The 51,396-nt window shown below is 45.6% G+C and overlaps 2 protein-coding genes across 4 annotated transcripts; both read left to right on the top strand.

Annotated features, from left to right (window-relative positions):
- The first annotated feature begins 547 nt into the window (after nucleotides 1-547).
- On the top strand, nucleotides 548-28,176 carry LOC104335931 (ATP-binding cassette sub-family A member 9). 3 transcript variants are annotated; one of them, XM_075440612.1, is made up of 39 exons: nucleotides 548-1,119; nucleotides 4,051-4,163; nucleotides 4,678-4,888; nucleotides 5,105-5,263; nucleotides 5,998-6,098; nucleotides 6,470-6,696; nucleotides 7,498-7,636; nucleotides 8,136-8,321; nucleotides 9,106-9,238; nucleotides 9,864-10,035; nucleotides 10,788-10,846; nucleotides 11,812-11,922; nucleotides 13,144-13,319; nucleotides 13,660-13,779; nucleotides 14,129-14,267; nucleotides 14,817-14,907; nucleotides 15,509-15,648; nucleotides 16,113-16,232; nucleotides 16,788-16,947; nucleotides 17,242-17,408; nucleotides 17,837-17,964; nucleotides 18,395-18,532; nucleotides 19,092-19,205; nucleotides 19,632-19,802; nucleotides 19,966-20,079; nucleotides 20,246-20,356; nucleotides 21,394-21,462; nucleotides 22,016-22,107; nucleotides 23,084-23,204; nucleotides 23,542-23,659; nucleotides 23,922-24,013; nucleotides 24,745-24,923; nucleotides 25,395-25,470; nucleotides 26,189-26,283; nucleotides 26,892-27,011; nucleotides 27,293-27,433; nucleotides 27,588-27,667; nucleotides 27,760-27,815; nucleotides 27,916-28,176. In XM_075440612.1, the coding sequence occupies exons 1-39, from the start codon at nucleotides 1,005-1,007 to the stop codon at nucleotides 28,003-28,005; spliced, it is 4,944 nt and encodes a 1,647-aa protein (XP_075296727.1). In that variant the 5' UTR covers nucleotides 548-1,004; the 3' UTR covers nucleotides 28,006-28,176. The 3 variants fall into 3 exon arrangements, with proteins under 3 accessions (XP_075296727.1, XP_075296728.1, XP_075296729.1); XM_075440613.1 differs by having other exon boundaries at nucleotides 1,079-1,119; nucleotides 3,679-4,163; XM_075440614.1 differs by lacking the exon at nucleotides 548-1,119 and adding an exon at nucleotides 2,057-2,104.
- Nucleotides 28,177-29,637: 1,461 nt separating this feature from the next.
- Nucleotides 29,638-41,128, top strand: LOC104335930 (uncharacterized). The gene is made up of 12 exons (XM_075440615.1): nucleotides 29,638-30,120; nucleotides 30,381-30,430; nucleotides 31,877-32,103; nucleotides 32,429-32,567; nucleotides 34,248-34,387; nucleotides 34,998-35,117; nucleotides 35,289-35,460; nucleotides 36,283-36,406; nucleotides 37,320-37,434; nucleotides 37,889-37,980; nucleotides 38,351-38,529; nucleotides 39,494-41,128. Exons 5-12 carry the CDS (start codon nucleotides 34,282-34,284, stop codon nucleotides 39,642-39,644), a joined length of 1,059 nt encoding a protein of 352 aa, XP_075296730.1. The 5' UTR covers nucleotides 29,638-30,120; nucleotides 30,381-30,430; nucleotides 31,877-32,103; nucleotides 32,429-32,567; nucleotides 34,248-34,281; the 3' UTR covers nucleotides 39,645-41,128.
- The last annotated feature ends 10,268 nt before the right edge of the window (nucleotides 41,129-51,396 follow it).

Genomic DNA, 51,396 nt, shown 5'->3' with positions numbered 1-51,396 from the left:
GCAGGTGTCATTTTTACGTTAAAATGTGTTTTCTGTAGATAGCGTGCAGGCATGCCGGGGCTCTGCACTGCGCCAGGCACTGCCAGCACACCGTGGCACAGGTGTGTGTCAGAAAGGTGGTGGATTTCTACCGAAGCGCATCTCGGATGTGCTTTTCGCCGTTACGAGTAGCCTTCCCCGTTTCTTGCCTGTTGTCCAATGGGAAGGGATGCAGGAAAACGCTCCGCTCCTAAATGAGCTCATTCCTTGCAAATGAGTAAATCGGCAGCTGCAGAAGAGCTACAGCCTCTTGTTAAGCAACAACCAGACGGCTTTTGTGGTTTTCGTCAGCTCTGCGAATCAGATGCAGAGTCCTCGCGCTGCTGAAGTTCCAGGACAGTCAAATTCCTTTAACTGCTTGAATTCTCGTGTGGCTGTACACCCTTCCAACTCATTTGGATTTCCTGGCTTATCTGATTTCCTCACCTCCCCGTCTGGAAGGCAGATCCATCGGAAAGCTATTTTTAAAAAAAAACAAACCAACAAACTCTATCCTGATTCCAGCTGTGTGACAGCTGCTGGAAAAGCAATTAGGAGTGGAAACTAGAAAAAGAAAATACTAAAAACAAAGGGGAAGAGAGAAACGAGAAATAAAAATCCCTTTGGTCCTCGGATGCAGGATTCGCCTCGGCGGAGGAAGGAGCGCTTGCTGACTCAGGCTCTGAGCAAGATGGGGAGCCAGCAGTGAAGATTTCCCTCCAGAGAAGGCTCACGTTTGCCCGGTTTCAGGGCACGCAGCTCTCCTGCTGTGGTTCCCCTCGAGACTTGTAATCCCGATGGAAACATGCTTTCTATACGACACGCGATGCACGTGCCATATTAAATACTGCAAAATGTCGTGTTAGCATCTGCGGGCTCTCGGCCAGCTGGGTGGAGGTGTCGGTGCCCGGCTGGGTCATTGCTCCAAAGCGCTGAGAGCCTTCGCGCCGCTGGGACCGGGCTCTGACGTCAGGCTGGAGAGGGGCATGGCCATCGGGCTGGGCTGCGGCGCTGAGCCCTCTCCGGGGCTGCAAAGAGACGACGAGCCCAGACATCTCAGAGCTGCGGGAGACGAATGTCTGATGGAAAACACGTTATCAGGTAAGGAGTTTCATGTTTCTCTTGTGTTAAGTTAAAAATCATACCTAGGGCATTTTCATGCGGGGGTTGTGTTTGGTGATTAATTTTTTCCTTATTAATTTAATACAGCATTATGCTGAATGCGTAAGATCTGTACTTTCCAGCTCTGTTCTCTGACATTGAGCTTCGCATCAAAATGTTGAAGAGGCAAAGGAGGGAAAAGACTCTCCTTTGCTGGGTGTGCGTGGATTTTTCTTCTCGCCCCTGCTGTCCTTTGGCTCTGGGCGAAGAGCCACAGGTTGAGCGCTGGGTCCTCCCAGCTGACCATCCCTCCCTTCACTCCCCCCTCTCCTGCCTTGCTGTCGCCCAGAAAGGCTTCTGAACACACGAACCCCCAAAGTTCACTTTTCTGTACGAATTAAAGTGTTGAACTTTGGCACAGGGCAGGCTCAGACCGATTTTCTTTCTAGTTGAGAGTAGGAAAAAAAAACCTGTTTCAAAAACCACGTGCTAGAGTCCATACAAATTTGTCTTGTGTTTGTCAGGAGGTAAAGACAGGGCTGCGCAGGGGCCAGGGGCAGTTTTTTGTGTTGGCGATAACTGGCAAACAAGAGGGTACGGAGAGAGCACGTCCGCCTCTGCACTGCCCGTGCGCAGGGGTTAATCATTGGCTCTGGGAGAGCCGGCGGCTCCTCTGGGAAGCCCGAGACGCGTTGCACAGGGATTCCTTTGTAGCCAGCATCGAGAGGTTCCTGCCAGCAAGCCTGAAGAGCAACTTGGTTTTCGGAGCTAGTCTCAATACGCTCTGTTAAGTTTTTATTAGAGAGGGGAAAAAAAGTCTGAGGAGGTGCCAAACAGGAAAGCCCTGAGAAGGTGGATCGATGAAGTGCTTCTATGGGACATGCCTTCCTGGGACAACCTCCGGCATGGCACAGCTAGACAGAGGATCCCGGCAGAAGTTACCGCGGTGCCCAGGGAGCGTGTTCCTGGAGAGCAAGAAGTTTGGGTGCGTTCACTGAGCTCTCGGGAGGGAAATGCTTCCAGGGACATCCCGTTCCACAAGTGATGCTCTTGCTGGTTTAAGGCTGCTCAAACACCTTTGTCTCCAAATACATTTCCGAGGTTTGTTTTTGTCTTCTGAATCTGCAGTTTTGAATCTCAGGTCTCGTAGAAGCATCTCTCCTGGTAGGTTTTTTGTCTTTTGGTGTCTAATTTAAACTGAAATTCTTCCTGACCAAGTTCGTGCAGCATTTGTAGGCAGCATCATTTGTTTGACTTTCTGACTTCGGGTTTCAGCTTGCAGGGGCATTTGCTTCTTGCTCCAAAAGCAAAAATAAGATTAAAACTGGTAGAAATTTAGTTGGCATTTTCTAAAAAGTCTTAGATTTGCTTCATCTTTTTTTTTAATGAAGTGTTTGTTACGTCCGTAGAGTTTCAGTGCGGTTTTCACAAGACCAGCATGTTTTCCATGTTATCCGAATACTCCAGCGTGAAGCTTTGTTTACTGCCCCGACATCCCGGGCTGGGCTGCTGCTTTCAGTTCACAATGACAGAAATATAGGCAAAAAAAAGTAGCGCTTCCTAGAAATCCCTTCCTAATTGCCTTCAACCTTCGTCAAAGGCTGCAGCAGGGAAGCACGGGAGAAAGCTCCAGGCAGGGAAAGCAGAGCACCGAGGAGATAAGCCTTGTGCTGACAGTCCGAGGGTAAACAGGGATTCTGGATCCATCACCCCTGGAGTACGCAAATATTTAATTCTTCCTAAAACAAATAATAAAGGGAATAGAGTAGTAGAACCTTTGATGAACTCCAGCTGCCCAGTCCATGAAATCAGGAAGATGTCCAAGGGGAAAACAGCACAATGCGTTTGAGATTGCTTTGATTTTGGGTGTCAGCCATTTTAAAGGATTAAAATACAAATGCATGCTCTGGTGTTCCCTCCTCTGCTCTCCTTCCGGGAAGGTCGTGAAATTGGTCGCTCCGAAATTGCTGCTATTCTTGCACAGGATATTTGCTCCTTGGCCACACTGTTGAAGTCGGAGCTGAAATAAATATTCCCCATAAAAATATCCTCCAATAAATACTCTCTCTCAGAATTTAGGAGGATGTAAAGAAACATATTATTTTTTTCTAAACACTGCCCTGCTTTAGCTATAGTAGAGTTATAATCATTATATCAGTATTTGGGTGAAAACATGACAGATTGGTCTCTCACCAGCCTGCCTCAGGGAGACAGTGGCAGCATTTATTTTAGCCCACTTTTAGCATCTAACCACCTCCTTCCCCCTATAGACCATGTGGGGAGAAGGCGTGTGTGTAATGGGGGTGTGTTAGGTCTAGTTACAATATCGAGAGCAGATGAGCAGTGGGGTTTGCCAGCAAACCACAGGGTTAAGGCAAAACAGAAGTTTGCTGCAAGAAATTCAGGGTGTGCAGCTCCACTCAGATGTACAGCATCAGTCTGAGCTGCGCTTGGGAGCTGAACTTCACGCTGTTGCTGCAGATCATGTATGCTTGAAGTGCTTTGAATGACTGCATAAAAAAAAAGAAAATTAAAATTTACGTCTTCTTTCTCCTATAGGCCATTCAATCCTTGCGTTTGTAGTACAGGACAGACTGGCTTTTCTGTTGTTAATTTTACGTAGATGAAGAATCAGACTACAGCCAGTTGAATGCCCTTTCTGCAAAGCCTCTTTGGGATGAAGAAGGACAAGTCTGTGATTCTGTGCACTTGGAAGAGGCAGCTGAGTCCAGCCCAGCTCTCTGTTCCCTTGTGTGATCTTGGACTAGTTCCTTTGAACTGCTCCTTGGTTGTCCAAACCGTAAAGTGGAGAAAAGCTTTTAACCTTTGGCAAGTTATGGCTTCCTCTGAAGTGGCGTTTACCAGAGCAAATATATTAACTTCCAGTGATCTTTTTTATTCTAAGTGATGTTATTTTCTTTCTCATCCTAGCTGGGAAAATGCAGGGGATATTCAAGAGAGCCTCGAAAATATTTCAGCAAACCTGTGCTCTCCTATGGAAAAATATTCTTCTGGTGTGGAGGAAGAAGACAGAAAGTTTTCAGGCAAGTATCTGTTCTTCCAAAGGGAAGTTAGGATTTCCACTATGAAGTAATTTTAGGCTGGATTGTTTTTACGCTAAGTAATATATGAGAAGCCTCTGCTGGGAATTCGGTTCTCTGGAAAATGTCAGCATTTGCACCTCTTCCCGTGACACCACACTGTCACGGCATAGTGAGGGCTTGTTGCCTTCGTTGTTGTTGATCCCGTTTCTGCACTGTCCAGAAGAACACAATGTCCAATTCACGATTACGGGTGTAAAATTATCAGCAGACCTCATTGGCTCCGGTGCTAAGAAAACATGTTGTTCACTTGGAACGTTCCTCATGTTTTCAAATGATGACACCTGTGAAATAGCTCTTCCTCGCTTACAGAAAGAAGGCGTTCACGGCCAGAGGAGCCGGACCGTGCTCCAGATCTGCGCTGGATGAAAAGGGCCCTTGGAGACACCTTCCATACCACCCAACCTCCAAGTCACTGTGCTGCCACTCACCTTTGCATTTCCTTCCCTTCATCTAGGAATGGATTACTTCGGTGGTTTTTCTCTTAATAATACAAGCATCATCAGGTATGATATTCCACTACCCGCGGCGAGAAATCCCTTACGGCTTCCTCGGACGTTTAGATGACCCTGCCTTTAACGCTACGGGAGTTACACTCGCGTACACACCTGTAACAAACACCACCAGGCGAATTATGAGCAAAGTGGCTTCGGATTCTGCAATGACCGGTAACGCTGCTCTTAAATCCTTGTTATAGCTGTGGGGCCTGAACTGACCCCGACACGGTCCTCATTGTGGTGGGGGGAGAAAAGCATTTCAACAACACCATTTCTGAGGGTACAAACTGTGGTTGACGCCTGTTTTCATGCTGTTGCGTGACTCATCAAACTTTCAGCTGTGCTGGTTTTAGTCTTTTTTTTATTTTTTTCTTTCTTTAATGACAGGTATGATAATAGAAGAGGTGGAAAATGAGAAAACACTGGACACAAGAGGAATTTTGGAGGAAGACATTATTGGTGTTGTTTTTAAGGATGACTTCTCCTACTGTCTCAGATTTCAAAGCTTCGCTCTGGCATCTCAAAATGATGTCTTTGAACACATCGGTAACAAAATAAATGGAACCAGAGAACTTGATTTTACGTTTAAAAAATGCTTAGATGGATCTCTGTGCTGCCATGCCACTCAGCAGGGATCAAGGCTGTATGTGTTAATGCTTTAGGAAAGATATTAGATAGAATTTGGGGTTTTGTTCACTTGGAAGGAAACCAATGTCAGGGAAAAAAAATTTTAAGAACACATACGTGTTATCCACAGTCCTTGTTGTCCCTCTCCCTTCTCTGTCTTGCCACGTCAAATCACTCCCTGAAAATGAGCATCCTGTGTGCACTAATGTTCTTCTAACATATAGTACATGGACATGTACTTAATACATTAAAACATAAATCTGCACACACATTGGTCCATCGTGCTTCTTATTTGACCAAATTCACCCCTATTTACTGCCTGAAAGTAGTAAAATATCCAAAACAAAAAGGAGTTTGAGCCTGGGCTCCTGCCAAAATAGGAGAGCTGAGCGTGGCTGGCTCTTCTGCACCGTGAAGACGGGGCCGATGCCGCATCAGGTGGCCCATGGAGGCAAAGCCATCAGCTCTCAATACCATGTTATTCTTGGAGAAAATTGGCTGCTCCAGGAAAAAGGCTGAGCAAAACTAAATCTTGATTTCCTCTCAAGTCAAACGCATTTTTAACCCCTCACATGTACATAAGCATATGTATACACATATATAGAGAGAAATATCTAGATCAAATTCTTCTTTTTTTTTTTTCTTTCGCACAGATACCTGCTTCAATTTTTCATCAAGTAACTGCGAAATCCCTTCGTACTGGTATGCGGGTTTCCTATCGGTGCAGTCCAGCATTGATGCAGCACTCATAGAAGTAGGATCCTGATGGAAAATGTGTTTTCTGTTCTTTCCAGAGTTATTTGTAAATTTAAAATCCAACCAACCAAAAAAACCTCACCAAACAAAAAACAAACCTGTTCATTTTCTGTGATCATTAACTTTTTGAATACATAGTGTGATTCAAAAGTTAAAAGAATAATAGATCATTCTCATGGCTCAAGGCAGCATTAGTGTTTATTACAAGGCAATACAAGAAGGTACTAAATAGTGAGGTTATTTGCCACTTATAAATGTAACATTGTTACCAACAAACTAATAATTTTAATGCTTACGAAAATGTGTTTGTTCTGATGTTGGCTGTTTCATTACAGAAAATCAAGTTAATGGCTAATTTCTTTTATTTAGATGAAAACAAACCATTCTGTCTGGGAAGAGATGAAGTCACTTAGCGGCGTTCGTCTGAAATCACCCGCGATCAAACCTATGTATAAACTGAATTATATTTGGTTTTTTATTTACGTTATATTGTGCTTCTCCCCATACATGTACTTCTTATCAGTGAAAGTTATTAGAGAGAAAAAGAAGCTCAAGGTATTAATGAGAGCAATGGGTTTGCAAGATATCGCATTCTGGTAAGTCTCATAGACATCTACTGTCTAATTACAGCAATTGTGTTATGTATGTAAGGTGTGTGCTGGCTTGCAGGATGGCTGTGGGTCTGGTTCACCCACCAGTCATCCCCCAGACCCCAGCAGCCTAACGGTACGTCTGGGCTCTCTGGAGTTTTCCATGTTGTCAAAGGAAAACCTCTCCTGCTTTTGTCTGTAACGTACGGTTTGCTGGAGGACCTCAGTTTCCCAGCACATTGCTCTGATACAGGATTGTTTGTTTGTTTGTTTGTTATGCTTAGCTCTGCTCTCCTCCCCCCAAAAAAGAGAAAGAGCCTTCCTCATGTAGCAAAGATGCATGTTGCAAGGTTCTTGGTGCTGAGGTGTTGCTTGCCTCCAGGAAAGGGGTGGATGCACGCAGAGAACACAAAAAGTGAAGAAACAACAAATTTTGGAGACAACTGCAAATGATGAAGCACAGGAGGGACATAGGGTCTATCAAAACAGGCTTCCAAAGCCTTCTGAGCATGAGTATTTCAGAGCGAGAGTAAGTGATTGTAAGTGAGAGTAAGTAAGAGTAAGTGATGCTGGCTGCAGAGCCTCTGCTGAGATGCCCTGTGGCTCTTCGCTGCCATCGTTGCATCTGCAGACCTTTGGGTAGGTGCAGGACAGTGATATTTGCAGCTTTCCACTCTGGAAACTGTAAACAGAGGTGTATTTGGAATTACAAAGTATTTGAATTAAAAAGAATGTGTCTTGTATTGGCTACATTATGGCAAGTGCTGTCCTGTACAGAGGCAAAAATAACTGTGCCTTCGTTTGTAGGTTATCCTGGAGCCTGCTGTACACCGTTTACGTTTCAATAACGTCCAGTCTGCTGACGCTGATCACAATTAGAGAAATAATCCATGATCACAACTTTTTTGAAATATTTTTTTCCTATTTCTTTTATGGCACGGCATCTGTAAGTCTGCTTTTGTGTTCTTCAATCATGCACAGTTTTTTCCATTTCCTAATTAAAACATCTGAAACTCAGAGACTACGGAGTACTCTTGGGCTGGGCATTATACGAGAAAGTAACAAAAACTTTTCCACTGCTGGATTTTATTGTTGTAATTTGGAGCTGAATATATCACACCTATTATATTTTAGGGGATTCTGACTTGAAATCAGAGTAGAGAGAGGTGCTAACACCAGCATCAAAGTTAAGGCTGGGGCTTCCTCCTTGCATCCAGCCTCCTCGGGAGGCCGAGAGGGGTCTGATCTGTCTGGCCCCATGGACCTGTCCTAAACATCAGAGCTGTCTGCTCAACGACACGAGCTTTGTGATGCGCCATGTGCGTCTGTAGAGGACAACTGAGACTCAGCTGGGTCTCTAATTTTGCTCATTGGATTTTCATGTTGCTTTTTTTTATTCGACAGCAGAAATGCATCCTGCTAACAACTGGTTTTCTCTGCTGCAGATTCACTTCTGTTTCATGCTCAGCTCATTGTTAAACCAGCCGAATATTGCCAGTTTTGTGGGATTTGTCCTTCACATCATCTTTGGATTTCTGGGCTTTTTGACATTGTTCAAAAAACTGCCACTGTCTTTGGAATGGATTTTTAATCTCTTCAGTCCTTTTGCCTTTACAGCTGGCATCTCAAAGGTATGTTCAAAAGAAAGCCAGCACATCATAAAAGATCAGCCCACAGCAAAGATGCTGCAGACTTCTGCCGGATAACAGTAGTTGCCATACGTAATTTGCATTGCCATAACAACCCGGTCTTGCCCCTCTGCCCTGGATGTTTTGTAAAAAGAAAACTTGATTCCAAAAAGTACATACTAATTCATTTCAGGAAAAATTTCTTTACTGAAGGAGTGGTCAAGCATTGCAACAGGCTGCCCAGCGCAGTGGTGGAGTCCCCATCCCTGGAGGGGTTCAAAAAATGTGTAGAGGTGGCATTTCAGGACATGGCTTAGCAGGCATGGTAGTGTTGGGGTGACGGTTGGACTTGATGATCTTAGAGCTCTTTTCCAACCTTAATGATTCTATGATTCTATAACAAATATAGTTAGACTCACAAATTTTACCAGCTCTGTATGTTCAATAAATTTCAACCTGTGGAAAATTATTGCAGCAGCAGGATGTGTCTGGTGAGCACCAAGGTCTGCAAGAACCGTGAGGTCTTGAAGTGCTGCCCCAGCAAATACTGTGTGAATCACTCTTCTGGTGTAGTAACTTCTTCTGCACAATTTTGAATTCAGCTTACTGAAGCACTTCCCATACTTGTGGTAATAATAGAGTGTTGCCCTGCTTGGAAACAGCATCACGATCACGAGTGGGCATGGATTTCTAGTAAAAATGGTCATGAGGATACAGCAGTGGCTTACACGTAATATTTCTAACTAAAGGAAATGTTGCAGCTGATTTGTGCTTTTTTCCCCCCTAGGTGGTAAAATTAGAAAAATACGGAGCAGCCTCTACACCGGAATTGTACCCTTTCTTTAACCTCTACCTCATACTGACCCTGGACAGTGTCTTGTATTTGCTGTTGGCCATCTACTTTGATAAGGTTTTGCCGGGTAAGTAGAAATGTGAGGGAAAGAATACAAATAGCGGCAGGGTAGAGCTGAGGAAGCTGTCATCTATGTGGAGCAGCATAAAAACGTGTCCTGGTAGTGAGCTGGTCAGGTTGTGGAATGGCATCTTAACAGCAATGAGCTGTGCCATGTTATGTGAGGGGCTGAAAACTGGGTTGGTTGTCTTGCTCAGGAAAAAATGATTGGGAAGAATCCTGTTTTCCCAGAAGCTGGGTGCATGTAGCTACCTTGTCTGGCCCTGCCTCCAAAACAGGCTCCAAAAGAAACATTAGATCCTGCAGTGAGGCACTGAGATCCTGTACATCTACTCCAGCAGCCCTAAGCACTGGGTTGAAAAGGATGTTGTAGGACTTGACCTGATTTTCCTATACCTTCTAGGCCAAAGAGTTGGTCAATGAAGCCTCTGCTGTGGTTGCTCCCAACCTGCGTTTACAGATGCAGACGAGTGGACAGCTTTAATTGCAGAATTTACCAATCCTTTTATGCTGCTGAAAGTCGATATTCTGCCACGATAGAGGAAGAGATGGCTGGACATGGCATTTGCCAAAGTTGAGCTGACCCATAGCAGGTTTTGACTGATATTTCACCTTCTCTGTTTCTGAATTAGGCAAATACGGAGTACCGTATCCGCCTTCCTTCTTCCTGAGACCATCGTACTGGTTCAAGCCCAGGAGTGGGTACCTGGGGGTGCAGGCTGGCGGTGAGAGCAGCCACAATCCTATCCTCAGCAATAACATCGAGCCGATGCCTCCAGGCTTTGATGGGAAGGAAGCAATCAGGTAAAGACTCCCCGCAGGCGTGAAAAATAGAACACTGCGCTTTACGTTTGACTCTAGAGAGCACTGGTGAATGTTAGACTGAGCTGTCGAATGTACACAGGTAAGGTTAGTGGCAAATACATGAAAGGGAGGGCTTGTTCAGTGTTTCGTTCTGCTCTGGAGCTAGATTTGAACATTTATTGGACGTGGTGCATCTTCTCTACCAGGGACCGACTCGCTTCCCCGCGATCTCCTCTTTGCAGAGCAGCAGCAGTGAGTCTTTCCCCTTCCCCATCATCTTTAAGAACACTGCTGCTGGAGCGTGCTGCAGAAGATACAGTTATCTACATCCCTACGGGGCTAGCTTGGCCCGTTGATATTGCTGCCCATTGCTTGTTACTAAAAAGCAAATACAGATCTGCTACAATAATAGCTAGGTCATCGCTTTTAATTGTATCACCACAAGTTACCTCATTCCCTAGAGCCTCCTGCTTTCTTCACTAAGTGTTCATTGAGTTCGTCTTTGAAACTTTTTACGCATCTTTTGGAAAAGCACATTAGTTAATTCTACTTTTAAGTGTACATGAAGTGAATGATATAAAACGATTCCTTCAGATGGAATTGCTGTAACCCCCAGTGGCAATGAGCAGGACCAGTCTGAGGAGGAGGTTGAGAAATGTTCTCCTGATAGTTTTCAAAGGTTACTTTGAGGCAAAGGAAACATGCCAAAGCTGTGAGATTAAATAGTAATGGCTTGCTTACCTTTCCTTTAGACTAAGTAATATTGAAAAAATATACAAGAAGAAGGACAAGAGAACCGAAGCTTTAAGTGGTAAGAGAGGTTTTGTAACTCCTAATTTCATTTTTCACTGGATATGAACCCAAACTGTTCTGAATTGTACTGGACATACTTTATCCTGCCTCCAGCACTGTTAAAATGCATTATGCAATGGTTATTTCTGCTGGGAGAAATTACTGGCAAATTTCTACCAGGTTGTTATCTTCCTGTTCACTCCAGAAAAATCACTATTTATTATTTTTTGCAACAGCTGAAGTCTTCTTAAAAGCTGTGAGATTTACATCCAGGAACCACTCTAAAAATGTTCTTGCAAACCTCCCTTTCAAAATGTAAATTATTTGGGGCAAACAAAACTTGGTTTTTTGGTCCCTGGCTATAGCCAAGTCTGCTGTCACTGGCTGAGCAGTGTTCTCCAAGCACTTACACATCTGCCAGGTGCAGGTGTGCAAGTAGTTGGCATAGCCATAGCATAGTCATTGGATATTTGTTAAATGCCTTTGTTTAACCAGAAGTGATGGTGAAAATATCAATGTGGTCTCAAAGATTTATACGGGTTTAGATAATCCCAACCCCAACAACCCACAAAAATACAAAATAAATCTTTTCTTTAAAAGGAAATGAGGTAGCAAAATCTGGCTGCTTTGAAATAATTATTGAGATCTCATGTTGGAAAGGCTATGGGCTCTTCTCTTTTGGTGGACTCTCTCTTGAGCCACGCTAAAATAAAAGGTTATGAACCTTACGGAAAACAGAACTCAAAATTCTTTAAATATTGAAGTTAATACACTTGTTCCCTCAATTCAATTGAGACATGGCTGCAAGTTCCTTACGAAGTTTAGTCCTAACTTCCGAAGATGCAACCCATGTTTTTGGATCTGTGGCTTTGCCTCTCAGCTTCAAATGAAATGTCTCTCCTCGGTCACACTTGGCAGCAAGCTACAGGTACAAGTCTGTTTCTCACAAACTTCCAGCCTAATGTGACCCTATTTCTATTCTAGGTTTGTCCTTAAGTGTATATGAAGGCCAGATCACTGCGTTACTTGGTCACAGTGGATCTGGCAAAACTGTTCTCTTAAATGTGCTCAGTGGATTTTCCAAGCCTTCAGCAGGTAAGATGTTGGAATTGAATGCTGAAGAGAAGCTGTTTGTTTTTTCAAGCGTAAGCGGGCAAAGACTCAAAAAAACAAGGTTTCCCTCAGTTACTCAGTCTGGTTTGTTGTCAGTGCAGATTGCTGCTTCATCACGAGCTTCAGGGCTAACGCATCCCTTGTGGATACACTCATGTGTGCAAGCACACATAGATGGTTATTTGTCCGTCTGGATGACTTGATGTTTTTCATGAGCTGCATACCTATAGGAAATATGGTTTAGTTCTTAAGGGAGAGATTTGGTGCTCTGAAATATTTTTGAACGGTATTAAAGGTTTGGACAACACTAAGTTATTTTGCTTTTATTTTTCAAACACTTGAGAAACACCCACAATGCTGGGATTAATGTCAAAGATATGAACACACAGCAGTCTGCTTTCCCTTATAACTGGGAAGTAATGTACAGTATGAAATTTTTTTCATTCATTCCAATGCAATTCATTGCAATCCCAAACACAAGTACAGGCTGGGCGGAGAGTGGCTGGAGAGCAGCCCCGAGGAGAAGGACTTGGGGGCACTGGTGGATGAGAAGCTCAAAGTGAGCCAGCAATGTGAGCTGGCAGCCCAGAGAGCCAACCGTATCCTGGGCTGCATCAAGAGCAGCGTGGGCAGCAAGGCGAGGGAGGGGATTCTGCCCCTTTACTCCACTCTCATGAGACCCCACCTGGAGTCCTGCGTCCAGCTCTGGAGCCCCCAGCAGAAGGACAGAGATGTGTTGGAGCGGGGCCAGAGGAGGGCCATGAAGATGATCCGAGGGCTGGAGCACCTCTCCTCCGAGGACAGGCTGAGGGAGTTGGGGCTGTTCAGCCTGGAGAAGAGAAGGCTCCGGGGTGACCTTAGCAGCTGTCAGTGCCTGAAGGGGCTTACAGGAAGGATGGAGAAGGACTTTTCACAAGGGTGTGTAATGATAGGACAAGGGGGAATGGCTCTAAACTAAAAGAGGGCAGATTTAGATTAGATATTAGGAAGAAACTCTTCCCCGTGAGGGTGGTGAAACGCTGGCCCAGGCTGCCCAGAGAAGCTGTGGCTGCCCCCTCCCTGGCAGGGTTCAAGGCCAGGTTAGATGGAGCTCTGAGCAACTTGGTCTGGTGGAAGATGTCCCTGCTGATGGCAGGGGAGTTGGAACTAGATGATTTTCAAGGTCCCTTCCAACCCTTACCATTCTCTGATTCCTATGTGCAGGTTCTGCAATGATATACAACTACAAAGTGTCTGAAGTACAGGATATGGAAGGAATTCAGGCAATGGTTGGGATTTGCCCCCAATTTAATTTGCATTTTGAAGCGTTAACAGTGAAGGAAAACCTGAGAACTTTTGCTCACATCAAGGGAATTCAGCGGAAGGAAGTAGAGCAAGAGGTTGGTATGTGCTTGTCTGACCGCTGTTTTACAGCATCTTGGACACTTTGAGCTTGCTTTGTAGAAGATTATCACCAGCATTTTGTTCTGTGGAAATGAGAATAGCTGTCATTTAGGGGAGCAGTGTTTTTTCAATTCTTTCTTATCCTCATGTCGTAAGAGTTAGAATTCAGATCTGAAGTACTTATCTCTAAGTAAAGCCATTTAAAGCAGATCGTTTTAAAATCCTGAAGTTTTGCTCTCCTGTACTGTGTGTAGCCATATATTAATTAAAATATGTATGAATTAAAATGTGACCAGTGCTTTGGAAACCTGGCTCTTGTCTTTGTATGTTGCCAAGGTGCAGAAAGTTCTCACAATGTTGGACCTCACTGACCTTCAGGATGTCCGCGCCGATACTCTGAGTGGGGGACAAAAAAGAAAATTGTCTCTTGGAATTGCAATTTTAGGGAATCCCCAGGTAGGGACCAGTCGTATTTATACACTTGCAATGCGTATTGCTTTAGGACATGGTTTTGCATTTTGATTTGACACGCAGACATTTGTACTTTTCCCCTGGCACTCTAAGTCTGATGATGAAATGATTCACTTGACTGCTGGATGGATCAAGGAATTGAGGTCAATGAGAACCGTATTTTGAATGAAAAGTGTGACAATATTGTAATAGGAGAAAGAGCAATAAAAATGGCTGATACTTGAGGATGCATTTTACTCTTAGGGTGAGATCATAAAAAACATGAAATGAGATGATGTAAGCATGGAAATACGGGTTTGGACACGTGGAGTTCTGATGTTGTTTGGCTTTGCAGGTGTTGCTTTTAGATGAGCCGACGGCTGGGTTGGATCCCTGCTCCAGGCACCGTGTGTGGAGCCTTCTGAAGGAACGCCAGGCCGGACGCGTGACGCTCTTCACGACCCAGTCCATGGAGGAGGCCGATGCTCATGCTGGTGAGCCCAGATTTGCACACCATGGTTGACTACAGTTTGAAAATGCGGGTTTCCTGTTGCAAAGCCCAAGTATGGGTCCTGCCACAATGCCGTCTGTGCTTGCTGGACACATTTGGTCTGAGAGCGACCACCACCACCCAACCCAGGCTGAGCAAAGGCTAAAACTGGACTGATGTGCCCTTCCAAAAGCTTGCTCATGCTCTGCTCCAGGATGAAGCAACTGCATATTATCTGGATGTACCGCTAGCAGTACCCACACAAATTAGTGATATTGTTTGAATTAATATCTTTCCTGTTTTCTTATTGCTCCCAGGCTGCCTGGGAAATTTTCCATAAGCCTATAAGAATACATAATTAAAAGATTAACCTTCGTGCTTAGGAGAAAGACAGCAGTTCAAAAAGAAGAAAAAAACCTTCAGCACTGGCTTGGTTTTACTTCTCTTGACTTCATTATAAAAATGCCTGTTGAGTTCAGAAGGAGCAGAGTGAGGTCAGCCTACTGCACTGTTGTAAATCCTTCCTAAATCCTTTGTATTCCTACCTCCTTAGATCGGAAAGCTTTTCTCTCAAATGGGAGATTACAGTGTGTTGGGTCATCTCTGTACTTGAAGAGAAAATGGGGAATTGGCTATCACTTAAGGTAAATAATTTTATTTTTGGTCATCACTCATTTCATAAAAAGCTTCTAGTTGATGTGAATATTTTCTTCTAGACTCTGTGTCTCTGTAGATTTTCTATACAGAGTACTAGAAAACTTGACAATTCATTTTAGAAGACTTTTGAGGCTGCCAAAAATATCTTGCTTTGGATAGCAAGCTGCTTTTCTTTGGAACCCAATCTTGAAAGCTCGGAGCATGTAGCTAAAATGACTTTGCAACCTCCTTCGCAGCCAAAAGGGGACCAGAATAAGATGAGCTGCAATTTCCACATACTCTGTGGTGCCAGAGTGACGTACAACGGCTTTGACGTAAAGCCCTTTTTAGTTTGGATTTTAATTTCTGTGTGCTTGGTGTAGCAGTACTAGCCAGGCTCATCATTCTTCACCTCAGCTATTTCTTGCATGCGTGGCAAAACAAGGGGCACTGCAGATGTCTACAAAAACTCACACCGAAATGCCGCCCAGTTTTAGAGGTTTCCCTATAGCTTGAAGAACAACCACTGGCTTTGTATTTTAAATGGATGATGCACATGGGTTTTTTTCTCATTTAGTATTATAGCTGTTGCTTTTTTCATACAAACAGGGTGCGCATAAATGACCTGTGTGACCCAGAGCTTACATCATCCCTGGTCAGACAGTACGTCCCCAATGCTACACTCAAAGGACAGAAGGCAGGCGAGCTGTGTTACAGCCTACCTCTGGAAAACACGGACAGCTTCCCGGGTAAGAAAAGCCTGTCGTTGTGTCAGGGTTGTACAGGGAAGCCAAGCGGTGGGAAAAGCAGAAAGCAAAGTTGCTGTGAAGGGAATACGTTTATTCCCTTGTCCATACTGCATGGGATGAGGAAGTCCAGAGCTGCATAAACATTGGCCTTAAAGGAAGCCTCTGATGGAGACGCCAATATCAATACTGCAGATGAACAAAAGAAAATCCACCAACTAATCTACAAACTAAAATCCACTGAGTCTCCTCTGATGAGATTTCTCCCACCAGGAAGGCCCATGGTAATCAAGAAATCTGAATTTTCTACTTACCTCTAAAGAGCACAATAATTTTGCCATGGCTTTTAAGTTATGGAAATTAATTATGTGAATGCTAGAAAGTACAACGTTAATTGTGCCAGTCTGAGTTTCTGCTCGGCACTAGCCTTGGTCGCTGGGCTGAATCTGGCTTTTTCTGTTGTGCAGATCTGTTCAGCCATCTCGAAAGCCACCTTCTGCAGGGGGTTGTTAATTATGAGGTTAGCAGGACAACCCTGGAAGATGTGTTCCTGAAGCTGGAGGGTGAGGAAGCCGTTGGTCACGAAGGTAGAACATTGACTCCCCTTTGACGTGTGGCACAATTAAGGTTCCATATATACATATGTTTTAACTGAATATGTAATGTGTTTCTGTTAAATGTGAATTTTGGTAGGTTTTGGTAGGACAAGGATTGCAGTTGCATTCAGCTTTCCTTTAGTGAAGGACAGCTTCTTGAAGAAGTCTAGATGATCCAGCCTCTACTTCCCACAGGCTTTTAAGCACATGAATTAAGCCTGATGTTGGAAGGGTATTTGCTTTTGAAGGGTATACTGCCCAGACCAGGTATGGGAAGAGATAAACTAGCCAGAAGGCATTTCACAAGGCCAGTGAAAATGTTGCATGCATTGTCATATGAGCCCAGGTTCAGCCAGTCTGAATTCACCAATGTAAATTATGTTCTTGGTAAATTATGGCCACTTTTCTCTGCCCTTATTTCTTTTCTGGCTAAAAATGAGAGCATTCCTCTATTTGGAACAGAAGATCCTTGTTGATTGTTTGTACTTAAACGTGTCCTTTGAATGCTCTTTGTGGATAATGATGTTTCTTGTGGTGAACACGCAGAAGACAGAGACCTCGAGGAAAGGGACCAAAGCCTCCCGATGTTTTCCGAACAGGGGAGTGCGGCATTGAGTGGGATGGCGCTCTGGAGGCAGCAAGTCTGTGCCGTGATGAGAGTTCGCTTCTTAAAACTAAAGCATGAAGGAAAGTTTCTCAGGTCCATGTAAGTATGGGAGCTCGCCTAGTCTGCAGCCCTTGTGCTGGCTTGGTGCTTTCCAAAGGGTTTCATCGTTCCCTTGAGTGACGGAGGGAAGGCTTAAATACTGATGGAGATGTTCGGAAGCTAAGTAGGTGGGAAAAGTTTAACAGCTGCAGTGATAAAGACAGTTAGAATTGACTGGTAGAGCTCTGAATTGCTTAAGTTTTAAATTTCCCTTTGTCTTTCTCAACACAACTCTCACAATTAATTAAAGGTGGAGCTCCCATGGACCCACTTGTGGTCTCTTTTTCCATTTAGATTGCTGTTCTTTGGAATGTTTATCCTTCCAATACTTATGATTTTTGTTGGATTTCAACTGTGGGAGAGCCTCAGCAACTGGGAGATCACAGCTAGCTCGTACTTTCTTCCCACTGGAGAAAAAATTCAAAATAAGTCATCAAATCTTCTCATCTTCAATGATACAGGTGAAGAAGAACATGTGATGTTGATTCGCTTTCTGTACCACTCTGAGTCCTCTTAGAGTTGATAGACCAACTTGCCTTGTTCTTCCTGTATGTTCCTTTATATATTTGTGGCTTTGGGAAGTGGTTTTTTTTTTTTGAGCAAAAGCAAATCCAGTTTTAGTGATAACTGAGGAGCTGATATTTCAGAGTAATGAACCAGGCAAACTAAAAAAAAAAAAATAAAAAGTGGTAAAGACACTATGGAAACATGCGTTGTATTTAACTGGTTTTGTTAGGAAATAAAAAAAGACAATATAAATTTGCTTAGTTTCTAAATGACCTTTTTAACATACCTCTGCTTTGCAAATGGAAAGTTATCTATAAGAAGCTGTTTATACTTAAAGAAAAAAATGTAATTATTCTAATTTCTGTTCTTGACTTGACTTCAGGATCAGAAATTGAGGATTTCATTGCTGCTTTGAAGACTCAAAACATAATACCAGAAATAACTCTCAAGAAAAACATCACAAGCATTCCACTACACAATGGAGCTATAAAAGTATCCCTGAAAGGCAAGGTGAGTGATATTATTTTCTTTTTTATTCCTGTATATCAACAGGATTTTCTGAAGTGGGTTTAAAAGATGCACAGCACAATACACACACCAGCAAAAGGGAGAAAATTTATTTGACATATTAAATACTATCAGTCACCCCATTTGTGGGAAACCAGGATTGTATTTGGTTCTTTCCACTGTATGCTTTTCTAGAGTGATCTTTACAGAAAAGCATTAGTGCAATCTTCTATGCTTTTCTCATAAATTATTGTCTCTGTTAATAACTTTACTCGTGGTACCGGTTAGCACACTTCCAGGTCTCCGCGTTCCCGCCAATAGAACTGTCTGCTTGCGTTTGTCATTGCTTTTCTCTCATCCCCTCACTGCAGCCAGCTCTTCCTCACACCTCTCATGGGTATGAAGGTAACATCTTTTGCTCTTACATCTTCAGAGCTACCGGTTCACGGTCATGTGCAGTGCAGAACCCATCAACTGTTTCCCCATGCTCATGAATATCCTCAGCAACACCTTCCTACGGCTCTTCAATTCCACTGCGCGCATCCGCGTCTGGAGTGAGCCCTTTTACAATGTGAGTGTCCTGCCTTTCTTGGTGATAATTACTTGAAATAGCCATGCTGAATTGGTAAGGACTGGACGGGTTGGAAACCTGGTTGGATGAGGAACCTCCGAGGGCTGGGGTCAGTGGTCCCACTGCTGGCCAGTTCCTGGGAGGCATTGCTCAGCAGTTGGTTCTGGGGCTATTTAATGAGAATTTTCTCTGCAGTGTTTAAGAGCTCTGTAGGGTTTCAGTGCCATTAGACATTTAAGCTTATGCTATGTGGCAATATGATAGGAATACAACAGCAATGCTTGCAAACCCCACCTTTCTTCAGCATCCATTTGGCAAGAATCAGCATTGATCTCTATCCTCAACAATTTTCAGTAATTCCAATACTTTTTGCGAATTTTAAGATGCTAAATGCCTTTTTTTTTTTTTAATTGCCTGGTTTTGCATTCTTAAACACAAATGACTTGCCATTAGTGTTATTGCTTACTTGCTCATTAAACCGTCCTATGAGTATCGAGCTAGCCAGATTTTCTCTGGGCAGCTGGTGATTATCAATGACTTCTGAATTTCCTTTCCGCAGACACAAAACCCAGAAGTAAAGAGTAATGTTTTCTTCATCTGCCTTGGCTATATGCTGAGTTTAGCTGCAGGTTTGCCACCTCACTTTGCAGTGAGCAGCATGGAGGATTACAAGGTAAAAAGCATGCACTGAAAGTGGTCTTACACAAGAAGTGAATGCAAACACGATGTCTCCGGAGAGCAGTTCGTGTGCTGGTGGGCTGGCCAGCATTTCTAGGTAGGATGCTAGAAAAAATACAGCCACACGAGTACAACATTGTACCAAAGCCCATTACCCTGCATCTCAGGGAATCAGCTTGGGCTCGGATCAGTTTGGGTGTTAATAAAGAGTTTGGGGTCAGGAGGATTTTTTTTTTTTTACTTTTTAAGAACGATGTGTTTTTAAACAACAGTAGAACTAAGACAGAATTGAAAGTGCTTGGAAGGGAGAGGAGGGCTCAGCCAGGGAAGGGAAGAGCGAGGGTAATGGAGACGGAGGAGGATCAGGAATGATGTTTTGGGCTCTGCTGAATCACCTCCCTCTTCCCATTTGCTTTCACAGCTCCAGGCTCGTTCCCAGCTGCGGCTCGCAGGGCTCTTCCCCTCGGCATACTGGTGCGGGCAGGCTCTGGTGGACGTCCCGCTTTTCTGGGCCCTGATGTGTCTCATGTTTGGGGTCCTGCTACTCTTCAACCGCATCTGCCCCTTGCACACCAACACTGTGTTGCCCCTGGTGAGCTCTTTGCATGCAGGGAACATGGGCAGACACAAATACCTCTCCCTCATTTCACAGTGAATTTTTGCATTAAATATTTTAATCAAAACGGGCTGAAGTAGGCAGGTTTTCATACACCCACATCCATCTCCTAGTCACTGATATCAGTCTCTCTCTCTAGATCATTTGTGCCATTGGTTATGGAGTATCTCTTGTCCTCCTCGTCTATTTAATTGCCTTTACATTTCGCACGGGACGAAGCAATCGTTATATTTGGTCTTTTATCTTCATTCTGGTAAGTGAAGTGAATCTTCACTCTGAAGTGTTTGATTTGCACATCTTGCCACTTGAGGTTTCACTTGAAATATACTGATAGTGGAATAACCCAAAACAGTGAGAAACAGCCTATTTTTTGGCAACAATGCATTAATATTGGAAATACTTTTTCTGCTTTATTCCAGGTGAGTTTCACTCTCTATATGTTCAGTGAGATACATGAAGCACTTTACTTCACCTTCTCTACTTTGATTCCTGTGTTTCCACTGCTGGGCTGGTTGAGCTTCTCTACATCAGTAAGTAAACATGTCCTACTAAACTCAATAATGGTCCTAATGGTGCAAACTGGAAAAGCAAGCGGCACTTTCCAAATTCCCTGTCTCAAAGTGCCAACAGTCAAAAAGGCAAAGAAGGAGAAAAGACAACAGAATAAGAAAAGGTCTAGACTGGGGAGTGAGACAAGGGGCCGAGATGCTGGAGCATATCCAAAGAACAACAATGAAGCTGGTGAAGGGTATGGAGAGCAAATCTTATGAGGAGTGGCTGAGGGAACCAGGGCTGGTCAGTCTGGAGAGAAGGAGACTGAGAGGAGACCTTATTGCACTCTGCAACTGCCTGAAAGGAGGCTGTAGTGAGGGGGATGTTGGTCTCTTCTCTCAAGTACTTAGCGATAGCGTGAGAGGAAATGGCCTGAAGTTGCACCAGGGGAGGTTTAGACTGGCAATTAGGAAAAATTTCTTCACTGAAAGAGTTATCAAGCGTTGGAACAAGCTGTCCAGCAAAGTGGTTGAGTCACCATCCCTGAAGGTATTTAAAAGGCATGGTGCTTAGGGACATGGTTTAGTGGTGGACTTGGCAGTGTTAGGTTTACAGTTGGACTCCATAATCTTAAAGGTCTTTTCCAACCTGAATGATCCTACGATTCTAAGATTTGTCTTGTTAATCCCTTGTTTGATTGGGATATTTTTGGTTTGTTTAGTTGCAAAAAGCTGTTACAATGACTGTATTTTGGCAGCCAGGGTAGCATGGGAGGAGAAGGTGATGGAGTGGGAAGACCTGGAGGGATGAAGTGAGTTGACAGAAAGATGTGACAGGACTGGGAAGAGAGGCGCAATGATGGAAAAGGTTGATCAAACCTGGATGATTTGAGGCACAGCTGTATTAGCTGCAACCAAGGAAGCCTCAGCATTTTGAGGCAGTATGAGCCCAGAAAATCAGTATAGATCAAAGCTCCTTTCCATCCTGCAGAAAAGCTAAGCATCCCTACATCCCACACCCTGCACCGAGCACACCGTCTAAGGAATTTTTTCTAATCGTTATTTTTTTCTTGTAGCATTTCCCATTGGTTAACAGTATTGGTCCTCTTGAGTCATGGAATGACATCTTCGTAGCTGCCTTTGCAGTAAGGAGCAATTTGATGGTGGTTGCTTTGGAAAGGATGACTGTTCTAGCGCGATGGACTTGCACTGGGCTTGTGTAACTCTCCCCATAAATAAAGCATGGGTTATGTGGTCAAAGTTTCACATTAAATGTTGGCAAGGGAGGTACATCCAGGTAATCACAGGTTTGTGTCTCCTGTGACCCCTGAATACTGTACCAGATGGGGAAAATGGTGGGGTGGATGAAGTGGAACTCGCATATAAGGCAGAGATACTATTAATCAACTAATCAGTCTAAGGCTACTTCTACAAAAGAGAGATGTGGTCTCTGATCCTGGAGGATGTCTGTTGGGGTGCAGATTATCTAGCTATAACTGCAGTATGAAGTCAAGGCTCTTGCAAATAATCTGCATATGAGATAGAAAATTATGCAAAACATCAGTTCAACTTCTTCCCCTTTTGGACCTTTTCAATTGCTGAAATAAATGAGCTAGGTCCCTGCATCCCCTTATAATTAAAATTAATTGAGTGTGTTATCTTGTCTTCATACAAACCTAATTCATTGTTGTTTTTTAGCCTTACATCCATTGTGTGATTCTTGCTTTTCTCCTGCGCTGTTTGGAGATGAAATATGGAGAAGCAGTTACAAGACTTGATCCCGTCTTCAGGTGTGTCCCGGGCAGCCGGGTGCCAGGGTGCCTTGTGAACCACGGTTATCCCGGTCTGCAGGGTGGGCTTGGTGCTGGACAGCCAGGCAGGACCCTCCTGGCTCACCCCTGACGGCAGGAATGAACTTAAAAACATTTTGCTAAGTGTGGATAAAGCCCATATTTGTAGTTTTAACCAGTTTACCTGGAGAGGAGGAAATTGAGGACAAAGGGAGGGGGTTTTTTTATTCCTTTGGGTCGTTACAGTTTCCGACTTTACTTACTGGAGTTTCCCTGAATGTGGCAAATTCCCACCCAGCGTGTTGCAATAGAAGGTCAGTTGAACTACAGTGTCCTAGAGAGAACAGTAAATGTGATTTAAACTTTTTCTTATTAAGATTCATAGCTGAGGTTTCAGGACATTTCACTACAGCTGGCTAAATTAATAGCTACAAACTGAAATCCAGCATTTTATCTCCTTTTCAAATGGGTCAGTATTGCTCTCTGCAGGACAGAGACTTTCCCTAAAGCATCGTCAGGCTGGCGTCATCTGCTGCTTGCTCTCTGCTTATCTGTTCCCAGCAGCATGTGACTGCCTACCTAAGTCATGTGGGAGAAGACTTGTGAAAAGTATTAAATTGTCAAACATGAACAAATGTGACTCAGCCAGGAGTTAGATGCCCAAATACCTTTGAAGACCTGTCCCGTGTATTTTAATTCTCCTTGAACAGATCATTGGCATGGTAAAGCAGGGGACCAGTCAATAATCAGTGATGAAAGAAAAGCCAGATCTGGCCTTTATTTTCTTATGCACGTAGTGGGATTTTTTTTCCCCCATGAATAAATATTTGAGAAAACACTGTCTGTGGAACAGCTCCCTGAATTCAAACAAATTTTGCGAGGTGCTGCATTGGCACTGCCCTTGGAGCAAGCTTGTAAAACCAAGCCTTTTTGGAAGCAACTCCTGGTGACACCATCTCTCCTCTTCCACTCGTAGGATCCAGCAGAGGAGACTGGTGGCCCACCAGAACAGGGACCCCCCAGGGGAGGAGTCCCCAGAAGTCCAGGCGGAGAGGGAGAGGGTGAGGAGCACGATGGCCTCCGTGCAGCAGGAAGAGGTGAAACCAGCCTTCCGGCTTGTTTTCTTTTTCATTGTCCATCTTCAGGTCTGTCTCTGCCTTCTCAGCTCATGCACGTCTTCTTTACTGATCTGATGTCCAAGTGCACATCTCGCCATCCAGCCCACGGTCCCTCTGGCAGCAGAGGGAGTTTAGCTGGCACTAAAATTTTATTCCAATTCTGCTTCTTTTCCTTTTTTTTTTTTGTGTTGCTCTGTTTCCTGGATTTTTAATTTAGAAATTTGCTCTGTAAAGAGTCATACTTAGCGGTAAGAACAGATGAGCTGTCTCATGGGACAAGCGAAGAATTTTTGTTTTCTGCTTCATCTCTTCACAGGAGTCGGTTATCGTTGTCAACAGTTTGCGCAAGGAATATAAAGACAAGAAAGCCAGTTCCATCTTTAAGAAAAAGAAGAAAGTTGCTGTCAAAAACCTCTCTTTTAGTGTTAAAAAAGGTTCAAGTATTTTACTGCACCCCCTATAAATGACTAAAATCAAAAGTGAAGGTCACATTTGGAGATCATATTTTTGTTACAACATTCTTGTGTGCATCCAGACCCAATGCACCTGCACTCCTGCATTCATAATTTTAATTTACTGGGAGAAGTTAATGAACAGCCCTTTCTCCTACTGCACTTCTAGATATTGCCTAGCACACAGAGAAGAAGGTCTTATTAATAGTAATTATTATTAACAGTCCTTGTGTATTTGTTCCAGGAGAAGTACTAGGTCTGATAGGACCCAACGGAGCTGGAAAAAGCACAACTATAAACATGATTTCTGGAGACATAACAGTGACTGCCGGGGAGGTAGGTGATTCCTTTGGAGCATCTGGGGGTTGATCTTGATGCCTTTATAGACGATGTGATAAGGCAAGCTGGCCAGGCAGCCCTTAAGGCAGGGAATTTATGTACGTGCAACCCTGGATATTTACGGAAGTAAGAAGAAAGTTGATTTACTCAAAGCACGTTCTAGTTTACATCAAAATCAATGTTACAGATTGAAGGGTTTGAGCTACACAAAGTCTTTGGTGTGCATTTGAAACTTCTTGTGAAATTTCACAAGCCTTGTAAGATATGTTGACATCTTAAAAATAATTAACGCTCTTCATACACAGCCTTGCAAAACCAGGAAATTGAAAACGAATGTGAAGAGGGTTGGGTAACAATCTGTCAGTTAATTATATGCAGGATGATTAATGACATGTGCTGGGGAGGGGAAATACCATTGATGTTAGAGATTTGGGACTGAATGTTTGAAATAGAAAAGTGTTACTAGGAAAAGATCTCATGTTGGTACTATCACCCGAAGTTTTATGGTAGTAAATGCTGTTTGGTTCTGTGAAAGCACTGTCCTGGATTCAGATGAGCAGAAGTTGTGGTAGACGGAGATGATGACTCCAGTGATGCTGCACTTCCTTTACCATGTGCTAATGAGGTTCCTCACAGGACAGGAGAAAACATTTCCGCGTTTCCAAGGGCTTCATTGACTGACCCCAGAACATCACACTACAGCTACGGAGGTGTCTGTGTTTGTGCAGGTGCTGCTCCAGGGCCGTGATGGAGGTGCGTCCTCCCCAGGGCCAGGCAGCCCGGGGTACCTGGGCTGCTGCCCGCAGCGGGACCCACTCTGGCCAGACCTCACGGTGCACCAGCATCTGGAGGCGTACGCTGCCGTGAGAGGCATGAGGAAAGACGAGGCAGCTGTTACCATCAGCCGGTACAAAGCCAAATGATTTTTAGCTTTGGGTTCTTGCTCTCTCCAGAGATATAGGACAGGGAAAGGTTTTTCTGCTAACAAAGTGATTAAGAGACAGCACCTTTGGCTTCCTTCTCTTTACCTTGGAGAAACGGGATCTCCTTCTGATGAGAACTGCTACTTTATACTGTTCTCAGTCCCTTGTCTGTGAAGATTTTAACCCTAGTTTATCTAGAAAACTTCAGAAAAAAATTAAACCTGCTCCAGTTCATGTCCAGTTACGCAAGCAACCCACTTCTCTCATTAGCTGTGCTTACACTCATGAGTTTCTGCAAGAATTCCTTGGTTTACCATCTGAGCTAGGAGCAGAATCAGCAAGTAACCCAAGGTGATCCATATCAGCCAGAACATGTATGTTAGTCTCTGGTTCCTCAGTACCACAGCATTAGCAGAGATGGTTGTTTCAGTATTTTTCCTTTCCATTCCCCACAGCATAGCAAAGGCCTTGGATCTCCAGAAGCATTTAAATACCCAAGCTCGGAGGTTGTCTACTGGAGAAGCCAGAAAGGTACGTGTTAGATTTGTGTTTGGTACTTGAGCTAAACCTGCTCTTTCTTCCTTGAACATGGTGCGCAGAAAACCTTCATTTAAGCTCGAGAATGTGTTGGGTTCTTTGTGCCAGTGAGAGGAGAATATGGTCCCCGATGTTGTAAAAGTTTAATTTTTTTGTTTCACAAAGTAGAAATTTTCTTCTTGGAGCAAAGCCTAAAATTCAAGTTGAATAAAAATCTCTGCAAATTTGATGTTATCATGGAAGATCCTTATGGTTCAAAGGGTTTCTTCCTTCTAACACAGAAGCAGATACAGCAGAGTGGCTTGCTGGCATGATTTGTTTTCATGAATAGCTTTTGAATCCAGGCTGGCCGGATCCCCACTCTCGCGCACTGTGTGTTTAATAAATGCTAACCACAAATTGGATTTACAAGGTAATCGCCCCTTCATAGCCCACCACATGCATCTGTCAGTAAATGGGATGAAAACCACTTTCAGATTTTTGGCAGGCTTGGGAGTTTTGGGCAAAGCTGGTTTTGGGAGATTAAAATGTTAACTAAGAACACCTGAGGTGTTTTTTTTTGAATGCTTGTTCCTCTTGAATTTTGGAATCAAGAGCTTCACCTTCTTGAAGATTAACAGGATTTAAGATGTAGCAGGACAACTCGCCAGTTTTGCAGGCAAAGTAAAAGCAGACCTGACCTGACCTGACCTCGGTGTCTTTCCCATTTCAGCTGTGTTTCGCGCTGAGCGTCCTGGGAGATGCGACGATAATGCTTTGGGATGAGCCATCCGTGGGCATGGACCTGAAAGGGCAGCGCCGCATGTGGTGAGCAGCCCTGTTCCAGTAGAACTGGGAAGCGTATAACAGATTTCAGAAGATGGGTCTTACCCTCCCTATTGTAGTAACCATCGGGCGGGCAAAGGGGTTCTGCCTTGGTGGCAATGTACATCTGTATTTTCCCTTTTTCCTAATGCATAGGGGATGGGGTACCACTCACTAAACTCCTTACTCTGCAGACAGTAAGCCCTTGCTGACCACCAGATGTAATCTTCATGGTAGTGCACCAAAAGATTATGAGTGGATTCCAGCTGAACCTATGCATTTGGTACAAAAGTGAAAAATTCCTGGTTCATCAGAGCATGAGAAAGAAGTATAGGTAGTTGTTCTTTTTCATCACTCAGCCCTAGTGCTTGCTCTAGCTTTTCATGAACAGTTTACAACGAAAGTGTAAAATTTCGAGGGATTCTTACATGACAAATTGCAATGTAGCATTGGCATTCACGTTATCTTCAAGCAAAGTAACCGAAGTGGTTTAAACAGCCATCCACTTTTTTATAGTCTTATCATTTCAGTTGGCTTTTGGGAGGGAGATGCAAACCAGGAGATTTTCTTTGGCTGTTCCTGGGAAGTAACTTCCATCCCTCTGTTCCCAGGAAAGTGATTCAGACCATCATGAAAGGCAAGGAGCGGGCAGCCATCCTCAGCACGCAGTACCTGGAGGAGGCAGCAGCGATGTGCGACCGGATGGCCATCCTGGTGTCGGGGCAGCTACGGTGGGCACCAGGGTCTCATCGCTCACCGGGATGCCACGTGATTTTTAGTCTGGGGGCTTTTTTTGGCCTTGTTTGTTTGTTTTTTATTCTTATCTAATAGAAAATGTAGGTTTGGTTTGTCCTAAGTGTGTAACAAACACCGTTTTGTGAGGAGGTAGGTTGTGTCAGCAGCACAGTATAAACTGATGATGAATAAGAGGACGTACATCTGCTGCTCATATCCAGTGATTGCTTTGTTTGCTGGTTATGATGACTTCAGAACTGCTTTCCCTCCTCTGCAGGTACATCGGTTCCCTTGAGGATCTGAAGAGTAAGTTTGGCACAAGTTACCACCTAGAAGTCAAAATGACAGACACGGGGCAAAGCGATGTGCTCCACGCCGAAATTCTGCGCCTCTTCCCACATGCAGCTCGGCAAGAAAGGTCACTACCCCGTGGGCTGCACACCCAGCCCGGACTTGTGCTCTTACTGACCTTGTGCAGTGATTCACCTGGGAGTACAGGAACCCTGCAAGCACCCCTAATCCTTGGTGCTGAGTGACGAAATGATCAACTCATTTTTTTATTGCTTTTTCAGGACTTCTTCTTTGCTCGTCTACAAGATACCAACAGAAGATGCACTACCTCTGTCCCAGTCTTTCTCCAAGCTAGAAGCAGGTAAAAGAAAATAATTAATGAAGTTTGAAGATTGCTTTCATGTTGCTCATATGGATTTGTTTTTTAACGATGCCTTTTCCATCCCTCCACAGCTAAACAGAATTTCAGGCTTGAGGAGTACAGCTTGTCACTGCACACTTTGCAACAGGTAGGTTGATGTAGAAGTTACAGGTTAGAAACTACCTTTATAAAAAGGTGTAAATACTGTCAGTCCTTGACAACAACAGGGTCATTTCTCTGCATTGCAGGTGTTTGTAGACCTCACCCAGGACCCAGAGGAGCATGACCTGGATGCGGCATCTGATGGGGCCGTGGAGCGGCGACCACTTCACCCCTGAGCCCTTGCAGCAACAAAGGAAAATGTTCAGTGTATTTCATCAGTGTTACTGATACGTGTGATCAAATGCAGCCCTAGGACTTGGTTACCTGTGCCGCATCACATACAGCCTTGTAGGTTTTCTGCCTCACAAAGAGAAATAGATTTATTATTTTAATAAATAAAGCCTTTATCCACCTGCCGTTCATCTGTACCCCTGCTCAGACTGACTCGGGAAGATTCGCTGTGATGAGGAATAACCCTGAATTTCTAGTCCCAGGGCAGCAAGGCTGGGACTGCAGCTGTGTGTGGGGGGCTCGGTTGTTGGAGAGAATCATGTGCAGACTCAGAGGAGCTCTGAAACCCTCACTCATCCATGGCAAGAGGACACCAGAGCTTTGCCTCGCTCAGTCCCGAGGAGCATCTTGCCTGCAGGTGTCACACAGCCAGCAAGGGTGGTCCTTTCTGGTGGAGGGGTGCAGGGCTGTGTTTTGACCCCAAAATCTGCTGTCGCTCTGTGTTCCAGCTCAGCCACCTTGGCCCACCTCTGGTCCCCACCACTGGGGACACAGAGAGAGGAAAGGGCTCAGCAAAGCCTGGAAAAGTTTAATGAAAACTGGCAGCTCTTAGATCACCGTCTTTCAAAAAATAATTATTATCAAAATAAGATGTGCTTTGACTCAGAGTAAAGCTGGAGTAGGACAATAGGTTGAATAGGTCTTCTGGCCACAGCATGTGTCTGGCTTGCTTTGATGGTGAGGAAGACAGGGTGGGCTCTTGCTAGCACCCACCCTCTGTGGGTGCTTGGGAAGGATGGGGGCACTGGTGGGGAGATGGGGGCAAGAACCAGCACCCTGACCCTGTCTGAGCAGATCAGTGTCTCTTCCTGGACATCTGCCTTCCAGGGCTAGCTTTAAAAAATAAATGAAAAAACTAAATAAAATAGAAACTCCCTGCATTCTAGCAGCCAAGTGTTTCCCCTGGTGCCCTCTCACCCTGTCCCCCAGCACCCCCAGCCTCTGCAAAATGCTGGGGTGGGGACCTGCTGGAGGACAGGGGCAGTGCCATGCCACGGGACAGGCACAGCAGCAAGACTCTCACCCATGCCACGCTCTCCCCTGGTTGAGGAGATGATGCTGCTGATGCAGGTACAGGCGATGCAGGCATGGTATGGGATTGCAGGCGTGGGTGATGCAGGCGGATTACGCAGCCCCAGACGTGTGTGTAGGCAATGCAGGCAGGGATGCAGGCGAGCAGGTAGCAGCCAGCTGGTGCTGTTGCTCGGTGATGGGTAATTCCTGCCAGAAAAAGCCCCCAAAGCAGCCACCTCACACACGCAGAGAGCTGCTTTCCATATGGATCACCAAACATCAGTGCCTCTGTCAAGGAGACGGGCAGGGAAGTGTCTTTGCTTGAGATTCACTGAATAAGACCTCGCATATCCACTTCTCTGCTGGATATTTTTTTTTCCTCTTTGTGAGGAGGGGCTGAAAGGGGAGGAGAAGGTTTGTACACCTAGGAGATGCACTGGGGACAGGTCTTAACTTGATTCTGTGTCCTGACTTATCACGCCTCCGAAGTCTGCCTAGCTCTAGAACATCTGAATGTTATTTAAATGTTAGGAGTGTTTTTTTTTCTGCTAGACAGAGCAAAAGGAAGCAGATCCTGCTCCTCCGTGTTTGCAAGCCCAACCTGGGTCCTGGTTGGTTGCTTTTCTCTTCCACCGTTGGTTCCTCATCCTTGCTGCGGCAGGGGATGCTGCAGTGGGCGATGGAGGGGCAGGCACAGCCTGGGGATGAAATCAAACCTGTTCCCTTTAGAAGCACAGAGTTAGTCAAGAGAAGTTAATTTTAATTTTTACAGTAGGTTTTGTAATCAGAAGAGCTGCTCCTATGCAGGAGGCAGTGCTTCACGGCTCTCCCTGCACCGGAGCTGGTGGCACGGAGACAGTTTGCAAACACAACCTTTGCCACCATTCACTCCTCCGCCTTCAGCAGCGTGCCGTAGTATTTCTGTTGACTTCAGCCTCTCGTGCTGCACTGAGGAACATAACAGAGTTTTCCGGAGAAAGGATTTTTGTGTGGTTTCTTGTTGGGCTCATTTTTCTTCTCTTGGTCAAGACTCAAGAATTTCCTGAGTAAGTTTTCAGAGAATCTGCTCCAGCAACTTAACAACAATATGCTCTTTTTGCTTTTTATAACATAAATAAATCTGAAGATCTGCCAAGGAGGAAGGGGGGGGGGAAGCCAGGGAAAAGCGAAGTGATGGTGTGAGGAATGCCTTTTGGCAGAAGTGCCTGAGGGGAAAAAAATGGGTGTGTGGACAAAGGAGCACTGAGGGCCGCTGGGACAACTGGCAAGGCCAGCCCAGGGACCCTCAGCATCTCCACTTTTACAGGCATGCTGCAAAGGACAGGCTCTGGATTCCTTTTAAACCTTCACATCAAGGTAAGGCTTAGACATTCTTCTTAAAAAAAAATTGTTATTTAAAAGGTATGAAAACATCCAGTAATTAATAACACCGTTAATAATACTGGGTGAGAATATGCATAAGTGGGACACTGGGCATCTTTCTATCAGGCTGAGTTAAGCCTGTGATTAAGCTTAGTGACTATATAAGGGTTGTAGAGTCTTTTTAACCTTACTTTGGTGTGAAATAACACACCACTGGGGCTCAGTTTACAGCAGAGGTGTATTTCCAGTGTTTCTTGGTGCTAGGAGGATGAGGTAGGTTCAGCTCAGTGTTTTAAGTAATCCAGCACAGGTGAGGAACAGATTTTTTTCCCTACATGCAGTGTAAGCTAAAGGTTGAATTTTAAAAGTCTTCTGTCCACCTTACGTTCTTAAAAATTTCCCCTGAAATACTGAAGGAGCAACGAGCTTGGTTCTGCCGAGGTTCCCCCAGCTGCCCAAACTCTGCAGCAGCGTGGCTGGGGGTCAGGCAGCATCGAGGGGTGACGGGGAGGGAGGACACGTGGGACATCCCCAATGGGTACCTGAGGCACCGGCTCTCCATCCCACCCGGGGTTTCCTGGATGTGAAGCTGAAACTGCAGCCATGTGCCAGCTTGCTGAGATTATCCTGTGTCCGTTCAAATGAAGGACAATCTGGACACCTGCTTTAGCTGCGACGCAAATCCCGTTTCAGCTGTGGAAATGCACACGGGTGCTCCACGCTGTCTTACACTTTGCTTCTGCTGGGTGAAAAAGTGACCAAGCAATTACAAGTTTAACTTCACAGTCTCCTTGAAATACTCAGCTGAGTATTACTGGCAGCGACAGTGGGAAGCTCATTGCAATCAGCGGTTCCTGCAGAAAATGACTGCTTTCAATTTAATTTTGAAGGTTTGTACCGAGTTTTGTTTCTCTTCAAAGTGAGGATTTCTCCTGAAGGCTGGGAACGAAGCGTGATCCCACTGTTCGGTTTAGAGTATTTCTCAGATCCCAGGGAAAAGGCAGTTTCTGCAGGAGACTGGGGTGGTGTGCACATCTGATGGATGACTTCCTTTCAAAGGAGGCATGTCTGTTGCTTCTTGTCCTTCCTTTCCAAATCGTTCCTCGGAAGTACAGCAAGGCAGCGGTCATTCCAGCTGGCTGTGCACCTCCAGCTCTCCAGGCTGCTTTCACACCTGGGGAGAGAAGTGGGACCCTGGGAGCTCTGGGTGAGCTGAAGGATTGATCTCTCTCGATAGACAAGGGAGAGGAGTGTAGCTGAGCTGCAGGCACACAAGCGAGCCCTTCCCACAGGGCTTTATCGCATTACGTGTTGATGCTTTCTATAAAGCAGCATTAAAAACAAAATCTAGTGCTGACAAACCAGGAAGTTCCTTGTATAAATACATCTTGCTCTAGAAAATAAACTAAATAATGAGATGTTGACCTTGAATTCCTTTAGGTGGTGACAAATCATTCTGTTTGGGAAGAAATGAAATCAATTGCTGGTGTCCGTATGAAGTCCCGGAGTGTCATCTCCTCGATCACACTACAGTACAGTGTTTCCATTATTAGTATTGTGATGTGTTTCACTCCATTCATGTATTTCTTGTTGAGGAATGTTGTAAGAGAAAATAAGAAGGTCAAAATATTGATGAAGACAATGGAGCTGCAGGATATTGCATTTTGGTGAGTTCTTTTTTAACTAAAGCTGTCTGTTTGCCAAAAATCAGTATACTCTTGGGTATTTGTGCAATGAGTTAAGAAGTTAAATGAGTTCATAAGTTTTCTCCAGTACTCTAAGAACAAGCCAGAAGGGTTGAGCATGACTGCAGCATGTTCTTCTTCCTTGAGTATTTCCTCCTAAGGTGGGCCATGCTACCTGTTCTTCACAGAGTATGAATGAGTTGACGCTGGGGAATACTTCATGTTTTAAATGGTTCTGCCATGCAGATGAAGTTGTAACAACCACTCTCAGTTAAACGAATGTGTAATGCCACCTTTCCATCCCCAGGCTCTCCTGGAGTCTGCTGTATGCTGTTCATGCGCTGGTCCTCTCCTGCATGCTGCCAGCTCTCGTGGTGCAGGACCCTTTCCATCTCAACAGCTTCCCTGCAGTCTTACTGCTGTTTTTCCTGTATGGTCTAGCATGTGTAAGTCAGGTTTTAAAGCCAAATTTTCTCACCACATGATTTATTACCATGTTGATGAGCCTGGATATTACTCCAGAGCCTTTTCCACAGTGCTCAGGACTCTACCCTTTGCATGGTCATACTAATAGAAATAGCTGAGTGGATTCTCTGACTCAGCAACAGTGATTTGAATTACAGGCTGAAGGTCTGACAGGCAGTAGGTTGGCTACAAAAGATCTGATTTGAAACTCAGATCAAACCACTAAGAAGGGCTTTAGAGTATTTTATTACACAGACACAGCTTACCAGATATCCTCTTGCCTGGCAAATGGAAGTGCTGCTATTAAGGATATTTTATATATATATATTATATATTATTATATATTTTATATATTATATATGTTATATGTATTAAATTATAAATAAGATGCAGATGAGATAAATAGCTTGTTCAGGCTGTTCACTCATAGTGAAATTTGGATAAATTCAGAATTTTAAAAAACAAGGGGGTTTGCTGTGGACTTTCTTCAATGTCCATTAGGCAGAACAAGGAGAACACAGAGGGCAGCCCATTGCAAAACAACCATCTGTTGCAACGGGCTTGACCTTGTCTTTGCAAGGCTTGGTGCAAGGCTGAGTAGTGATGTTCACGCCTGTGCACAGAGCATGCCAAACCCCACTGAATCTCAGGGTCGCTTGCCAGTACCTCTTACTTTTCATGCCACTTCTGTCATTTTAAATTAAGACCCATAAGAATGAAAAAGGGCACTAGGGAAATATATTTACAGGAATCCAGAAATAATATCCTCCTTACCTTCCTTTAAGACTCAACAATGTTAAAAAATCATATAAAAAGAAAGACAAGAAGACAGAAGCTTTAAGAGGTATGAAAGCTGAATGTTGATTCCTGTTAAAGAGGAGGAAAACCAGATGTGCAAACATTTCAGTCAGTCAAAGAAATATAACAACACTTGCATTGCTTGAAAATTTAAATAAAATACTAATTGATGCAACTGATCACTATTCTGTTCAGTTTTTACTGATTTTCTATTTTAAATTTGACTTGCAAATACTTCTTCAGGTGTACTCTAAAGTTCAGTCAGCAAATGATTTACTGAAAGCGATCCTTTTTGTTTACCAATTTGAGCCACACAAGGAAAAATGTATAAAGATTAGTTACCTGCATCACTAGAACAGGATTCGCAGGTACCACCTCAGTTACAGGGTTAAAAAAAAGCGCGCATACATACACAAAATTTACTGCTGTGGAGAAAGCAGGATTGGGGTTAGCAGCCTCGCTGATTTTAATTGTCCAGCCTCACTTTTTCTTTAGACCACAAGGCTTTTATCTCACACGGGCGGCTGAAGTGTGTTGGTTCTTCTCTGTTCTTGAAGAAAAAGTGGGGGATTGGCTATCATTTAAGGTATCTGCTTCAGCCCCAACAACTGGTGTCTGGGAATGTGCACGTACAAGGAGCCACCAGAACGGCTGTAAGAGGGAAACTGTAGAACAGATGTTGTCAAAACAGGAAAATGAAGTGAATTAGTATTCAGCCAAATTAGCACTTTACTCCAGAGTGAGGAATTAATGAAGTATGCCGGAGTTTTGTTTTTCTGTGGCGTAGCAAATACAGTGGGCTTTTTGTGTTTTGCTTTTGGTGTTTTTTTCAAAACTGACCATCTGTTTTCTCCACTGAACAGGATCCACGGCACTGAATCTTGTGACTTCAAGAAAATGAAATCTCTGGTTAAATGGTACATCCCCAACCTCATATTCTCAGGACACAGTCACCTTGAGCTGAGATATATACTGCCTTTAGAAAACGTGAACAAATTCCCAGGTAATGTATATTAAAACACTTGAGAATTGTCCGTAGAGAAAAAATAATCACAAATGTGGGGGAAGAGAAATGAAGAGGGAGATTTCCTACAGGAGTCACATAAGGACTTTAGGACTGTTGCATTTTGGTTTTCCCCCTTACAATTTTAGCACCCATACGTTGAAGATCAACATGTACAACAAATGCTTTTCTACTGTTTGCAATGAAAAAGCTCACAAGCCAAACTGGGCTACATGTGTTACGGGGAATTTATTGTTCTTTCTGTTAAAAGGGAAGATAAGTGACAAGAGATAACTCCATAAGACCCGTACCGCTCCATGCCTGCAGTGGCACTAGTCATGTTGAGTTGGACAGCCTCATAGCCCTGCTGCCTCAGAGGTCACTTAGTCAGAAATGCTGGTGCTAAATAGAAAAACTCTTCAAAGAGCCATGAATCTGGCAGTTTTCTGTTCCTGCAGAGCCTTCATATCCTAGCAGCTCGCTGCTTTATCATTTTCTCTGTGACTGGAGATGCTCCAGTCAGGTTGACTCAGCTTACCCAAAGTCTGGTCTGGAGATACATGCTCATGTTTGAACCCTTGAAGGCACTTGTGTTATCTCTGTCCTGCAGATCTGTTCAGTGGCCTCAACAGCTTCTCCAACCAGGGAATTATCCATTACGGAGTTAGCATGACAACCCTGGAGGATGACTTCCTAAGACTGGAAGAAGAAGCCACAGTGGATCTAGAAGGTACAATAGTGGCTGCAAATATACAATCCGCAGCCAAAGCAAATGGCTACTTTGCAATAACCCCTGGGCGTGTCTCAAACAGTTGATTATTAGGTGGCTCTTAATTTTTCAAACATTGCAATGTAGAAGCTGGTCTCAGACATCAATGTGCACGTGCAAAACTCTCTGCAGATGAGCGCGTCTTTGGGGAGGAGTGGGCAGAAGCAGGACCACAATGCCCAGATGAGATGGAGCTGGGCTCCCTGTTGCTCTCGGACACCAGGAAAGTGGCAGTCGACGGCTTGGCTCTCTGGAGGCAGCAGGTCTCTGCCATGGCACGGGTGCGCTTCTTAAAACTGAAGAGGTCGGTGAAAAACCTGTAGTCAATTTATGTACCAAAGTGATTTTTCTCTTGCAGAGCTGGAACTGGACACAGTCACAGCAGCGGGGGACAATTTTCTCACCCCTATTTGGATGAGTGTTTGGATTAATTGATATCAGCTCTTGGCTACGAATGATCTTGGAAATCTGCACTCAGAGGAGAGGAGTGCTTCTTCCTTTCCAATGCCAGTAACAGAAAATTTCCCTTTCATGCATTTTCATTTCTATGCTGAGTGATTTATGCAAAGGAAACCCATTTTCTTTCTGAAGAAAAGAATCTTTTAGAAACACTTTTATTTCAGAGGGAGGAGGAAGTTTCAAAATAAGCTAGTGTGTACAGAGAGAGGAGAGAAAAACACTACTTTCAGACTTCCTCTTCAATTTTTTTAAACTTCTCTCATGTTTCCAGTGTCTGAACTCATTTGGCCCCATTGGTTTTCAGTCTGGCATGCTGGCATTTCCTGGAGCACAAGAAAAAGAAATGAGGTGCTGATTTATGAAAAACTTGTATCTTAAGGAAGTCTGAAAAGCATTTCATGGCCCTAAAAAGTTGAGCACTCCCAATCTGAGGTTGTCTCTCTGCTAAATTTTGAGGGCCTTTATGAAGGATCAAGGTTTGAGACTTCTGAAAATAAAAACGCCAAAATTTCTTAACAGAAGAAGTGTTGAGTAATCTGAATATAGTGTACCATTCCCAATACACAAACGCATTCTGCTGAATATCTGTTTTCAGCGTGTTTATTCATCTCTTTCCTGATGTAGTTTGCTGCCCTATGTGGTTTTTCTGCTTCCTCTGGTTTTGCAGCTGTCCCTGGTTGCTGCCTGGCAGAGTGGGAGTACTTGGGAGCTCTCATCTGCACGGTACCTCTTGCCCCTGGGGAAGAGGGCTAGCTCAGAGACAACCAGCCTCCTGGTCCACAACGACACGGGTGAGGGAAATGAACCTTTCCGCGTCCTTTCCTATTCTGGGGCTTCTTGCTGTTGCAAAGGAAAAGAAGTGGAAAGAGCAGATAGTTGTAGGATGGAGAGGAACCAAGGGACGATGAGAGTTTTAGTGACAGAAGAGCAAGGAAATTGTCATTTTTAAGGGGTTGTAAATGAAACCTACTTTGGCTTCAGCAGCTGGTGAGATCCTGGTGCAATGTGAAAAAGGATATTGCAGCAGACGGGATTAGAAGGGACTCAGTTCTTTCCCTGCCCCAAATCCAGACCTCTACCAAAACAATTTCTTCATTTTCAGATCGTGAGATCCTCAAACCAGGCACCATACTCCAGTAAGGGCTCACTAATGTGGAGTCAAGTTAATGCTCTACTTCCAGTAGAGTAGTGTAAGTGTCAGCGCCTGGCAGCCAGAAGGTGTTAGAAAATAGTTTTAAAATCTGTTTAAGGTCTCAGTAAAGCACCAGATTTTAATGGGAAGACATATCGGGCTGTCTGTACCTGTAAACCCACCTTTCTTTTGCCATAGCGACGCTGAGTCAGGGGGAGGTACGACTGAGTGTTGTCTTTCTCGATTTATTTTCTACCAGTAAGAAGTCCATTGGTAAAAACCAAACCACCAATTATCAATAAATGCAGGTCAGTTCTCTGGCTGTATCATTCTCACTGGGAAAATCAAACTCCTGAATGTACAGTGCAGGTCCCATCAGGATAGAGAAGAAAGCTGTTGAGAGGATTGTGGACGCTGAAGTGTCCTGTTGCACCTCATATTCTCAGTGAACTATAAAACAAACTCAAAGAGCTTTAGAAGGTTTTCTGCCTTTTTAAATGGAAAGATATTATTGAAGGATTAATGCTATCCAGTGTAGTAGACTAATCTTTCTTCTTCCTCCTTGCTTTCAGAAATCAGTCATTGTCAGCAATCTTTGCAAGGAATATAAAATAAAGCAAGCTGGTTCAGTTTTTAAGAAGAAGAAGAAAATAGCCACCAAAAATGTTTCCTTCTGTGTTAAAAAAGGTGAGAATTGGATCTGTTCTTGTAGACCTGTTTTGGGCCTCCGATCATACCCAGAGAGTTAATTCTCTATGGATTCTCAGTCATCTAAACAGGGACATAAAGGTCAAATCTATTTGCCCTGTGGTTAAGGCATGACCGGTCTGTGGTTGATGTGTTAATGAACAACATGACATGAATGCATCCCATTAGTTACCTTTGACTCTCCATTATCTAAAACAACGTAGCCCCCTCTCTCCAGGATCCACTGCAGCAGTGGCTTCTGAGACACCTGGGAGCAATGCAGCTTCAGTGAGATTTGAAACATTATGGGCTCTCAGAGCATATATTTATCCTGTTCACTTTTGTATGATCTTTGATATTAGCATGGTCTTTTATATTTTTCTTTGGTGGGACTGTGCCTGATATACTTGTTGAATGGGAAGTATTACTAAGAAATCATGTGTATTGATTCCAGGAGAAGTATTAGGACTTCTGGGGCCCAACGGAGCTGGTAGAAGCACAGCTATCAAAATGGTTACTGGAGAGACAACACTGACTGCTGGGAAGGTAGGAGGCATCTGGAGAAAAGGGAAAGATCCATGACATAAGTGCAAGTGCAAACCTTTCACCTAGACTAAGCCATAACTTTTTTCAAAGCACTACTAGAGAACAAAGTTCTAACTGAATGCATTGCGCTATTAAATTAAATAATGTATTAATCAAAAACATTGTAAGCTACTTCTAATTTGGACAAGCATTTGTGTCTACCCTAATTGGACATGTTTAGAAAACACGTAAATGAGGGCTGCAAAATCACTCCCTTGCTCTTTGGGTTTCCTCACCTAAATCCCAATGAAGCCCATAGTCTTCCTCTGAACCACATTCTTGTATCTGAGCAAGGATGTGTGAGAGCAAAACAATCAGCCTGGTTGTGCAGGTGCTGATGAAGAGGGGAGATGGAGCAACCTTCCACCTCCAGGACCACACACCCGCCTTCCTGAGGTACTGCCCGCAGGAGGACTCGCTCTGGCCGGACCTCACTGTGCACGAGCACCTGCAGGTCTATGTGACCATGAAAGGGGTGTGCAAGGAGGATACGGCTGCTGCTGTCAACAGGTACGGATGGAGGGTGTTTCCAAGGGTTGTTCAATGTTTTATCACCTAGTCCTAGGGCATGGGGTGGGGACCAGAAAGTCAAAATTCACTGTGAGCCAGAGGCAACCTTGAAAGAAACTCAGGAAATGGAGTTGCAAAAGAGGTTTTGTGCTAAATGCCATGATTAAGTGAGTGGGTTAAGAAAATCTCCAATTTGCCTAAGTGCATTTAGTGGGGATAAATTTACCACTAATGTCCTTTTAAGTATGTTATCTTTAGGAACCATTTCTAAAATGTTTGACGTTACATTTTGGCACTACAAGAAAGGGAGCTTCAGTACTGTCTGCACAGCTGACACTGGCAAGGTGGAATGGATTTATAATGCTGTTGACACTAATGACGGGTTTAGAAAAGAGCTTGTGGCTTATTCACTACACTTTGCTTCAAATATTCACTTGTATTTCAATAACACAATAAATGTTTAATGAAAACAAGCAGGAGTCAAGAGTGAGGGGAAGAAAGTTCCTTTTTCTTACTGTTTTTGGAATGCTTGATGAGAGTATTGAGTTGGGAATAACAACAGTGTTCTTTTTTTTTTCATTTGTTCCCTTTCCCCACAGAATAGTGAATGCTCTGCAGCTTCAAGACTATTTAAAAAAAAAAAAAAAATATCTGCTGGGATAACCAGAAAGATGTGTTTTGTTTTACCTACAATGAGCACTGCAATGCTCGTAGCACAAATGAAAAACCCCCTCTGTGAGTGGAGGGACCTAGCTGTGTCCATAATGGGCCTGAGTCAAATATATTTCTTTTTGTCATTATTACAAAGTATTACTCTGTGCACATTGGTCTAAAGTTGCTATTTGTAAAGTTTTTATACTTGTTTTAGGGCAGAGACATTTGGAGGCACAACGGTATAGAAAAATAGTCTGATACTCCTAGGGTTTGTTAGATTTTTTTTTGTAACTCCTGCTCTGTTCCTCAGGAAGATGATTCATGCTGCCTTGAAAACCAAGCAGACGGGAGCCATCCTGAAGATGCACTACATGGAGGAGGCAGAGGCGGTGTGCAACCACGTGGCCATTATGGTGTCCTGGCAGATACGGTGGGCAGCAGCACTGCCGGCACATGGCTGAGCTGGGAAGAGTCCGTACAGCAACAGAGGCTTCTCCTCCAGCCTCACCAACCTGAGCCCATCACCATGGGCCGTATGAAGTGCTCCCCATGGTTTTGCCAGCAGTACAGCGTGGGAAGGAGCAGACAGTTGGGCACCAATGGTTTCACACCAACATCTCTATTTTTCCCTCCCTTCCCTGCAGGTGCATTGGCTCCATTCAGTACCTGAAGAACATGTTTGGGAAAGGTTATCTACTGGAAATTAAGGTCAAGCATCAAGAGCGCGCTGATCTTCTCCATGCTGAGATCTTGAGGATTTTCCCAAGTGCAGCACGTCAGGAGTGGTAACTATAAAACATGGGATGTACGGTGGTTCCAACACCACCTCATCCCTAAAAATGTGCCAATGTGATGGCCAGACGCAGGATCTCAGTTGGAGAGGGATAAACAGCTCAGAATGTCTATATGGGGGTCTGTTTGGGTTTTTTCACTGCTGGGATTTAGCACGGTGGGAACAAACCTAGGCAAAGCGTTGGTCCCTGACTCCACTCACCCAGGACAGGCACACCGCATGACCTAGGGATTGACGCCCTTGGCAGATGCCCATGCCCAGCCTCCACGGTTGCTCCTGAAGCAGCAGGTTATTGCTGCTTGTACAAGGCCGGTGGCTAAGATGAGGAGTGCTGATGTCAATCAACTGCTAGGTAAAACCTACTCTGTGGATACACCTGTGGGGAGCTGGTGCCTCTTAGCAGGTTATGCTGAAGCACACGGGAGTCTCAGCTACTGCTTATGTGCTCTCCACATGAAGCTACTTCACATACCTCTTCTAAGAGCTGCAGAGCTGTACCTCCTGTAAAGGTGCATCACAGTGTCTAGTGAATGTCCGAGAAAGAATCAGAGCTTTTTCTTGCCAATATTTCAGCTGTTTCTGGAACTCTCCTGAAAGCAGGAAACGGATAATTTTGATCTGACTTTGGATGGGACTTATGAATGGAAGCAACTTCAGCAGGAGGACTGTTAAAGACCAAAGATGCTCATTTACACTTTACTCAGTATTAACCCAACTGATGTGATACTGCACATATTTACTATCATTATCAGCGTACCAGGAAGACGAGGAACAGGCTCTGTCTTTCCAGCGAGCATCAGCAGAGGGCTCCTCTCCGATGCAGAAGGCATTTCAGCTGGACTCTGCAGGTGTCTACACTGAGCCCTACCCCACCTTGCATGCCCAATGGCTGGTTGATGAACCAGTGCCCACACTAGTAAAAGCTCATCAAGCAGAGCAGAAGGCAGCAGAAGGACAGAAAGGTTTGCAGAAAGAAGTGTCGTAGAACTTGTCTCTGGGGATCGAGGCTCTGCTTTGGTCAGCAGATCTGGGTGCATCAGGGAATGTGGAAACGCCTCCAGACTTCTGGGCTTGTCTCCCACCAATGTGTGGAACTATTTGCCTGCGATGTGTTTCAACACATCTCATTGAAATTTGCACTCTATTTTTATTCCCTTCCAATAAAATGTCTCTATAGAAACCACAGCTACACTCTCATCTTGTTGTCATAGCTTGGGACCATCAGCAACAGCTGAGCATGCTCAAACTCCTTCCCCTGGGGATGGAGGTGGCTGCAGATGGCTCAGGGCTGCTGGCCAGGCAGTTGTAGTCTCTCATGTTTACTATCTCCAGCAGCATGGCTCAACGAGCATGCTCACCCCTGCCCTCCCTCCATGCTGGGGCGAGTGGTTGTCACCCTTCCCGCTGGAAACCAGCTGCTCCCCCCCCAGGCACCACTCGTATTTTCTGTTTTGTAATCAAATTTTGAGTGTTTCCCATCAGCCCTGAACAGCAGCTTCCTTTCAGCAGCTTGTTACGGTCTCTGCTGTTAGTTTGTGCTAGCAGAGGGGAACCTGATGAGCTGCCAGAGGGTAGGACAGCAGAAAGAGAGCGTTGACAGGGGGTCATGCTTCTCTGGCACAACCTTTGACAGCAAAGTACTGAACATACAAAGCCCAGCAAGAGTTATGGCAGCAGCACAGAAATCCCATCCATGAAAACTGGAGGTGCCGAGGCATTAGTGGAGCTTTTGGAAAGGATACAGACTGGAGCTCCTCCTGATCCTCCTGGAAAGCAAAGCTGCTGCCTGTCCTGCCATCTCACGGCATCCATCCCTCCCTCCCTCCCTCCCTTCCTTCCAGAGCTGCTCTACATTTTTGAAAATTAGCCTTGTACTTCCTAATGGCTTCAATTTTTTTGCTCCATTGGCCAATGAAGATGCCCCACGTCAAAGCTGGCGATGGTCCACAGATGCCCCAGCACCACCAAGGTCCAGATTGGAGTTAACTTGCTCTGGGTGACTCCATCAGGTTGCTCGGATCTCCCAGGAAGGCTATACAGTGTTGCTGAGGTCAGGAGCCAGGCAGACTTCACAGGAGCTGGTGGTGCTGACTCCAGGAGCAAACACGCTCTTTGAAACCCAGTAGATTTTTAAAGGTTCATTATGGATACTCAAAGTGCAGGTCCAAAACCTGAAACTCATCTTCTTAGTGTCTTTCGTCTTCTCATACAGTAATAATTGTCTCAGCAACACGATATAGGAAATCATGTGGTGCTCTGCGACTGCCTTGCAGAGAGTTTCAATATATATTAAATACAAGCAAATATTATGTACATCGTTCCCATTTCTGATTTGATAAATCCTTCATGCTCTTCCTGTCAGCAGTTCCGTTAGTCAGCTCTTTGGAGGAATTTGTTTTCTCTGGTGTAAAGATAAGAGAGAGGATTTTCCTCCTGACAACTTGGGCACACTTTAGCCCTGTGCTCAGCTTGTTTGCCAAGGCTGAAACTCTCACAGAAAATACTTGGTCCCATTCTCTTTGTCTAATCTGCATTGGTGGCTGTATTGCAATCACTGCTGGTGTATGTTCCCCACTTGCTTCAAAACATATTTTGGCAGTTGGAGGACACATATTTAGAGAGATCTTGATTACTTCCCTCCTGGTTGCACAACAGCTCTGTTTCTACTCCTCGCCCCTGGGAGATGGGTAAGTGAAACCACCGAACATCTTGGTCACCTGTTCATACACTCAGCTCCGAGAAATGGGAACTCAGCGATAGGGAAGAGTTTGATTTAGTGCCCTGGGGATACAAGCAGCAGTGGTATAATGGAAGTTTATATGATCCATTCCTACTGGATTTTTTTCATCAGCGGTTTGTGGTTGGCTCCTCTAGAGATGCTGCTGGTGAGAGGGGCCCCTCTGCTGTGGTGGCTGCTGGTTTGAGTGGGCTTGTAAAATACACTGGGTTCCCTCTCCTCTGCCCTCCATATCTCTGCTCTTACGCACAGACCCTCACTTCTTTAACCAGGAAATGTCTTTTCTACCACATGGAACAAGGGCACCGGGTCCCTCCGGAGGTCTTTGAATGAGGTAGAGAGGCAAACAGCAATAAAAGCCCCAGCAAATTAATCCTGTCCCAGCAAGAGCATCTCTGGGAGCTGAAGAAGGGAAGAGGAGTGCACTGGGATGCAGGGAAGACAAGAAAGCAGAGAGCAGGACTGAGGTGTGAAATCTTCTCGTGGCAACTGCATTTCTTTGCCTGGGGTGAAGAGCATCTCCTGCCTTGGCTATGGCCTCCAACACCCCTTGCACAGTTGTTTCTTCTGAGTAACTACCACCAACCCACTTCACCCGCTGCTGTCACGAGTTTGGCAGATTATTCTCCATGATATTTGGTGCTTTCTGTTTCCATGGAAAATGAAGCAAGCAGAGCCGGCTCCATCATCTCCTGCACAAGGAGGAGATGGAAGAAGACCACAGAGAGTCCCCCAAAAGGTGAGCTGGTTGGAGCTGGGTTTTGCATCAGCCTGGAGGGAAAGGGGATCAGGCTTGTGACATTGCCGGCACACAGTCAAGATTTCCAGGTCCTGGCCTGTGGCCAGTGCTTGGAGAAAGGGCTTCTGTCACCAGCACAAAGCAGAGCTTAGCTGGCAAAAGGGAATGAACAAAAGTTCTCAAAAAGTTCATGGGGACTTAGCTTTTCTATTAAAAAAAAAAAAAAGGAACAAGAGAGAGATTTCCTGGAAATGAACTGGCTTCTTAAATATTTCCTTCAGAGGTCACCTCCGCCTCCCTCTTTCCCCTGCCCCAAGCTGAAGGGCTGTGGGGGCAAAGCATTGCCCCGCAGCTGCAATCGCTCTACCTGCTCTTTGAGAGCCAGGGCTGACAGCAGCCCATCGGAAAGCACCCTGCACACAAACCAGCTCCGAAACTGGCCGAAGATTTTGATTATTCTCCTTGTTTTCCAGCACAGCACAAGCCCTCCATGCACACAGTGTCTTTGCTGATAAACCTGAACCAGAGCGTGTTGGCCGAGCTGCAGGATGCATCCATCGTCCCAGCACAAAGCAGGTGAGGCACCTGCTGTGGATGCTGCACGTTCCCTGAAGTAACTTATGCAATAATTTAGTCTTATTAACAGGGAGATTCTTATTTACTAGGTTTAAGAATGCCCTCTTTATGGAGCAAAGCAACAAAGCACACAAAGGGCCATTGACCACCAGCTGCCTCCAGCACTGGTCCCCAAGCACCCTGTCCCAAAGGGGCATCCCCGAGCAACAACACGGAGCAGCCCACATCTTTCAGCTTGGGTGAGAAAAACGGTGCCAGATGGTAGTTTTTGAGTGCTGGAGACTGGGGACAAAAAGGCACATGTGTGCTTGAGGGTTGGGAGCTCGGGGACAGCTTTTCACCCTGCAGTGTTCCAGGGAGAAAAGAGGGACTTTAAAGGCATCCGGACTGGAATGACAGGGCTTTCTAGATCTCCTTTTCCTCGCGCAGCTGTGATACAGATATGAATGTTGCCTAGTTCAAATGCTACTTAAGAAACTCCCCTTAAGGGCAAGTCAGCAACAAGAACAAAAAGTGGTATTTCTGAGAATTTCAAGGAACTTCACAAAAAAGCAGTGATGCAAGCTTCAAAATAGCTATGAGACAAACTTCTGCAGAGTAGGAGGAGGGCAGAGCTCAGCGATGTTAAGCAAAGAGCTGGTGTCCTGCAGGAAACCTGTAGCAGGGCTATGGTGTCCCACCATGCAGACATCCCGCGGGGTCAAGTCCATGTGCCCCAGCCCTGTGCAGCTCCTCGCAGCCCCTCCTGCATCCCCCCTTCACAGCAGCAGTGCCGCGCACACATACGCTTTTTCCCAGGCAGGTACCTCCAGATCTTGTAGCTCAACTGATCTAAACCCATCCTTTCTTCAGAGGAGCCCTGGAAAAAAATATAGGAGAGAGAACCAGCATCAAACAGCAAGTTATCAGTGTCTGCTCCAGAAGAAAAGCACCACGAGCAGGCGGTCTCCCGTGCCCAGCTCGCGGCAACGCTGCGAGGGCAGCGAGCTCCGGCCAGCAAACCCACAAGAGGCTTTGTCACAGCGAGCGCAGCCCATTCCCATGCAACACAACGGGCCACGTGTGGCTGTCCCAGAGCACAGGCAGATGTTCTTCAAGCAGAAGAAATGAGGCAAGGCAGATGTTGGCAACCTTGAAGCCATGGAAATCCAGTTCTCTTTTTCCATTCGCTTGAGACAGAAGAGGAAATCAGTGTTGGATTACATCTCAGCATGTGAACCGCGGAGGGGTGAGCAGGGTGTGTCAGGTCCTCGGCTAATGTGAACCAGTGTACGCTCTCCAGTTTGCAGCAAGAGTACCACGATGTCATGACAAGCATCACTCAGAGTATTTAATCTTTAAGGCATTTCAACTGGAATTACTATGCATGTGAAAGCTGAGAAGATTTTTTCTCTTGCACCAGTACTCCTTAATTCTACTCAGAACCTCAAAACCCTTTTGAGACTCTCAGCTCAAAATATTCTCCAGTGCTTTAGCAGCAGATGGATAAAATATCAGGCAGAAGACTATGTGTGGCTGTGACAGCAGCCAAGCCCAACAAAATATTTACTTCAAAGCAGGCAGAAGGACAGCTTGTCCAGCTGGAAAAAGCAGGAAATGTTTTAAGAGTGGAAGAAAGAGGCAGAGAAAGAGATGATTGTGTAAGTCACGATGTTTCAATTAGATCATGCCTGAATGATAACAGAAGTTCATGAACTTGTGTTCTAGGCAAAGTGGAGGTGTCCAGTTCATCCCTGTGCATCTTCATCCTGGCACAGACATCAGATGGTTTTCTATGCACAGGTAAGGAAGGACATGGGCTGTGCAGCAGCTGAGTTAGAAACACGCCTGCGTGTCTGTGGTCTTGGTGGATGCCACCGGCGTGGGGACCGAATACATCCTTCCTGCAGGGTCTTATGCTCTGCCGAATGAATTTTGGCTATTTGAAAATATCAGAAGTCATCTAGTCCAGTAATTAATGTCCCTGGGGAGGTCTTGGGATGGGTCAGAGATGGTTGATGGATGTCAGCGGGAGCCCAGATGCTGAAGGCCAAACCTTCCCATGGATTTGAGGCAAGCTGGAACAGGTCCTTCTGTCTTGTTGTGGCAGTAAAACACCATGGGTTTGCTGGAAGAATTGTCACTACCATCAACAATCTCGTCTCTCCAGGTAAACGGATGCAGCTGTAGGAACCTATGATGCCTATAATCAGCTCTCTTGCAGGTGGCCACACCAGCCTGACCCTCGCTTTGAGCAACCTCCTTCTTTGCAGTAGTCTTCTCACTCCACATCCCAAAGCCTAGAGAGCTGGGAACTGGCCCAGCCATCAGCTCCTCCACCGCAAAACCCACCAAGATGACCTAAGACATCTTCTTTCCCATCCAGGCATTTGAATGAAGCTGGTTTTGCCCACAGTTAGCCTGCCCCAGACCCCAGAGGGATCCCAGCCTCCAACAACCACAGATCAGGCTCAGCAAGCCTCCGTGGAGGTAATCGATGGCAGCAATTCACTGCCGTGAAGGGAGGTAGTACTGTCGGGATTGAGCTGTAAATGGTCTTTTTTGGGTTTCTTCAGTTGTTTAAATACGGTGTCCACAGATGGACTAAGAGGCAAGGTCTGCACGGGGCTACTGGAAATGTTCCCTGTGTTCCCAGTTCCAGCAAACATCTATTATCTATCTTTAAAGCAAGTGCCGCAGGATGTGAAGAGGATTTGAGGGCGTGCTCGGCCTCACCTCAGGCAGCTGAGGACATCTCCTTGCTGGCGCTGGCTGCTGGCATGGGGCCACAGCTTCCTCCACCCACGCACTTTGGTTTTCTTTGGCCTCACTGTGAGAAATCCATTTCATGTTCTAAATGCAAATCCTCTAAAGGGTTTTCAGGATGCCACATAGGAATTTAGAAGGAACAAAAAGAAACAAATTTTTTGGGTTTTTTTTCCTTTAATTTGAAAAATAACTGGCCTTGAAACTGTTATGTTTTTTTCTGTTTCAGGATAAGACAGCATACTCCTGCCAACATTCTGTAGCAGAGCTACACCGCATCTCACATGGGGATTTGTAATTGCCTCTCACAAGGGACTGAGAAGCGAGAAATGCGTTCCGGTGAGCAAATCATTGCACAACATCTTCTACATCTGATTTCTTGCATTTGTGGAACATCTATCTACCATCCTGGGGCTTTTCTCGAAGATTGGCTGTAGCAGTTACAGGGATAAACAGAGGGGGACATAGTGAGCAGCAGCATCGTGTCCCCCCCATGCCCTCCATGTCCTGCACTGACTCTTCCAGCCTGAGATTGGAGGGCATGACAGAAAGTCAGCTGCTTCCATGAGGGTGCTGTGAAAGCTAAAATTTGAGCTGGCTTTCAAATGCACCTGGACGAATTCATACAAGAAAAAGCCACCCATGGGGAGCTGCTAAAGTCCCTCCAGCTTGGGGACCCCCGATCCTCCCCGTGCTGAGGACATAGCAGTAGGTGCTTGCCCTGTCCTTGTGCTCCCACACTCAAAGGGCCGCAACAAGCAGCCAAAGGAGATGCTTGGTCCCTGGTCTCTTGGGACCCCATTAAGTCACTGCTAATTGATTCAGTTAATTTTTGATATGTAAAACCGAGAAGGGAAAGTTGGGAGAGAAGGAACTCTTTTCTGGGAAGAAATTACCTCTTTTACGTTACAAGCTGGGCATGGGCTAAGAGGTGTGGTATATGGTTTACCAACAATGGCAATGTATGTCAAAATCGCCTGTTCTAGTGAAATACAGAGAATAATTTTCTTGGAATGCAGCATGTCTAGCAGACGTGCTGTAGGTCAGTGTTTCACTGAAAGAAAATCTTGTAATGGGGGGTCTGTAATCACAGAATCACAGAGCAGTAGGGGTTGGAAGGGCCCTCTGTGGGTCACCCAACCCAACCTCCTGCCCAAGCAGGGTCACCCAGAGCAGGCTGCACAGCACCGCGTCCAGGCGGGTCTGGAATATCTCCAGAGAAGGAGACTCCACAACCTCCCTGGGCAGCCAGGGCTCCATCACCCTCAGAGTGAAGAAGGTCTTCCTCAGCTTCATTTTGTGCCCGTTGCCCCTGACCTCTTCATTCTACATCCTCTCTTCTGCCTTTGCTAGCACGGGAAAATTGCCAGTCTTTCGAAAAAAACACTGGCTTGCCATTTCCAGCTGTATCAGCTCAGGCATGGGTGCCCAAAGAGTGGTCCTGCAAGGCAAGATAGGCTAAACACGCCCAGTGGGGAAAGTGCGTTTGATCTCATCTGGGAATCAGCAGATCGAGACCCGTGGGTGGGAGGCTCACGGGCCACCAGCTGTCCTCGCTTGGCCACCGAGACCTGCAGACGTTGCGCTGCTGCTGGGTCTGTTTTTGCAGGCAGAACCTTTGCTTGCTGCTGGCTATGAATGTCACCGAAGCCATAAATGAAGTTTCCTTGAGGAATGTGCTGACAGATGGGACGCTGGAGCAGCGAAGGAGGGCACCGGACAGAGGAACAGGAGTCAGCGGAGGCTCTGCTCACGCAGAAAGGCCGTGGGGACACAAGACAGCTGATGTCCTGACAGCCGCATGTTCTCGAGGAGGGGAGGGAATGTGCTCAGTTTTTCCCTCCTCTCCAAACAAAATGTGGGGTTTGTGCCGTTTGTTTTTTGTTTTCCCCGTGCGAAAGGATTTTGCACAATAGTTTTCCGAGAAAGAAGATGCGAGGCTTTGCTTCTCTTTCCTGGAACTACCCCGACCCCTCCCTTAGCTCTCCCCCCCACCCGGGGGGGGGCTTCGGCGGCTCAGCGGGACCCAGCGCCCCCGGCCGCGCTCCCCGGAGCGGAGCAGGAGCTGGACCAGGAGCTGAGCATCCCCGCTCGTGCCGTGCCACCTCCTGGTGACACCGCAGCGGTGCACGGCTGGGACGGTGACTGCTTCCCAACCCCAACACCCTCCCCCCACGTCCCTGCCTTCCCCAGGGACCAGCTGCAGGGGTTTTTGCCACCCAGTTATCCCACTCCCATTTCTTACGGTGCTGGACCAGCCAAGGCGGGGGCTAAGGCCGGCTGTGCCCCTGGTCCCTCTCCATCAGGGTGCGTGGTGCCCCATGGCATCCCTCCCCCTCCATGCCCATGCATACAATCATAGAACCATGGCATGGTTTGGGTTGGAAGGGACCTATGAAGGCCACCTAGTCCAGCCCCCCCCTGCAGCGAGCAGGGACATCTCCAACCGGATCAGGTTGTTCAGAGCCCCATCCAACCTGACCCTGGATCACGGTTGAATTTGATGATCCAGTGAAGCACTGGCACAGGTGGCCCAGAGAGGTAGTGGAGGCCCCATCCCTGGAAATATTCAAGGCTAGGTTGGACGGTACTCTGAGCAACCTGGTCCAGTTGAAGATGTCCCTGCTCACTGCAAGGGGGTTGGTCTAGATGACCTCTAAAGGTGTCTTCCAGCCCAAAGCATTCTATGATTCTATCTCAGAGGTGTTTTCCAACCTTAATGATTCTATGGGGTACCTTCCACCTCTCTGGGCCCCCTGTTCCAGTGTTTCACCACCCTTATTGTAAAAAATATCTTCCTTATATCCAGCCTAAATCTACCCTGTTTTAGTTTAAAACCATTACCCCTCGTCCTGTTGCAACAGGCCCTGCTAAAAAGCCTGTCCTCATCTTTCTTACCAGACCCCTTTAAGCACTGGAAGGCTGGAATAAGGTGTCCTTGGAGCCTTCTCTTCGCCATGCTGAACAGGCCCAGCTTTCGAAGCCTGTCCCCACAGCAGAGTTGTTCCAGCGGCTGGATCATTGCTGGGGCTTCCTCCGGCCCCTCTCCAGCAGCTCCAGGTCTGTCCTGTGCTGAGGGCTCCAGAGCTGGATGCAGGACTCCCAGGAGGGTCTCACCAGGGTGGAGCAGAAGGGCAGAATCCCCTCCCTCACCCTGCTGGCATGGTGAGTCTAGCTCTGGCATCGAGGTCACCCTCCGCTGGCACTTTGCAGGCTGAGGGAGGTCAGACAGGAGGGTGTCATTGGGACTGAGCTCCCCATGCTGCTGTGCACGAAGGGACGTGGGTGGGTTGGGGGTGACCTGAAGCCCTGGAGCAAAATCAAAGTTCTTGTGTGAGCAAAATACCTGGTAAGACCAAAGGGACCTGATCCTGAGAAAGGGCTAGGTAAATAATAACTTTCAAGCTTGTTCCAGTGACCTGCCAGGGGATGCTCCTGGCCCAGCGCGTTGCTCCAGGCAGCCGGGCAGACAGAACATCCCAGCCTGCCTGTTTCAGGACTGCTTTTTCACTCAGACCCTTCTCTAACCCCAAAGCAGTGTGGCTCCCACCGTGTATTGCTGTATTAGAGAGCTAATGAGAAACGAGGGAGATGAAGAACTGAATCCTGCAGAGCCTGGAAGAGATTTGGGACCAACTTATGCCTTAACTTCCCAGGCAGGAGCTGGTGACGCCCTCATCCCAGGGCCATGGGTTGGGAGCATCACCAAGGGAGCAGTGCTCACCGCATGGGACCACGGGCTGCAGGGGCAAAAACAGTGGAGGTGAGAAGGAATATAAAGGATTGGGCTGAATCTGAGGACAATTCATCAGGTAACCCTGAGTCACTCAGAAAAAGCTGCTCAGAGTTTCTCCTTTTTTAGGGGAAAACTGAGAACAACAGCAGCATCTTTCATCAGAATATTTCCAATTTTCTGTGCAGGGCATCCATCCGAGGGAAACCCCAGTTCCCAAGCAAACGCTGCCTGGCTGGGAGAGCCCCCGGCCACTGGAGAGGGGCTCAGCCCCCCCAGGCCCAGCTGCTCTGTGCTGAAGGTGGCACCACTGCCTCTCTTACGAGCGAGAGCCTTGTTCCGCAGCTCTGCGCTGCCGTCCAAGGACTCTGGACGCAGGCCAAGGACTTGCAGATGGAAGAAGGAGGTCGAAAAGCTGGACCACAGATGCTGCGGACGTGGCTGGTGTCCACAGGAATGCAGCAGCCACCACCAGCAGGGATGTTCCCTTCTTCAATGCGTCCATGGTGAACCTCCCCGAGGAAGTTTGATTTGTTCAGCCACGTGCGCAGAGCTTGCCAGCAGCGCCAGACCTGGTCCGAGTCCGGGGGGAGATGGAGCCCAAAACCTCCCCTCTGCCACGGGGGTCTTGGTATCAAGTGTATCAACTCAATTCTGAAGGAAGAGAGAAGTAAATGCATATTATTCTAATATATTCCTCTTCTCTCCTCCAGGGCAGATCGTGTGCCAGCTTCGTTGCACTGCTGATGTGATGACAACGTATCCCAGCACTTCTCGCTGTGGTTTGGCATTATAGCTATCGGCAGCCTTTAATCTCTGCTCAGCCGAGGAGAGGGTTTCTGGTCACTCCGGCATTAATGCTGCTAAATCAGTCTCTCATTTTTTACAAT

This window comes from Opisthocomus hoazin, chromosome 21 (assembly GCF_030867145.1).
Source record: "Opisthocomus hoazin isolate bOpiHoa1 chromosome 21, bOpiHoa1.hap1, whole genome shotgun sequence".
NCBI lineage: Eukaryota > Metazoa > Chordata > Aves > Opisthocomiformes > Opisthocomidae > Opisthocomus > Opisthocomus hoazin.
The sequence above is the reverse complement of the archived record's forward strand: the minus strand, read 5'-3'. Positions and strand labels throughout refer to the sequence as shown.

Bases quoted from the DNA above. Each gene is read 5' to 3' on its own strand.
- LOC104335931 (XM_075440612.1), top strand. From the start codon at position 1,005: ATGGCCATCGGGCTGGGCTGCGGCGCTGAGCCCTCTCCGGGGCTGCAA. The intron at 1,120-4,050 runs GTAAGGAGTTTC...TTCTCATCCTAG, and splicing joins GATGGAAAACACGTTATCAG to CTGGGAAAATGCAGGGGATA. The intron at 4,164-4,677 runs GCAAGTATCTGT...CCCTTCATCTAG, and splicing joins AGAAGACAGAAAGTTTTCAG to GAATGGATTACTTCGGTGGT.
- LOC104335930 (XM_075440615.1), top strand. From the start codon at position 34,282: ATGAAATCTCTGGTTAAATGGTACATCCCCAACCTCATATTCTCAGGA. The intron at 36,407-37,319 runs GTGAGGGAAATG...CCTTGCTTTCAG, and splicing joins CCTGGTCCACAACGACACGG to AAATCAGTCATTGTCAGCAA. The intron at 37,981-38,350 runs GTAGGAGGCATC...CTGGTTGTGCAG, and splicing joins CAACACTGACTGCTGGGAAG to GTGCTGATGAAGAGGGGAGA.